The following is a 72,089-nucleotide window of genomic DNA, read 5'->3' on the forward strand; positions in this document are numbered from 1 at the left end:
AATCTTATCTGTGAATACAACTCTGCTGAATCCTTTGTGTGCTCCTGGCAAATCACTGAACCTGGGGGTGTTCTTGGAGAGCCCTGATACATTGCCATACTTCAACCAAATATCACAGAAAAAGCAGTGGTCCTGATGGAGTGAGCAGAACTGAAGCCATGCTGGGACCTAAAACCACATGGGCTCTAGAAGATTTTAAAAGACACAGTTTTTTTTCTTAGCATGCATATCTCTGAGTTTCCTCTTCTCCTGTGGTTATTTGACATTTTGAACCTTTGCTAAGGGGCAAGATGACATTATTTACAAAGTGTAAAGTTGTTTTCCAATCAGCCTGGAGCTTCAGACTTGCAATGGAGATGCGCACTATCAAGAACATGAGAAACCAAGGAAGACATCAGTAGAGCTATGCTGATTCCACTCCTCCAGCAGGACCCTAAGGTAACACATCAAGGATAGGAACAGAAACCAGACAGAGTCTTGGTGAGACCTTGCACGTGGTTCCTTGCACAGAGCCCCCACAGCTCATGACCCCCTCCCTCCTGCTTTTCATTTCCCAAATTCCATTCCCTCAATTCCCTCTTTAAAAACCCATCAGTAAATCTGAATGTTTGAGATGGTTTTAGTCTGGCCATTCTCCTTTAGGTTTACCAGAGAGATGGTTTAGCTTAACATCTCTCCTCAGGTCACCAGTATTCCTGAATAAAAGCTGACTTCCTGTTCCACTAACATTTGACTTGCGGGTTGTTTGTTTTTGTTTGGGGCAGGCCGCTGGACTTCGGTGTAGTAACAGTCCCACTCTCTCCCCTGTCAGTGGTAGCTAAGTGGGAAGCCTAGACTTTCGCCCTTGCCAGGCTATGGGGGGCTCCAATGCCCTCATCAGGATGATGTCAGAGAAGGATGAATGGGAAGTCAGAACTTTCACCATCCAGTGGTAATGAGTCCCCCCCACACCCTCCAGTGTCAGAAGAAGTCATGTGAGGGGCAGTAATAAGGCAGCTCTCACCCTCCTAACCAAGGTGGTATCAGTGGAGGCCTAGTGGAGAGACTGAACTCTCACCCCTGTCCAACAGTCATGAAGTATCCCCCCAAACACAGGCTGTCTAAGGAGGCCCAGTGGAAACTGGACATCCACCCCCACCAGGCAGTTAGAAGGTGGCATCTCCCTTCCCCCACCAATGTTGTATCAGTGAAGGCCTGCTAAAGAAGATTTAAATAACATCCCAGAAACTCATAACATAATACCAAGAATGTTCAGCATACAATAGTAAAGTACTCATCTTACCAACCACCTGGAAAATATCAACTTGAACAAAAAAGACAATCAACTGGGCTGGCCAGTAGCCGACTTGGGAGAGTGTGATGCAGATAACACCAAGGTCAAGGGTTCAGATTCCCATGCAGGCCAGCCACCAAAACAAAGAGAAGACAATCAACAAATGCCAATATGGAGATAAGACAGATGTTGGAATTGTCAGACAAGGTTCTTAAAGCAGCCACATGGGGAAATGCTTCAGTGAGCAATTATGAACATACTTAAAACAAATTTTTAAAAAATCTCAGCAAGGAAATAGAAGACATAAAGAAAAAAACAAATGGAGATTTTAGAACTAAAAAATACAATATCCAAAATTTAAAAAAAAATCAATGGATAGAATTTTAAAAGAATTGGTGGAAGAATGGTGACAGAAGAAAGAATCAGTGAACCTGAATATAGAACAATAGAAGTTAACTAATCTGAAAAAATAGAGAAAATAGACTGAAAAATAAAAAAATGAATGGAGGTTCAGCGACCTGTAGGCTATAGCAAAATATCTAACTTTTGTGCCTTCAGAGCCCTGGAAAGAGAGGAGAAAGAGGGTAGACCTCAAACAGTATTTAAAGAAATAATGTCTGAAAATTTCCCAAATGTGGCAAAGGACATAAACCTACAGGTTAAAGAAGCTGAGTGAATTCCACACAGTATAAGCTCAAATAAATCCCCACCAAGACACGCTATAGTCAAACTTCCAAAAACTTAAGACAAAAGAAGTCTTGAAAGCAGCAAAAGAGAGACAATAGCTTATGAATGGGGGAAAAGCAATTTAAATGACAATGAATTTCTCATCTAAAACCATGGGGGCATGAAAGGAGTAGCATCTTTTTCAAGTGCCAAAAAAAAAAGAACTGTGAGCCTAGAATTCTATATCCAGTGAAAATATCCTTCAGCAATAAAGGGGAAATCAAGATATTCTCAAACGAAGAAAGACTAAGAACTTTTGTTGTTAGAAGCAAACATTATTACATTGTTTGATGTAGTTCTCAATGCACATAGAGGAAATATTTAAGATAATTATACTATAAACTAGGGAGAGTAAAAGGACTTAAATGGAGGTACGGTTTTCACACTTCATTGTACTTGAACTAGTACAATGTCATCACCAATAGACTGATAAGTTATGTATATATAATGTAATGCCTAAAACAACCACTGTAATAATTTATGTAAAGAAATACACTAAAAAAATTTATACAAAGAGATACCCTCAAAAACACTACAGACAAATTAAAATGGAATTCTAAAATAACATTGCAAGTAACCAACAGAAAGACAGGAAAAAGAATATAGGACAACCAAAAACAGAAAGAATAAACAGAAAACAAAAGACATAGTGACAAAGTTAATCCTTAAGATATCAACAATTAAATCACGAACAAATGATCTACTTTCTTTCTCCCTTTCTTTTTTCTTTTTTTTTTTTTTGGTGGATGGCCCATACAGGGATCAAACTCTGGACCTTGGTGTTATCAGCACCATTCTCTAACCAACTGAACTAACTGTCCAGACCCCTACTTTATTTCTAAAAGCTGAAAACTGGAAACAACCAAAATGCCCAATAGATGAATGGTTAGACAAATTATGGTAAATCCATGCCAGGGAATCCTACTCAGCCACAAAAGTAACTACTGATACACATAATAGCTTGAATGGATCTCAAGGGTCTTATTCCGAGTTAAAAGGCCAGTCTCCGAAGGCTGATACTGTATGATTCCATTTCTACAACATTCTGGAAATGACAAAATTATAGAGGTGGAAAACAGGTTGATGGCCAGGGATTAGGAATGATGGGAGGAATGTGGGTGGATGCTGATTGTAGTGGGGGTCACGTGAATCTACACATGATAAAATGACAAAGAACCATATGCATACACATTGTACCAATGTCAATTTCCTGGTTTTGATTTTGTACTATGGTATATAAGATGTAATCACTGGAAAAAACTAGGTAAAGGATACACATGACTTCTCTTTTTGCAATCTCCTGTGAATCTAGAATTTTTTTAAAAAAATGTTTTAAAAAATCACACATAAATCAAATATACATGTATAAGAGTGTATATACTTGTGTGTGTATATATATATACACACACATACATATGAAGTATAGAAAAGATTTGCAAGGATAGGCACTAAAAGTTAACAGTGGTAAGAATATACATATGCTATTTGAATATTAAAAAGAATGCTTTTAAAAATTTCTTATATAAAAAAGTAAATGTAAAAATCTTTGTGAAAAATCCAGATAATATGGAAAAATATAAACAAGATGAAAATCAGCTCTTCTATGATGCCTCAAAGAGAATTTCATTCATTCATTTCTTTAACAAATATTTACAATTGACCCTTGAACAAGGGGGGTGAGGGACGGTGACACCCCCCACCCTTGCATTCCAAAATCCACATATAACTTTCCCCTGGGTATCGGCCATGATGACTACTGTATTAGTCTGTTTCTGTTGCTTATAACAAAATACTTGGAACTGGGTAATTTATAAAGAAAAAATTTATTGCTTACAGTTTCTGAGGCTGGGAAGTCCCAAGTCCAAGGAACACATCTGGTGGTGGTGACAGTGACCTAGGGGTCTCACATTGCAAGATGGAACAGCAGAGAGAGCAGAAAGAGAGAAAGACAGATTCTTCCCTTCTTTTAAAGTCCTCAGAACCGTGCCTCTGACCACCATTTTTAATACATTCACTATGCATGGTCCTATAATCCAAATACCTCTTCAACGCTCCATCTTTCAATTACCATAATAGGATTCCCCACCCTCCTAACGGTCACAATGGGAGCTAAGTTTCTAATACATAAAACTTGGGGAACACAATTCAAGCTTCAATGAGTTTTCAGGGGACATGACTCAATCCACTACAACTACTAATAGCCTACTAAAAGCCTACTGTTAGATAGCTATTTAACTGTTTGGTGAATCATGCACTCATGACACACCTAACCAAAAATTTTCCAATATATTTATTGAAAAAAATTCACATGTAAGTGGACCTTCACAGTTCAAACCCGTGTTGTTCGAGGGTTTGCTGTACTGAGTACATCCTACGGTGCTATGTCAACATTTGACATTTCAGAACTTACTGTACATCGAGTCATACATAAATTGTAATTATTTATTGATATGTATTGTTACATGCGTATGTATTATTACACAACATGCTTTTATTACTTAACGTTCGTTATTTATTCATTCAGGATATATTTATTGAGTACCTACTTTAGCCAACATCATGCAGGTTCTGAGAATATAACGGTGAATAAATCAGACATGGTCTCTTTCCTTACGAAACCTACTTATAGTGGAAAAGACTATTACTAGACAAATAATATCTCCAAGAAATACACGAGTTTGTGTTGTTTAGACAACTGTAAACAGTGTTTTGAAATATCCATCTGTGAAAGAAAAGGGTGGCTGCTAGGATGCAAGGTACCATGCCATGATTATTATCGATGGGAATAAGCCAGTACGAAGAAGTTAAAAACTCAAGGGCAAGTGAAGGAGATACTTGATTTACAGAAAGCGTCCTGCGAAGGAAGAAGCCAGTGCACAAGCATAAGGCTTGGCTTCAGGTATAAGCAAAGGGCCTCAATTGAAACTGAAGCAAAAGTGAGGATGAGTAGATATAGCTTAATTTGTAGATTTAGAGGTTTGAACAATGACTTGCCAAAATACAGGACAATGTCATCTGCCACAAGTATGTAAATTGGAAGGTCTGCAATTTGAAGAGAGGGGTGATTTTAAGAAGTCATTTTGGGAAAGCATGCTGAATAGAGAAGGTTGGTAACTTGCCGGACTTAGAGCCTGTGGGGCAGATTCTAACCATTATTAGCTCCCTAATTGCAGGCAAGGAAAAGGCAAAGGAATAGGTATTTGAAGAGAAAAACAAAGTGCTACAGTGAACGAAATAAAAAAAAAAAAAAAAAGGATTGTCTTCCAGATTTCTTCCCACTTGGAGGAGAGGGAGAGCTTCATGAGGAAAGCACATCTAAGCTGGGCAAGACAAAGCAGTTGCTAGACGAAGAAGATAGCCTGAGAGAAAAGGAAATAAACAGGTCTGGGGGAGACGGAGATAAAAGCAGGGTAGTGGTAGATGTCTGGCCCAGATGCAGGAATGCCCTTGCGTCTTCCAAACCAAACTCGGTCATAGTGCTATCAGCAGTTTATCATCTGATTTCGTGAAATTGGTTCTATATATTTTTTAAAGTCTTAAATCTGACACTCTGTCTACAGAGGAATTCCCAAGCATCTTTAGCTGCTGTTGAGACGCATAAGTGAAGGACAAGTGTATTGTCCTCCACGCTTTAGAAGAGAAGCTCCAGGACGCAACAGGAGGCAGAAGTTTAATTTTTCTCTTCTTGTTGGAAGTTCTGAGTTGCTATGAGTCCTTTGTATTCATTCCTAGTTACCCAGAGTCCGGTTCCTTTATTCAAATGAAACCTTTCAATCTATCCAAGCACTTTTTTTTTTTTTTGGCGACTGGCCACAAAGAGGAGGAAGCCAGCGCAGCGGCCCCCAACCGGTTGTGACTTCAGCGAAAACAATACAAGAGACGTCACACTGCCGAAGCACCCACGCCGCTCAGAGCCCACCAGCGGGCGCATGCGCAGAAAAGGCGAGGGCCGGCCGCCCCCAGGGACCGTGAACAACTGCACAGCAATTACAGTCTCGGACAGTCCTGCCTTCCTTGTCGCCCTGTGGAGATCCCTGGCACAGGCTATCTAGGATTAGCACCCGAAGAGAAACATAGGAACCTGCCATTCCGTTCTCAGCACGTTTCCGTTTCAAACCACCCACTTCCGGTTCACTGGCCGGTTCCGGTCCCGCCCCCCACTTCCGCTTGCCTTCGGGTGTGCTGAGGTAGATTTCTGCGTCTGCTGCCGCTCTTTCCGCCGCGCTCCAGGTGAGGGGACGCGAGGCACCCTGGCGAGCTGCCGGTGGAGACGCCGTTGGGGCTGGGGGGTTGCGGCGCTGCTGCCCGCGCGGCGTGGCCTGCACTGTGGCTGGAGGGAGCCGCGTCTGTGCTAGTCCGATGCCCAGGCCCCTGGCCCCGGCCCGCTTGTCGCGGGGGCCGCCGCCCTCCCATCGGGCCTTCTTGCCTGTTTCGAGGGCCGCACGCGCCCCCGTGGGTTTTGCGCTCCCAAACTATATTTCTCCCTCTTTTCGGGCGTGTCCATCTCTCCGCTCACCTTTCTTGTTGAAGACATCCCAGGCCCTCTTGGGTTCTGGAACGTCTAACCTGCCTTATGTCATCTTATACCAACCAGTCACTTCGCACAGCTGTCACCTCTGTACCACCTCGCAGTTGCTGCTGATGTGCTGTCCTGGCCAGGAGTCGACAGTATTTCAGAGTTACCTTTTGCTATACTTGTTGAAAAGTTAACTCCTCTCCCCTTTCCCAACGTGTTACTTTTGCTGCTCTACTTTCAAACTTCCACCTTTGCCAACTTTTAGTTGTGTGGTCTTGGGCAAGTTGTTTAACTTCTTTTTCAGGTTTCTAGTCTGTATAGTGAGGGCAGTAGTTGTTCTGGACTATGAAGATTAAATAAGATAATTCAGTTAAATTGTTTAGCTTTGTTATTATTCTATCTCCACAACCATTTGTGTAGCTCTTTACAGTTTACAAAGTGCTGTCACAGATGTTATACCTTAACACTATTCCTGACCAGTAAATATTAATAGAAGACTGAGGTTGAGAAGACTTAGGTTGTGGTTGAGAAGACTGAGGCCCAGAGATAGGAACTGAGGAATTGACTAGAGAATGTCAACACAGTATGTTAGGCAGAAGAACTCCAACCTAAATACCTTTTCTTGACTCTACGTTTAACGAAAAGGTATGCCCTTTGCTTGCTTGTCTGGATTTGATTGTCATCCCCCCCATCATTTTTCATTTTATAAATATGATGGGGTCTGAAGTGATACAAAATATTAGAATTGTGCGACAAAAGAGGTTAAATATGAAAATATAAAATAGCTCACATATTTATATCGTCCTGCTCAATTGGTATGAATGATCTCAGTAGTGATGAAGTGAGGTTCAGTAACTTTTTAAAACAGTGTAAAGATTTAATGCATTTAAAATTTTTTACGGTATTTTGTTATGCTTGGTCTTTTACAGGATTTGCCAAGTTAGAATTACCACTTGTGGCATAGGTGCTTCAAAACGTTTGTATGCTGCTTTTATTAAGCACATAGAATCCATGTCACCTGGCACATTTCTTTTTTTAAGGCTGGGAACATTGAAGAGCCTAGAGTAGTAGCTTTTAAATTTTAGCATGCACCAGAGGTGGGAAGATGGGGCTTGTTAAAACACAAATTGCTAGGTCCCTTCTCTCCACCCCGATGACATTTCTAACAAGTTACCAAGTAAGGTCAATGCTGCTGGTAGGTCCAGGGACCGCACTTTGTGAACCAGTGGTCTAGAGGGGACATGACTTATCCAGGGTTACCTGGAACTCAGGTAATCTCACTCAACTCCCTGCTCTGTCCATTGTTACATATATTGTATTAGCTCTGGTTGCATTCCTTACTCTTGTAAGTAATCATTTTTATTCTCACCTCTTAAGAGAAAAATAATGTTTAAACCATATTCCAGTTTGACTCAAAAGGTCCGTTTGGCTTTTTATTGAAGATCATAACATTTGTTAGAGCAAGTTCTGTATAAAATGGAATACGTTGACCTAAATTAACATACTTGCTTTAAATTTTCAGTTGAACAGGTCAGAAACATAACAGAGTAAATATAAATACGAAGTCTTTCATATTTACATGAGTATATACGAATATGAATTTATGGTGCCCTCTTCTAATAGGCAAGTTTGTAAAAGACTCTTTGTTTCCAAATTATTTTTGCATATTGCAATTTAAAATTTGCCTTTCCTTTTGCAGTTGGTGTTGTTAGATGATGAGTGCAGTCAAATGTTTCATTGAATAAGTGAAAGTATTTAGAAATACCAATACCTCGAGATGAGAAAATCCAGTTCTCTGACCTGTGGGGGAAATGAGTTTATGAAAAGTAGGAAGCTTAATGGGGGAAGAGACCTATATTTGACTGTCAGTGGTAGTAGCAACTGCTGTATAATCTTTGTGTACTTAGATCTGCACCTGTGGATTTTATGGATTTTATATTTCCTGTTTTTTGATGGACTTAACTCCTGTAGGCCCAATTTGAGAGAGACAGTTGTGATGTAGGGGAAGAAACATGAGCTTTAGTCAGAAGACCTGTTCTGTTACCAGCTATGTGCTTATGAGCAGATTACATAGCCTCTCAGAACTCCTGTTTCCTTAATTGTAAAGATGGAAGACTTATCAAACAACCTTGTTAAATGAGATTGTATGTATAAAACCTGTTCAGTTAGTAAAATATGAAATAACTAATGGCTGTTTACTATTTAGCACAGTGTCTGGAACATAATAAGCTTTCAGTTAAAAATTATTTAACCAATACTTAATTTATATAGCGTTTACTGTGTGACATAAATGTTAACTAATTTAATCCTCATAAGAATCCTAAGTAGGTAGTATTCCCTATTTTACAGATGAGGAAACCTAGGTATTAAAAGTCAAGTCACTTCTGAAAGTCAAGAAGCTTATAAGTAGGAGAGCTTACATCTGAACCCAGGTATTCTGGCTCTAGAGTATATGCTCCTTTTTGTTTTCTTTTTGGTGGCTGGCATGTAAGGGGATTATTAATCCTTGACCTTGGTGTTATGAGTACCATGTAGAGTTTGTGCTCTTAATGACTATACCACACTACCTCTTAAATGTGAAATGAATGTGAATGGTCTGTCATAGAGGAACTTGCTTGTACCATAAACCTGACAAAATAGAGTGGGAGGGATAGGTAGTTCATTGCACCTTTCCAGCTGAACAACAGGGAGAATATGATAGAGTATTAGGAAGTAGTGGGGGAATTTTAACTTTGAGTCCTGCTAACTTTTGGTGTTCTGGTAGCGCTTCTGCAAGGAAAAAAATCCTGTTTCTCTATCATCAGATTATAAGATAGGACTCAAACTGCACATGCTTATAAAACTTAAAGTTACAAGTTTGGCCTCAATATATTTATTTTAACTTGTTCATCTGTATGTGCCTTCCTTTCTAGGTAATTTTTTCTGAAGGAAAGCTGCCTCCTCATATGTTTCAAGAATGGCTCTCCCTATCATCGTAAAGTGGGGAGGACAAGAGTATTCAGTGACCACACTTTCTGAAGATGATACTGTGCTAGATCTCAAACAGTTTCTCAAGACCCTTACAGGAGTACTGCCAGAACGCCAAAAGTTACTTGGACTCAAAGTTAAAGGTAATTCTCTTGTCACTTCAAACTTTTTGCATTAATATTTATGAATTTTTATGTATTCTGTTATCTGTTTTCTTTGTCTTTCCCTTTGAAGATTTCTTTGATAGGGATATTCCTAAAAATGTTTTATTGGTAAAAGTAAGAATATTAAACGTTACTTGAAGATACCACCAGTGTTAAGATTCCTTTTGATTCCTCTGGCAGTTGGTGTTTGCTTTTTAAATCTTTGGCACAGAAGTCCCAGGTAAAAACTGTTATTTATTTTCTGACAACTGACAGCATTTTTATTACAGCTTGGACCTTGTACACTCTTCAAACTATCTTTTCTCTTTCAAAAGTAAAGATAAGATTTAAAAATTATAGGCAGTGTTGATATCTAGTTTAAAGGGGATTTTTATGTTTGTATTTGTCATATCATTGAAGGGTGAATTTTGTGTAACAGTAAATTTACAGTTTTATTGTAGACACTTAATTTCCAAGGCTTCCTGGAAAACAGTTGTCTTCATCTTGAACAACAAAATAAAACAGTTTATCTTGTTTAGTTAGTTGACTAAAGATGGAATAAGATGGAATTGGGGAGAAAAACCTTGTATTAGTTCTTAGTGTCTTAGATATGACTAGTTCAGCAGTAACAATAATTTATTAATGTAAGGGGGAAAAAAAACAAAAAAGTCAAAAACTGTTGTGGTCTCTGTACCAAACCTTTTAATGTTAGGGTTTTGTATAATGGAATAGTGAAACCAGCACCTGAACTTTAGTGAGAAAACAGTCATTTGCTTGTATTGTAGGCAAACCTGCAGAAAATGATGTTAAGCTTGGAGCTCTCAAACTGAAACCAAATACTAAAATCATGATGATGGGAACTCGTGAGGAGAGCTTGGTAAATGTTTACTTTTGTTACCATTTGTCTCTTTGAAGATATTATGATTTATACTACACTGTTGTATTATAGTTTAATTGTGGTAAAGTTGTCAGTCTAGCAGTCAATAAAAGTAAAAGCTGCACAGTGAACGTGGTATTAATATCAACAAAAAATAAATACTGGGGAACTTTTTAGTATATAGTTAGCTGTAAGTATAGAAGTAGCCCAACTGGTCAAATTTAATATGGTAAATGTGCCCCAGGGACGTATATAACAAATTATCAATTGTGAAAATTTTTCCACATTGTGTGCTTGAAAGATTAAACTCAACTTGTGCCTCTCATTTGATTTTTATGCTGTGCATGTATTTGTTACGTTAAAGATCATATGGTGAAACAAAACTTTTTTCCGTCTTAATAGGAAGATGTCTTAGGTCCACCACCTGACAATGATGATGTTGTCAACGACTTTGATATTGAAGATGAAGTAGTTGAAGTAGAGAATAGGTAAGTGCTTTTCATTTTAGAAGAAATTGATTGTAATGTGAGAAAAAGTAAATGTTTCATCTGATTTTACTTTTTCCATTAGGGAAGAAAACCTACTGAAAATTTCTCGCAGAGTAAAAGAGTACAAAGTGGAAATTTTGAATCCTCCCAGGGAAGGGAAAAAGCTTTTGGTACTAGATGTTGATTACACATTGTTTGGTAAGTCAGTTAATAATGCTCTTCATCTTCTGTCACCTACAACAAGTTTTTCTTTTGTTTGGTTTTTTTTCCCAGCAACTCAGGATTCACATGAAATATTTGAAAGCTTTATCATTCCAAAAGTAAATCATTCATTGTAGAAAATACAGATAAACAAAAAAAGTTATCTGTAATTCTAAGACCCAAAGAAAACCACTCAGTATTTTGGAGTGTATATTCTAGAGTGTGTTTATATATAGTTCCTTTTTTTCTTTTACTTAATGATAGATTGAACATCTTCTCAGTCATTAAGTATTATTTGTTGTGAATTAAATACATATACGGGGGTACTTCAAAAAGTTTATGGAAAGATTCGTGTTATCTTTTAATTCTATTTTTCCATGAACTTTTTGAAGTACTCTCATATATATTTTTGGCCACACAGTATTCTAGTTTGTGGACATATCATAATTTAATTGTTTCCCTATTAATTAACATTAGAATTTTTATGAGGAATATTTTTAAAATCATTTTTGATTATATTTTATCCCTGGTTTTCTGTTTAATTATTATTATTTTTTACTGTAACATAGTTGATTGTACTTATCTATGAGGTACAGAGTTTAATTAATATCATTACCTCTGTGCAGTAGGTTTTCTGTTTAATTACATTCAGATTCTTGAATTTAAAATTTCTCATCTCAAGAAAGAAAGGTGTTCATCCTCTAATATTGGCAAGAAATAATTAACCCCATATATTAGAATTTATTTATCTCTAATTCTAAACTTTAAATATGTATCGTAAGTTAATGTACTCTTTTTTTAAATTATGGAGTTAATTGTGTCTGTCATTTTCATGAGATGTGATTGTATCTGCAAGGTGGATGATTAAATGTAAGTATAGGTAGACCTAGTTTGTTTTTCAGTATCATAAAATAAGATCTAAACTTTAGAGTCTAGATGAGAAAAAAATTTGTAATTTACTGTATGAGCCTGAATTCTCAGTATTGCTCTTAGCACATTGAGCAAAGTTGATTGATTAAAGTTGGATTTCAGTGATATTAAATTGAGTGCTTTGAAAGGTATCTTTTTGTCAGCTGATGTAATTCAGTCTGAAGCAGTTTGCAAGTGAATGTTTGTATTACATTTCATAGTAGTTTCATTGATATTAGGTACTTGTTCATGATAATAAACTAATAATTATCTATGATCGATTTTCTTTTAGACCATAGGTCTTGTGCAGAGACTGGAGTAGAATTAATGCGGCCATATCTTCATGAATTCCTGACATCTGCATATGAGGATTATGACATTGTTATTTGGTGTAAGCTACATTTTTTGTTTAGATTTCCATGGAAGTAAGGTTGTTCTGTACATTATTCTGCTCTATAAAACATGACTTAAAATGACCTGTGTTTAAATGTTAAACAGTTTTCATTTTTTTAGCAAATTTCTAAAATGAGCATGTTTGACTTTCTGGCATCACAGTGTAAACTTATATATTCATTTGCCAAATACCACTGAGATAGTTAAGTATAGGACAAGAGTAGATTATGGTGTTAGCCTAAAAATGGCCTTATTTTTCCAGTTGCCGCACCTTGATTAGAAATTTTTCCTTCTGATCTTTTCTGTGTAATCCTTAAATGCTTCAGGATATTGTTGCTTTCTCCTTTCTTTCTTACTCCAGTTTCAAACTTGGAGAAAGATATGTTTAAAAAAAATCAGTGATGTAGTTCTCCAGAAATAAAGGAAGGCAATATGAATTACTTAAGAAAAAATTAATATATGGACTAAAGCAGTGTTACTCAAATTATGGCTATCCATCATTCCAAGAACGTACAGTTCTGTGTGATAATGAGTTTGCTGCAGAAAGTAAATCTACTGTATTACTAAGCTCATTATTTAGTTCAGTTGGCAATTTTTTTTTTTTTTGTAGCAAGGCTTTCTCAAAAAATGAAGCAATGCTTCGCTTCAAATCCTATCTCCCACAAACATTTAAAATTGCTTCTTGGCAATTTCATAAGCAGAGAAGAGTTATCCTGATTGTGAATTAAGTAAAATCCCATGAATTAAAGATGCTATGTTTAATTGTACTGTCTTTGATGAGAAACTACATAGTTGTTGCAGTATGTAAATTTCCTTTGTACATTTTTTTTATAATCAGAATTTTCATTGTTCAATAATAAGTTCATAGATGTTAAGATGAAAAACATAGTTAAAATATGATAATTTTCACATATAATAATAATAATAGGGGGAAGAGATCTTCCTCATAAACAAGTTTTTGTTCAGCAATTCTAAATCTGAGATGACTTTTGTTTTCCTCCTTCTGGTTGGCTGGCTGGTATAGGGATCCAAACCCTTGAGCATGGTGTTTTCAATACTGCACTCTAACCAACTGAGCTAACCGGCCAGCCTACTTAAGATGACATTTGAGAGAAAGGTTTATCCTCTAAATGTTATTAAACGAGACTTAGAAATTTAGAGAACTTTTTACAATCATATATTTAAGTTATTTTTGTGAATTATATATCATGGTAGTACATTGAAAAGTGCACTTCAGTTGGGAGCTAAATAGACTAGGGTTTTAATTCTGGCTCTGTCCTTAATATATGATACTTGACAGGTCACTTAATTTTTCTGAGCCTTAGTTTTTTTACCTGAGAAGTGAAGATAACTAAACCTATATTACTGGTTAGTTGTAAGAATAGAAATATTAGTATATCAACTAGTACCATGTCTGACCTATAATAACTATTTAATAATTAGAAACTATTTTTATTTTTATTAGTTGTGAGTCTTTTTGTTTTTCATCTGAGAATTATAGGCACAAAAGAGGTACTGAATTAAAAATCATTTTTCCCTAGTTTATGACTGTTTTTATCACAGATACAACAGTCTCTAAAATTTTAGTTCAACTGACCAGTTTTGCGTTTAAGGTTATTGTTTTGCTTTTCATGTGTGTGTGCTAAAGATTTTTATTTTGGGAACTCAGGTGCCTTTTTTGCTTTTAAAAAATACACACAAACACCAAGGTCAAGAGTTAGGATCCCTATACTGGCCAGCTGCCAAAAAATAAAATAAAATAAAAATACATACATATACTTTACATAATTAAATTGCTTTTTCTCTTTTTAAGCATGTTACTTGGTTACACATACCTATAGAGTTTAGTCCAGTAACTTAGGAGTAGGAGAACACATAGAAGTGAGGATTGAATTTTAGTATCAGTGATCCCAAAACTGGTTGTCTGACAGTGAGCAGATACATAACATAGGTACACTTTATGAATTTGTCTCAGATTCCTTATTATAAGCTACTAGATTCAGTGAGCATTACGTTTGCTGAGCCTGACAAAATGCAAATTTTCATTGGCTTTAGCAAGTCTTCAACGTAAACTTTTGACACATAGCATTAATATGCTTATATTGACATGCTATATATATATACCCGTGCATTGCCTGGAAGTAGGAACATGGAAGAAAGTTGAGATCTAGGCACCCTGAATTTAAGTTTGGAATTGATAGAGTAGTGGTAGGGCTGTTTTTAAAAGGAGTTTGGGTTTTGATTTATAAATTTGCTAGGTTCAAAGTACTTTCGAGCATTGCTTACCTGTGTCTCATAGATAATAGTTGTTTAGATTTTATTCTAGGGCTGGCCGGTTAGCTCAGTTGGTTAGAGTGCAGCCTTCTAACACCTCGGTCAAGAGTTCGGTTCCCCATGCTGGCCAGCCAGCTGCCCAAAAAATAAATAAATAAATAATAATAATAATAAATTTGATTGTGTTTTGAAGACACACCAAAATAAGTTTATTTATATAAATATTTAAAAGAAAATTACAATAAATGTGCTAGGGACTATTATTTGTGATGCTTAGAAAACTTATTTATACAGAAGAAAGATATTTTTAAATGAAATTCAAACTTTTCATATATATTGTGTTATCATTCCTCATGTTTTAGCTGCAACAAATATGAAGTGGATTGAAGCTAAAATGAAAGTAAGTGTTAGAAAACAATTCATTGAAAATTTTTTTGATACTGCATTTGTCTTGTTAAAAGTTCTGGAACTGAATTAATTTCATTCTTATTGGAGGGCATTTAATAGATAGATAGATGCCTGTATCAGGAGTAGAGGTATCTTTACAGTCTGTTTAATGGGTATTGTGCTGAGTGCTAAAGTCTTTTTTTCAAGAAAAAGTACAGCTAAGTTCCTACCCCCTTTTTCTCCCTCTTTTTACAATAATACTTTTTCTTTCTTTCTTTTGCTCTGGTGTATAATACTTAAATAGATCCTGCTCTTCTAAAATGATGAATAGGAAGTAATCTGCTTCTAGTTTATTTTCCTTGGATTACCATTTATTGATTTAGCTAAATGAGACTAAGGTACTTGGTAGTTGTTTAGCAAGATGTGGCAGCCAGTGGGGTAAAGTTAGCATTATGGGAAATTGCAGCTGGAATATTCAGAAAGCCGGGAATTTTCCACATTATTATATTTTAACCTCATGATTATTTGTGTTTGTAGGAACTGGGAGTGAGCACAAATGCAAATTATAAGATTACCTTCATGTTGGACAGTGCTGCAATGATAACAGTGCATACTCCAAGGAGAGGATTAATAGATGTAAGAAGTCATTTTACTAATATTTAAAGTTGTGTTTATTTTCTACTATACTTTTTGTATTTATACTGATGAAATAAATTAAAGGAGTTTAGAAATTCTTCTGAGTGGATAGCAAAGCAGCAGTTGAGTTTTGACACAGAAAAATGTGTTTAAGGTTAAAAGATTTAAATTTTAGTGATAAAATTAAGGATCTCAAAGCAGGAATGTCAAGAAAGAAACTTGCGATGATGGATAATATACTCTGATGATGATAGCACAGTGTTGCTGGATAGAGTAGGTGAGACAAATACTGAATATCATCAAGGAAGATACTAGGAACAAACCAAAATATTCTCACCCTGCCCTATATGAAACTGGTAATAAAAACAGATGCATCATGATGCATGTAGTTTGGGGTGATGTATGTGTGGTCCTTGAAAATAGCAATAAAAACCATCAGAGAAAAGGGTTGGTCTAAAAATAGAGTTCTTCACTTTGTTTACTTATCAAATAACTACTCATGTTATTGAGTATGTACTATCTGCAAGGCCCTGTGATAGTGGGAATAAAGAAATGAATGAGACATGGTCCATGCCTTTTGAAAGCACACAAACTAATAGGAATTGGGGAGAATTTAGGATACTAGGAAAACTTAGGAGAGACATTATTAAAATAATCAGAATTATAAATAGAATGGTTTAAGTGCATGGGAACTTGCTCAATAAAGGAAATACTGTATACATCAGAGGGAAAATATAATTTATTACCTTCTAAAGTAAAATAATACATTTCCAAAACCTAAACTTTATAAAGAAGTTTGGGAAATGTTAAACATAACAGTGTTTATAATAGTGAAAAATTAAAGGAATAAAAGTAATCCTCAGTATCGAGCATTAAGGAATTGGCCATGTAAACTGTTGTTATCTACAGTAATAGGATGCAGCTAGTTATTTGGTATAGTAGAATATTTAATGATTTAAAAATTTTCATGACACATTAAAGTAAAAGTATTTTAGAGAGCAGTAATGTATTTTAGAGAGCAGTGTTTTCAAGCCATAGAAAATAGTTCATAACCTTTGTTTGGTTTAGGATTACCCTTAGCTTAACAAACATTTGTGAATTCCCTGAGGCTGCTGCTATTTATACAAAAGGCTGAAGGTAAATACATCAGAATATCTAGTTGTTATCCTTGGTACTGACTGGATTACAGATGATTTAAATTTTTCCTTTTCTGTATTTTCAGATTTTTCTGTGGTCAGCAATATTACTTTTCTAACTGAAAACAAAGTAGTCCATGTTTTGGGGAACAAATGGCACTTGACCTAATTACCGAATGATAGCACTTTTTAAGAGGATTTCCAACTCTGGGTGTCATAAAGACTGACTTCTTTTGTCACATTTCTTGAGGCTTTTGTTAGTAAAACAAACCCCAAGAATCTGGCTTACTATGTCAATTCTTTTATATATATATATATATATATATATATGTCTTCGAGTATTTAGGGGTTTTATTTCAGTAGTAAACAAATAGTGAAAAAAACATCAGGCAAATAAAATTGTAGTAAAATTAACATATTTCAGTAACATTCTTTGCAGTAGATAGGATACTAGGAAGGAAAAAGCTTTCTTCATATTAAATTAAGTTATAGAAGGAGAAAAATAATATTTTAATCACTTTTGTCATGATTTATTACCATTTAATCTCATAATTATTATTACCATATAATCTCATATTACCATAAAAATCTCGTATTACCATAAATGAGATTCCTGCCTTCAACAAAAAGTAATTTTCTTCTAAAAATTAACTTATTTAAGAACTTTCTGAATGTGTCATACATTCATATGATTCAAAAATAAAGTTGAAGTACTTAATGAAAAGTCTTCCTTGTACCTGGGCTCTCCAGCCACTCATTCTACCTATAGGCAGTCACTATTATTTCTTGTGTGGTCTTATAGAGACTTACTGCAAATTGAAGCCTCAGATTAAGAATTCAGAAATAAGAGCAAGAATTTACAAATTATGATGCTTTTGAAGTTAAGCACTCAAATAACTGAGAAATTATGCACCCATAAAATATTTAAATTATCAACTAAAAGAGCCAGGTACATTTTCCCTCACTAAGGTGTTCTAGTTTTGGAAACAGAGCCCATGTAACTCCCAAGCTCTGAGAGGGCATGCATTAGTCCAGGACATCATGTGACTGCTTAACAGACATCTGAACAGTTACTTTAGATCCTTTTAAAATTAAATCACCACCTTTTTTGACCCCAAAAACTTTGAAAATTATGGGAAGTCTTATAATGGGTTTAATTCAGTTAGACATAAACAGATCTTTTAAAAGTTTGAACATTGTGGGATATATCATGGTTTCAAGTGTGTTGGACTTATGATTGGCGCACACAGCCAGACTTCACTGTCTTATAGGGGAAAGGAATACTCTTGGCATTGTCCTGTAGGGTATTTTGCAGCATGTCTGATTTTAAGAAAGGATGAATTATTGATAAACTTTGAGTTAATTCTAAACTTTTATTCTAAGGTAAAGCCTCTTGGTGTTATATGGGGAAAGTTTTCAGAGTTTTACAGCAAAAAAAACACCATTATGTTTGATGACATAGGAAGAAATTTTCTAATGAACCCACAGAATGGATTAAAGGTAAGACACAATTTTACGTGCTGTATGCTCATGTAATCTGGACTATGTGGTACAGCTTTAAGCACTGTTGAATTTCATAAATTTTTGGAAGTACTGAATTCTTATGGTCACAGGTAAGAAAAGTTCAAGTATTTAGAAAAATTCATATAAAATTGAACATTCTGTCTTCTGCATTGGTAGCTCTTTAGATAGCCAACTCATCCAAGTGTTGTCTGTTTAATTAGTTCTGTGGGAACAACATGGGCTTACTGACATTGACATCAAAAGTTAAATTGTCAGGCGTTTTATTAGGTATACAAATCTTGGAATTTCTGATGTTCTGGTTAGCTGGAGAGCTGGCAGTAAGGGTACTTTTTTTCCCCTCTCCTTTTTGAGCTGAAACTAAAGAGATTTTTGAAAATTCGTACAGGGCAAGTGCAGATCTTAGAATTTTAAAATGCCTGAGATAGAAGGATCCACAGTCATCTTGTCTATCTTCTTAACTTTAGAAACAACCTAAGGATGAGAAAGTTTATGACTTGCCCAAGATCATATACAAGGCTACTTCAGAAAGTTTGTGAAGAAACAGAATTAAAAGATAATACAAATGAAAAATGAACTTTTTGGAGACTCTCTTGTATATAACTGGTTAATGACAGAATTTGGGTTAGAATCTAATTGACTTAGATCCTAGGTCAGTGATGATCTTAGCATGCAGTTGCATACAATCTTGTGTAGATGTGATAGTGAAATTTAATCCTGGAAGCAGAATAAAATTGGTAAGAGAGAAATTTGAAACTTAAAAATTTCTGGCACCCATGGTTGCTTATATGTTGGCACAATATGAAGGTGGAAAAGATTGCTCTCTATTATGGTACTAATGCAAATGTAGTTTCCATTTGAAGTGGAAATCCTGACACTAAGATAATTTTATTCTCAGTCCTGGACTTTCTGCCAGCTGGATTCTTGGTAGTTTTAAAAGACAAGAGAGAAAAACCTAAAGTACATTTTTGAAGCATTCCTTGTACACTGTTGATATGGCCTTTACTGTACAATAAAGATAGTTTTAGGGACAGAATGCTAATCTAGGTAGTGAATTGCCACAAATATAAAAGCTGTTGACTTGGGAGAAAAGTGGTATGTTACCCTTAAAATGCTTTCTGTTTGAGGGTTTGGGAGAAGTGCTTTTCCTGTATGTAGTTCATAAAGTTTAAGGTACAAAATATATTTCTGAATCTTGAGAAGAGATTTGATTGATGTAAACCCAATTTTCTATGAAACTAATGGGTATTACGTGTCCTTGTAAGGAAGTGAGGTCATAATGTTCAAGGAATGATTTTTGAGGAAACCTTTAGCTTTTTAAAAAACTCAATCATTAGTTTCATGTGTGTTTAGAAGAAACCTTAATTTCCCAACCAGCATTTGTGCCCTGCTCATGTCTTGATAGAGAGAGAAATGCTATTATTAATTTTTAGTTCTTCATATTACTTTACAGCAGAGTTTTTAAAAAACTGGGGGTACTCAGTAGACTCAATAAAGGAATTCCTAAAAGTACGTATGTCCCCACCCCAAAAATTCTAATTCAGGAAGTATTTTAAATCATTCCAAGGTCATTTAAAGGTGATCTCTTGTATGTCTCCATTTGAAAATCTCTTTTAAGATGATTATTAATGATCTGTTCACATTGGCTTAGAAGCACTTCTGAAATTGAGAAATCTTCTTAAATACTGTGTTTTGTTATCACAGCTTCATAATGCACTTGGTAAAAATCTCAAAAAAGATTTCATGCAGATCTTAAAAATAAGATTGCTCATTTTAAAAATAGTTAACTTCTAATAACATAAGCTTCCAGTCTTTTTTTTTTTTTTTTTTTCTTTTTAAATACACACCTCAGACAAAGTGTGAGCTGGCCCCAAGAAGTGAGTAACAGCCAAGTTTGCCAGTCTTAAGGTTTGAAATATATGGAAGGCATTGTGAATATCAATATAGTATTAAACTAAAAGCATATGAATGTTGGTCATGCATAAAATAAAGGAGCTGATGTTGTGAAAATTTCATTTTCATTGTCTATACAAAGAAACAGATATGAGAGAATTCAGCTAATCCAGACAATCTTAAGTTTCTAAAAATGTTTTCTTTGATATAAGAAAATGAGCTAGTGCTCACATATGTTGCTTGCCCTGCTAGTGAGCACTTAAATCAATTTTGAAAAATGGTACCGTGAACAATTAATTATACTGGAACAAATGAAGTCAATTAGGTGAATATTATATTTTTTGCCCTTAATTAGTTTATTTTAACTTTAAGAACCAGAATCATTGGAATATTTTAGTTTCGTTGTTTAATAGTGCTTAAGACCAAATACTTTTGGAGAATAAAAACAACTTAGTAGGACCTTGGATTGAAAATCTTATTTGTCAACCACTCATCGTGTACTTTCTTTTTCAGTTCTAAATCTCTTCCTGCTGTTTAAGCTGGAATCGCTTTGGTACATTGTATATTAATAGTTTAAAAGTTAACATGTTACCTTTAAAATCTCTAGGACTTGAATGAAGAAATACTTTAAAACATTACCATTTTGCCCAGTATTATGCAGAAATTTATTTTACTACATAATCATATCATGCCTCTGTTTACTGCCAGCCCCAGGGCTTAAGCAAGACCCTGTAGAGCATCTTCTTGATCCCCCACATTCACTACTGCTGCTGTGAAACATCACTGCTCGCACTACCTGTCTGGAAGTGGGATCTCCTGCAAGTGCTGGCTTCTGAGCAGACTCACTCTGGTAGCTCTTATTGGTACCCTTAAAGCAACATGGGAGCCCAGCTAACAGTTTTGGATGTCTCTGGCACCAAGTTGTTCTGATGAGAGTAGAACATCTGGGAAGATTTTCTTCTCTCCATTTGAGGCTGGTGGTGTGTTTTTCCAATGACAGAAGAAAAACACAGTTGGTCCTTTGTTTTCTTAGGTTCAGCATCCGTGGATTTAACCAACTATGGATCGAAAATATTCAAAGATAAAAACAATAAAAATAACGATACAACAATAAAAAAAATTACAAATAAGAAATACAGTGTAATAATTATTTACCTACCATTTACATTGTAGTAGGTATTATAAGTAATCTGGAGATGACTTAAAGAATATGGGAGGATATGAGTAGCTTATTTGCAAATACTATACCACTTTATGCAAGGGACTTGAGCATCTGTGAATTTTGGTATCTGGGGGGGTGGGGGCTCCTGGAACCAATCCCCCATGGATACTGAGGGATAATTATATATAAAAAAATATATTTAAAGTCTTCTGTACTCTTTATAGATACGGTAGCGGACTTCTTTTGGCTCATTGCTCTTGTTTCTCAGTGAGTGACAATGATTAAGTATCATCCATTTTTCATTGTTACTCTGTAAAATTAATAACTAATGGCCAACTTAAATTTTCTCCAAATCCAAATAAGGGTATATTAATATGTTGCTAAGTATGATTTATTCAGTCCTTACACATGTGCTTTAGGAGTATGTGTGATTATTTTTTTAAAAAAAAGACTTCGTGACAGAAAAATTGGAATATAAACTGAACTACATAGAATTGTATAATCAGCCCCCAGGTATGTATCATTCAGTTCACACAACTTATTAATTCATGGATGATTATGTTCTATACCCTACCTACTTCCCCCTTTTTGATATTTTGAAGCAAATCCAAGACATATCATTTTATCTAAAAGTAATTTAAAAATTTTGAAAGGCTATCTTGAATTATATAAAACTATTTGAGCTGATGTCTTTTAAAAAAAAAAAGCAAAACACTTTTGGAGCTATAACATAAAGAAAAATGCATAACATTTATAGTTTAACAAATTGCTGTAAAGTTAACTCATGTAACTACCACCCCAATCAAGATATAATATTCTTTGCTAATTGCAATCCCCCCTCACTGTCTACTATTTTGACTTTTGTAGTTTGAAGTGATGCTTTTTAAATGAATGCTTTTCATCATAAAATATATCAACCTTAAAAATTTGGAAAATATGACTTTATGGGAAACTCTTAATTAAAAAATGATTTTTACAGGGACTTTAATGATAAAGAAAACTGCTTATGATAAAAAGTGGGAGAGAACAGGTTATATAAATGTATAGCAATGTCTCAGCTCTATAAAAATTTCATAGAAAAATATGGAAATGAAAATTATTAGCGTTAAAATTTATCTCACTCCCCTGTTAGATCCAGCTTGTGAATTCACTTTTTGTGAGTGAAATAAAGTGAATGAAATTAATTAGTAAGAAGGAAATACAATGATAGGAGGAGGAAAAGTCTAAGTAGTTTTGCAGAGTGGAGTAGCCACGTAGGGGTTCAAGTGCTGAAAGAAAGCTGGTGATTTGCCAGGCTAAAACTGAAAAGATAATGTTAGGTAAAACAGGAAGAGCTTTTAATTTGTATTGTAAACATTTTACATGACTTTCTATTTGTTAAACTTAGCACAGTATAAAAGTAATTTTTAGTATTGATGTCCTTGGAGATATTTTAGCCTCATTAACTCTAATTCAAATGATGGAATAGTGTAGATTTGTGTTAATTTTTCTTATTTGTGAAGTATTGAGTAATATTTTTTTCCTCATAGATAAGGCCTTTTATGAAAGCACATCTAAACCGGGATAAAGACAAAGAACTTTTAAAATTAACTCAGTACCTCAAGGAAATAGCAAAATTAGATGACTTTTTGGATCTAAATCACAAATATTGGGAAAGGTAAGTGCTAATTGCTATTCATTTCCTCTTTACAGCAATGAATAAAAAATTTTTCTGGTGACCCCAGTATATACATGACTTTTAAATTTTATTTAAAATGGGTGAATTCTAAAAATATTTTCTAGTGTAGTGACCTATTCCTTGAAGGTATTTTTCCCTTTTGTTTTAACCTGCAACTTGTTCGTAAGCCCACAACTTATAAGCTCTTTAATACTTCTAGTAGAGAGGACTTGAGAGACTGGTACATGTTCATGATGCTACCTGTAAATTATTTTGTGACATTAGGTAGGCCACTCCTTTATGAATCACATGGTAATGTAATCCCTATTCTCATACTGTATGTAAAATAATGTCAGGGTAAAATAAAATACATTTAAAAATTCTCCTAAATAGTGTTGAAAATTAACAAGTAACTTCTGTGCATAGCAGAAATATTAGAAAACTTTATTCCACTGAAAAAACAGTCATGATTTTCCTTACCAAGATAACCACTGTTACCATCTTGGTATATAGTCTTCCAGTCTTTTTTCTAAGCACAGATGTATGTACAAATCTTGGTATAGATTGCATATAAACATGAAGATTCTGAGGCAGGGAAAAACCTCTAGAGATGTGAAAGGGATTACTCTTTATTACAAGTGATTGATTTGGAATTTGATCTTTAAAGATATGATTATAGTACTACAGCACCAAAAGAAACCATTTGCATAATAACAACACTTTGGCTTCTCAAATTCCACTTTTGGCTTTCCAGATCACTTTGACACATAGCTTCTTATTAGAGTCTCATAATCCTATTAGGATAAACCAGACATTATTATCTCCATTTTCAAATTGCAGATGATGTAATGGAGTCATGGAGATAACAAATGCATAGTTCAATGACACAAAGCGAGCAAGTTCCACCATAACAACTTGTCCAAGTTTCCTGATTTTAAGAAATCTTTCTCTCCCCCCACACCACAAATTACAGTAGTTTGTAAATGTGAGAAACAGAGATGTAAAAATTTTAATTTAGTGGTAGATTTCTATTATATAATATGAAGAAAAATTGGTTTGCTTAGTAAATTAACAATTTTGCATGTTTTACACTCTTGATCAGAGTCCTTTAGGATCTTTGGCCCACTATCTTTTTTTTTCAGTAGGAGAGAGAGCTTTTTGTTGATAACAGTTTGCATACTGAAGAAATGCAGCCTCTAGAGGAAACTGAAAGTACATTTCCTGGCCCACTGTCTTTATGCAAGAAAAATAAGATCTGTAAATGGAATTTGAGTTATATTTAGAAATTACACTAGTTAATATACTGACTTTCACATTTGGAAGTAAGGCAGTGTGCAGAGATAAGTTAATGATTGTGAACTCTGGAGCTTTGTTTTGAATCCGGGCTCTGCCACTTCCTAGCTGTATTAATGTGGCAAAATTGCTTAACCTCTTTGTGCCTGTAAAATAGGGATAATTTCTAATAGAAACTCTCAGGGAGCTGTTGTAAGGACTAAATGAATTAATATGTGTATGTAGAACAGTGCTTGGCACATCAACAATCAACAGATACTAGCAATTATTAACAATACTTATCTTGAAAAGTTTTCTCGTTAAAATAAACTCCTTTGGGAGGAGAGTTAGATAATTTTTATGAATTTAGCATGATACAACTTTGACATCTTTATTTCTTGCAGGTATCTTTCAAAGAAGCAAGGACAGTAGTTACAGGTTATACTGGCAGTTATTGGAGATACTTGAGATCCATGAACTTCGTGCTTTTATGCTAGAAATTGTTATTATAGTGCTGGACACTGAAGCAAATACCAGACTGCTTACACTTGGTCTTCCAGTTTTTTGTAAATTTAATTTTATATTTTTTGAAGATTATAGCAATATGCTAAAAAAATTCTTTTTTCCCCTATATGAATATACTGTTACTCTTGAAAAATATTTTCTCCAGCATTGATTACTAAGTTTTCTTTCCACAAAAAAAAAAGTGGAGAAAAATGTATACTCAACAGTGTCATTTTGTGATTTTGAAGACAAGATGTCTTGTGTTTTTGTCTCATTATGTTACGTCTGACTAAATCTAAGACCAAACCTGTCTTGAAACTAGTGCTTTTCCCTTTAAAACCAAAAAAAAAAAAAAAACCTCAACCAAAAAACAAGTTTTTGAATAAAGAACCTAGTTTGTTATGCTTAAAATTACCAAGAATTTTTTTATTCCTTTGTCATAGATATAATTTTTCTTCTGTACTTCACTATTTACGTCTCTAAATTCTGAGCTGTCTCAGTTTGGTCTAGATGTGTGTCAGTGTTCTTTAAGTAAAACTGGAAAATGTCAGTTGTGATATAGCTATGTCCTAGTATGAGAAATAGAAAACATAAAACTGAAGAATAAAACTAAGTAACAAGAGTGTGTCTCTTTGGTGGCTAAGAAGCACTTCTGCCTAAAACCATTGTCATAAAAGCAGTTAAGGCAATAAATTTTAAAATGGGACATATCACTGATTCAACCCTAAAAAGCATGAACAAAAAGTTTTTGTTCTCTTCTGACTATATCTTGTCTAAGTGCTTAACACTGTGTTTCAGTGAAATTATCTAGCCATAAGATTAAAAAAATATATTATTTGCAATGCTTACGCCTGCAGATATGTAATGTGACCACTGTTTTGTGTTGACAGTATTGCTTTATACAGTTCTTGTATATGAAAGGAATCGATCCTTTTAGATAAACATGGTGTATATTGTTCTTATGGGACTATTTCAGTGTTGTAAATAATAAATATCTTTTCTTAAAACATTGGTTATCTGATCTGTATTACCCCAAATATTTTGTCTCTTTGTTGAATCATAAAATGAACATTATGTTTAGGCAAGGACCTCTTGAAAAAAATTAAATGTGTGTGGTAGTAAAGGTGTGCATATCACTATGTATGCATCCAGAATTGGCTTTAGCAGCAAAATTTTTTTTTCATTAAACAATTGATTATACATATTTTGGGGGTACAGGGTTGACTATCCATACCTGTGTATTGATCAAATCAATATGTATGATGATCAAATCAGTAATTAGCATATTAGTATATTCATCATTACAAAACGTAATCATTCTTAGTGTCTGTTAACCAATTTCTCACTGGCCCCTTTCTGCCTCCCCCTTTCCTACCTCTAGTAATCACAGTTCTGTTCTCTCCTGAAAGTTCAGTGTATTATTGTTTTCTTTCTTCCTTTCTTTTATTTTAGCTCCCACTTATGAATGAGGACGTGTAGTATTTCTCTTCCTGTCTGTCTCATTTCACTTAACATAATTTTCTCCAACCTCATCCATTTAGCAGCTAATTCGATATGTTAAATTACTTAATTCTGTAAGCACCATGTTTTCAGAAATATATACTATTTTCTTTATGACAGGTTATTATAAAAGATATGGTGCAGAAGAGTTTGAGAACTTTTAGGTATTTAAAATGATTCAATTAAAATGTGTTTCTTAATTATGAGGCTAAATTTAAGTAAGGATAGAATCAAATTTTTTAGAGTATTCATTTCATTGGTATATTTTCCCACCATAAAAGTTTATTATTTCAAAGTAGGTGTGGAAAGAAAACTGAAAACTTTAAGCAATTAACCTAGGTAAAGAAAGTGCAGACATTTTCAAAATCAGTATAAGCTATTAAAATATAAACATCAACAAGGCCCAGGAAGCAAAGTAGGATTTTTATGAAACATTTTCTGCCATTAGGTGGTGCCCAAACCAAAGTTTAATAGCTAGTATGCTTAATTAAGTTACTCTGGGAGAACATTGTCATTATTGGCTTTTTGAGATCACATGTGCTATGTGTGATTAATACCTTTGTAGAGTATGGGAGTTTTAGTTTGTCTTCCCCATCTCATGGTTTATTGGACAAATCCGCCTGTACATATCTATGTATGTGGCACAACTGAGCCAGTGGATGGCTTAATTCAGATGTATATTCTGGTGAAGCAGCAAGTTATTTTTATCAGACATACGTTCCAAATTTTATGACAATTAGTATCTCTAATGTATATTTAGCCAGTACTAAACATTATTAAATCTTTGACTCAGAGGGCAGTTTGAGATCTAGTAGCCCCTCAGGCCCTTGCTATGAAAATCAGCTATTGGACTAATAATACCTATAGCAGCTAGTCTAGTTTAAAAGGCAAAGAATAAACAGGTTATTAGTAAGCAGCTGAAACATGTTCTTCATTCGTGGGAAATAAAATAGTTGTCGTTTGGGGTAGGGAAAGGATCTGTGCACAGATAGGAACTGGGAAAGAAGGATATGCACAAAAAAGGGGGGGGACAATTCAAATTACTTAGGTTATTGTCTTTTAGATGACAGCTGCTAAGAATTGTAATAAAACCTGAATAGCGAATAAACCTGGTGAGTTTTTTTCATCCCAAGTAATCAACAGAACTCTCTCAATGGACAAATTGTTAGTTTCCACTGAAGTATTTTGCATCAAAACTCATTAATCTATTTGCTGGAACAGCAGCCCAAGGGATATCACTAAAAATTTAATGCTTGGATGATTATGTGAAGATCTAGTTTTTGGAATTGCTTTGGGGAGGCTTTGTGGGTCTTAGTGGGAGTTACGAGTCTTTAATTCATTTATTTTATTTTTAATTGGCAAATAATTATATATATTTGTGGAGTACCATGGTGTTTTGATAGATGAATCCATTGTGGAATGATCAAATCAGGCTAATTAGCATATCCATACCTCAAATATTTATCATTTCTTTGTGTTGAGAACATTTAAAATCCTCTTATCGTTTTGAAATTTATATTATTCCTATTGTCAACATTCTGTACAATAGATCACCAGAATTTATGCCTCCTATTCAACTGAAACTTTGTTTCCTTTGATCAGTATCTCCCCTTTCCCCATCCACCTCTCCCACCCCCCACTAGCTTCTTGCAACCATTTTACTCTCCAATTCTGTTGAGTTCAACTTTTTTAGATTCCATATATGAGTGAGATCATGCAGTACTTGTCTGTCTCTGCCAGGTTTATTTCACTTAGCATAATGTCCTCTAGTTTCACCTATGTTGTTGCGAATAAGAGAATTTCCTGGGTTTTTATTTTTTTCCCCCAGGCTGAATAATATTCCATTGTGTATATATACCACATTATTTGGTTATTTCCATATCTTGGCTATTGTGAATAACGCTGTAATGAATATAGGAGTGCAGACATCTCTGGAGTTCTGAGTATTTACATCTTAAAGAGAAATCTTTTGTGATTTTTTTTCATAGATTTATCAAAGATTTCCGAGAAATTAGTGCATTGTAAGAACTGGAACAAATGTGTATCAGGTATCTTGTGGGACTAGAAGAGGGGGTCAATTGTCTAGTAATGTCGATGGGGTTCCATGTAGAAAGTAAAATCGTGAAAATATTCCACATTAATAATTTTTTTTAACTCTTTGAAAGAAAAAGCACTTCTTAAATGCCAGTGTAAAGATATTCCCTGATATAAACTGCTGCTTATTAAAATATTAATTTGCTTCTAAAAAGCTTTAAAAGTTGAATTTAAGGCTTTGGACCATTTATAAGCAGTAGAAACACAAACCTTCAAAATACATTAAAAAAAGAAGATTGCTAGTCATTAGTGATGTTTCCCCTAAGTCAATATGGCTACAATGAATGCAGGTTAACTTGTGTGTGTATAATGTCATACTAAAGACCCAACTGTTGACTTTTCAGGAATACATAGGTTATTAAGATGAGGTGAACAATTTTTAACTGAACACAAGTACCTCTCACTCCTTTTCCTTGTCCTCAATTCCCTGGAACACGTTTGATAGCTTGCTGTCACTTCTTGTTTTTTTTTTTTTAATTTTATTTTGTCGATATACATTGTAGCTGATTATTGCTCCCCATCACCAAAACCTCCCTCCCTTCTCCCTCCCCCCTCCCCCCCAACAATGTCCTTTCTGTTTGCTTGTTGTATCAACTTCAAATAATTGTGGTTGTTATATCTTCTTCCCCCCCCCCCCCGGTTTGTGTGTGTGTGTGTGTGTATGTGTGTGTGTGAATTTATATATTAATTTTTAGCTCCCTCCAATAAGTGAGAACATGTGGTATTTCTCTTTCTGTGCCTGACTTGTTTCACTTAATATAATTCTCTCAAGGTCCATCCATGTTGTTGCAAATGGCAGTATTTCATTCGTTTTTATAGCTGAGTAGTATTCCATTGTGTAGATGTACCACATTTTCCGTATCCACTCATCTGATGATGGGCATTTGGGCTGGTTCCAACTCTTGGCTATTGTAAAGAGTGCTGCGATGAACATTGGGGAACAGGTATACCTTCGACTTGATGATTTCCATTCCTCTGGGTAGATTCCCAACAGTGGGATGGCTGGGTCGTATGGTAGATCTATTTGCAATTGTTTAAGGAATCTCCATACCATTTTCCATAGAGGCTGCACCATTTTGCAGTCCCACCAACAATGTATGAGAGTTCCTTTTTCTCCGCAGCCTCGCCAGCATTTATCGTTCATAGTCTTTTGGATTTTAGCCATCCTAACTGGGGTTAGATGGTATCTCAATGTGGTTTTGATTTGCATTTCCCGGATGCTGAGTGATGTTGAGCATTTTTTCATATGTCTGTTGGCCATTTGGATATCTTCCTTAGAGAAATGCCTACTTAGCTCTTTTGCCCATTTTTTTAAAAAGCTGTCACTTCTTGTTATGTAGTCTGAATGGAGAAGTGCCATGGTTTCTCAAGTAAGGTTTTGGGAAAAAAGGGCAAGTGATTTTTCAGAAAAACATTTGACTAGAATTCCTCTTTATTAGTGATAGGACCTCAGGCAAGTCACTTCAACTCTGAACTTTTGCCTCTCCTCTTTTAAAAAGTACTGATAAAAAAACCTCCTCCGCCTTTCCCATAAGCTGTCGTGAAGGTCAAATGAGACAATTCGTGTGGAAGTACTTTGAAGCAGCAAAGCAGTGTATGAATATCAGTTGTTAAAAGTAGTTCAGAGCATGTGGTTATCATTGAGCTGTATTGTTCCTGAAATTATAATTACCAGGAGTGTAGTCTTAATAGGAAAACTTTTCTTGATTATATATTTTACAAATATTGTCTTGCTTTTCTAAGAGTTCTAAATAACCAAGGAAAGTAGAATGAAGAAACACCTCTATGACCAAGACCTTTTTCTAAGTATCCAGATGCTTTTAAGTTTACGAATGCCTTTTAGTAAAGGTCTGGACTGGAAGACCACCTGTCCACCTCCATCCACCCCTACTCTCCAAGTGGGTATAATTAAAACTTTAACAACATTATAATACATCTTGAACAGTGGAATATTAACGTTATTTTATTTTTTACTTTTGGTGGCTGGCTGGTACGGGGAACTGAACCCATGATCTTGGGGTTATAAGGCTGTGCTCTAACCAACTGAGCTAACCAGCAGCCCTTAGCATTATTTTAATCTTCTAACTTCTGGAAACCATTTCCCAGATAGAAGCTTGCTAATTTTGCCATGCCATGTAAAAATGAAAAATCATTCAAAAATGAGTTTTTTAAGACTTTTTTTTCTTGTAAAGATATGCTAAGGTGTTTGTTTTTTTCCTTAACAAGTTGGCAGAATAAACCATGCAGGAACCAGGCAGTGAACATTTAACATGTACTTGTTGGTAACTGCTGAGTCTGAAACACTATTCTTCAGGGGTAAACACAAGATTCTTTGCTCTCACAGAGCTTATATTTGAGTGAGGGAAACGATAAAGAAACAAAGTAATTTCAAATGGTGAGAAGTGCCATAAAAATATCTGATAAAAAGTGATTGTGGTGATGGAGTTGTAGAATGGTGATTCACCATATGAGCTAAAGTGGGAAGATGACATTTGAGCTGAGACCTGAATGATAAGAGTCATCATTCAGAATATTATGGAGAAGAGTATTGTGGGCAGAGCCAAGAGCAAGTGGGACACCTTTAAGGCACGATCAAGCTAGGCAAATCCAGGAAATAGTGCGAGGTATGTGGTGATCTATTGAGAGATGAAGTTGAAGAGGTAGGCAGAGCCCATGGGAAAGGGAGGGTTTTGCAGATCACAAATAGTAGTCTGGTGAATTTTAAGTGAAATGTGAGGAACCAGTGGAGAGTTTTAAGTATAGGATAACAATCTAATATTTTTAAACAAAAATAGTGAGATAGAATTTGCACACCACAGGATTCATCCATTGGAAGTGTACAATTCAATGGTTTTTAATATATTTACAGAGTTATGCAATCATCAGCATGATCTAATTTTAGAACTTGATTTCTTTTTTAAAAGATCATTCTGGTTCTTGTGTGGAGAATAATTATAAAGGGGCAAAAGTAGAAAGGATAAGACTAGGTTACTATTGATATTATCCATATGAAAGGTTTTTTGTTTTTTGTTTTTTAAAGATGACCGGTAAGGGGATCTTAACCCTTGACTTGGTGGTGTCAGCACCATGCTCTCCCAAGTGAGCTAACCGGCCATCCCTATATAGGGATCTGAACCCATGGCCTTGGTGTTATCAGCAACACACTCTCCCAAGTGAGCCATGGGCCAGCCCTTGAAAGGTTTTCCAAGTGACCAGAGGAAAGCATGCATTCCTTCACTCCTTCATTGCAACATTTCCCAACTATCTATTGAGCCCCTGTGGTGTACCAGTCTCCCTGCAAAGTGCCAGGTCTTAAGTGGTGAATCAGATACACGATCCCTGCCCTATAGGAGCTTGCAGCTGTGAAGACTGTGCCTGGCAAATGGTCCCCCCAGTTTCACCACTCGGTGAGAGATTCATTTTGAAAGATGTAGAACTTAATGTATCAAAGGCAACATAAAAAGAGCCCTTCTTGCCTACCTATGCCCATGTCAAAGTCAAATAAAAATATAGAGATGAATCTCTAAATGAAACGTTTTATTTGGGAAAACAAAATTGCATTTGGAGCATACACACAGACTGGGTTGTTCTTCAGTATGTCCAATGAACAAAGAGAAGGTTGGGGATTTTATTAGAAAGAGAAATGTTATGCAAGGGTTTGGATCCCCATACCGGCCAGCTGCTAAAAAAGAAAGAAAGAAAGAAAGAAATGTTATATGTATTGTTTTGAAAGAAAACTCATTGGTATTAGCAAAGGTTTTGGGAGTTGGCAAGCTCTGATTGGTGAGTGATGGTGATAGGTAAAACTAGTCTTAGCATCATGGTAGTTTGTTTCAGCAGCCACTAGGTAAAATTGGTCTGTATTAGTTCATTTTGTGTTGCTATAACAGAAATACCTGAGACTGGATAATGTACGAGAACAGAGGTTTATTTGGCTTATGATTCTGGGGCAGCTGCATTTGGCCTGGGCCTCAGGCTGCTTCTACTCATGGCAGAAAGTGGCAGGCAGCCGGAGGGTACAAGCAGATCACATGGCGAGAGGAAGCAAGATTGAGAGGTGGTGCCAGGGTCCTATAAACAACTAGCTCTCGCAGGAACTAATAGAGCGAGAACTCACTCATTAATCCCCCCACCTAGGGACAGCATTAATCCATTCATGAGGGACCTGCCCCCATGACTCAAACAGCTTCCAGCACTGCCATGTTGGAAATCAAATTTCCTCATGAGTTTTGGAGGAGACAACACATCCAAACTCCATCATGGTCTTAACGTTTTATCAGGTCATTTTGGCAGCTGTCTTGTGATATGATCCCTGTGCAGGCATGCTGTGCCCCAACTATGATTTTTTCCCCTTCATGTCTCAACTCTAATTTCATTGGGTATGACAAGATAATTCCATTTCTGGTATAATCAATTTTCACACCATCAATGAAAAAGCCCTCTGTGATTCCAGCCAACCCTCCTGCGCAGAGGCTGGCCCCAGGGTGGGGCTGCATGGGCGTGCATGGCCTGTGAAAGCCATGGGGCAAAGCAGACATCTGCACACTCAGGGAGACAAAATCAGAGCCCCCTTCCCTTCCATTTCTCCTTTCCAAAGTGTTGCAGCAAGAACATCCCCTTCCAGCTACTTCATAAATGCACAGCCAAGAAAGAAAGTTATTTACAGATCATTTTGCATTTGTGCTCTATCACTCATACTACCACTTCTTCCCCAGTATCTAATGGGAGCTACAATGTGTGCCCTATATCAGTGGCCGAAATCTGCTGCCAGAGGTTTTCTCCAACTTGCAATCCCCTGGACCCCTCACTCCAGCATTCCTGGGGCTCATCTCATGCAAACTGATTCAAAGGTGCTACATTATAATCAGATCTTTCAGGACATTCACTGTTACAAGGTTTTTGAAATTTTAGTCAAAGCAAAAACAAAAACAAAAAATAAGCCTAAACTTCCACTGAAGAGAAAATAATGAAGGAGCACTTAAGTACTATTGAACATATTGCTCAGTTTTAAGAAAACTTTTTTTAAAAAATGTAGACTGTAAATGTTCTTTGTTTTCCCTTAATTGGTCCTTTGCTCAAAGAAAAATGTGCATCACTGCTTTGGTGGATCTGTTGGAACTGTTTGGTTAATGTTAGACGTAATGGTTTAAAAGATCTTGAAGGGGCAAAATGTTGTAGTACCTTTTCCTCACCCATTTCAAGGTCCACAGTCAATACTTCTATAATAACAGTCAATACTTCTATAACAAAAGACAGATTTGTGAGAGAAAAGCATAGCAAATTTATTTAACAAAGTTTTATGTGACATGAAAGCTGTCAGAAATGAAGAGCCAAAGACCCTGGTAAAACTGTACTGTTATGCTTAGGTTTGGTGAAACATGGACAGGTGTATAGAAATGTGACTGGACAGAAGAGTTATGATCTAATGACAATAAACTCGGGGGAACTTGACTGTCACTTTTCACTGTGTGACAGAGATGCAAAAGATTACTCAGAGCCCAAATATTAAGAGCAATGAGAAGCCCCAAGGGACTGCACCAAAAAAACTCCTTCAAAAAAGGAGAGACCAGGTACAGTTCCATGTCGGTTTATGCTTCAGCTTTTATTATAAGGACAAGGAAGTTACAGAAGAAAAACAGCTGGTTAATCAATCAAAGTAAGAATGTAAAGAAACTGGCTATGTGACCATTTTTCACCCATGGCCTAAAATAGTATAAAGAATGCTTCAAAAGGAATAATAAAACTAAATTACATAGGTACATGGGAAAAGAATACAATAATCATCAAAGTACATAACATCTTGGGAAACTTAAGGAAGTAGCTTAAGGAACAATGTGGAACGACCCCAGTGTCATAACTAATGTAGCAGAACATCCTTTAAGATCTAAACTTACGTACTTTCTCACATGTAGGCTTAACTGCACTAAGGGCTTTTGCCCTTTGAACAATTCCCTGTTCTGCTTCAATTCTCTTATCTGCACTAAGGGCTTTTGCCCTTTGCAACATCCCTGTTCTTTCTCTAATTTCACAGGCCTCCCCATTTGGCAAGGCTTGTTTGTCGAGATTCTTCATGGCTTCTTAATGAAGCATTCAATCCCCCATGTATATTGGGCAGGACCCTTCTGGAACGAGGGTCTTATGGCCTGATTTCAGGGAAGGTAGGTCAGAGAGTAACCTCTCTAGGTTTATGGCTTCCTTTGGGGAAGAGAAATCCTTGTCTTTTGACCTGCTTCAGGGAGAATTGGGGAAAGGAAGGCAGGAGAGGGTCAGGGGGAACTTCTTGTCTCTGAGGCCCTTCTAATCTCTTTCCATTTAGAGTACTCAGCATGCCAAAGTGCCATACTTTGGGTTTCTATGTTCTGAGCCCCAACAGTTTTTAATAGCTTTACATGATTATTTTTATTTTTAAGGGCTATTTTTATTTAAGAAATACAAATAATTTTTTAAAATTACATATCTCTCAACCCAGAGGTAACCATGGTTAACATTGTGATGTATGTCCTGGCAGACTTTTTTATGTGCCCATGTGAACTGATAAAATATATGTGCAAGAATGGATAGATATGTCTCAGTGGCTCTCTGCTTGAATTAGCCCACTTCGTTATTTTTAGATCTATATAGTTGAAAGCCTCTGGAAGCAAAGACCATATTTCTGTTTCTTCTATATTTCTCCCAGTACATAGTAAGCTTTTGAACTTGGTAGTTATATGCTGAAGTGAGCTGAATTAATAAATGAATGTGTAAATAAGCCATAAAATAAGTATTTATTTAATGTCATTATTTTAAACATTTGTTTCTTTTTTTTGTAACATTTGTTTTTTTAAATGCTTCCAACTGTGATGAGACTAATGACAAAACATAACGTTCATATTTACCTTTTCTTTTTGCATCCCTGCTTATTGATTTTTCAATCCACTTTCTAGGAGGATATATTGAAGTAACAAAAATATTTTAAGGACAGCTTATTGTAAAAGAAGAAATTTGTAAATTCTGGTTACTGATGTGAGGTTGGATGGTGAACTACTATAGTTTTATGTCTTCGTGATTTATGAGAGATATTTTCATCCATCTTTTAAATGTGTTCTATCTATAGTGTAATAGTAAATTAATCATGTAGTTTAAAAATGTCTTCATAAGACAATACTAGAAGTGCACAGCACCATATCTAAAGGCCATAATTATTTCTCGGAAAATTCTCAGAAATTATATTCTCAGAGAATTCTGGGAGCTCAAGACTAGATGATTATTCATCCTGATTAATAGGACACTGGTAGGTGTTACACTGATGCCACCGAGCAACAAATTATCTAAAGCAAAGTGCTATAATTGCCTGCTGCCATCCAGTTCACTGAGTAAATAACTAAGCATCCACACATCCAGTCCTGCTGTGTGGTGCAGTGAGTGTATGTGGGAGCCACACATCTTTAAGGAGGTCCTTCTAGGGCCAAAACCTCTCAAGTAGGGCCCAAGATGAACCCATATTATTATTGCTCTATCAGGCAGTTCAGTAAACATGAAAAGATAGTGGGATCTGCTATTAGATCAGTGAAGATCTTTTGGTTTGAGTGATTACGGGAATTCAGCTGAGTCGTGTGTTAGGGTGCAGGCTTGGGCCTAAAACAACCTTGGAAGCACCATCTGGGAACAGGAGGGCAGAGCATGGCCCCAATGAACATGGGCTTAGGGGTTAACAGACATGGGTTGGATATCCAGTCCCACAAGTTCTGTGGGATCTGGGTTAGAAACTTAACCTCTCTGTATTAGTTTTCTATTGCTGCATAACAAATTACAACACACTTAGTGGCTTAAAAAACACACACTTATTACCTCACAGTTTCTATGGTCAGGAATCTGAGCATAGCTTAGTTGGATCCTCTGTTCAGGGTCTCACAGGGCTACAATCAAGATGTCAGCCTGGGTGGTTTTCATCTGGAAGCTTGACTAGGGGAGAATCTGCTTCCAAACTCATTTGTTGTTAGACTTTATTTCCTTGAGATTATGTGACTGAATTGTGTCTGAAGTCACCCACTTTTTGTTGGCTGTCAGCTGCCCTCAGATTCTAGAGACTTCCCCAATTCCCTGCCACACAAGCTTCTTCAATATGGCTGCTCACCTCATCAATCCCTCAAGGAGAGTCTCTGACTCCACTCTACTAAGATGGAGTTGTCTTATATGAGGTGAAGTAGTCATGGGGGTGACATCTCATCACATTTTCCATATTCTGTTAGAGGCAAGTGACAGGTCCCACCCACACTCAGGGGAGGGGAAACACAAAGATGTGAATGTAACCGAGCCAAAGAGATCTAGCTGAGTTGGGTTGCTTGTCATGCCGAGAGTCAATTAGAGAGACAAAAATAGTGCCAGGAAGAAGGATTTTATTTACAGCCAGAAGAACAGGTGAGCAGAGTAGCTATGCCAGCCGCTGCCCCGACTGACTAAAGTTTAGGGTTTTTAAAGAAAAAAAAAGAAATGCAGGTATGTGTAGGCAGGTAGTGAAGGGGGGATCACAGGGTTTGCAGGCAGCTTGTGTCAGAGGTTAGGATTCTGTGATGAACAAGGTTCCCTGATGTCACGGAGTCTGTGGTCAGTGGTCTGGTGAGCCTCAAGTCACTGATGTTACTTCGAAGCTGGAAAACTCAAAGACAATGACCTCAGCCAAGCATCACTGGAACTTTAAAGTACCTGACACAGACTCTTGACTAAGTGCATTTCTAATACAATGTTTTCCAAGCAAGAGCATAGGTTAATAATCAGCTTGGCCTTTCTTTGGAGTGCCTTTGTTCAAAAAGGTTGATTAGGAAAGCGGGAGAACAGGAGGCAGACAGCTCTGGTTCACAACCTCAAGCATACAGAAGCTATGTAAACGGGCACAGGAAATCCCTGCGGGTGCTCAGTTTCATGAACACTGGGAGGTAGAGTCACTGAGGGTTATCTTACAGTCTTTCTGTCACAATCCCTAAACCAGTTCTGTAAAGTGGGAATAAAAATATCTACTTCGCAGGATGGTTAGGTGAATTCAAAATGAGGAAACATATATCAAGTGTTTGCATGGTGATGGCACATAATAATCATTCAATAAATTTCATTGATGATGATGATGATGATGATGATGATGATGATAATCACCAATGGATATCCTGGTAAATGCCTGCAATCTTCTTATGTCATGGGTGCCCGTATAAGAATATGGAGAATTTTGAGTTTTCAACTTGAGTCTCTCAAAGGATAGTGGTCAACTCAGTCATCTATGTGACATGAAGAGGAGGGCAATGAAACTGATTGCATAAGGCAGGACATAATTCAGGAAAATATCTACTTGGCTTTGAAGTAAATTGTAAGATTTTTTTCTTTCCCTAATTGTTTTGCTCAAGCATATTATTCCATATTGTAGAGGTACTCCACTCAACTCTAATTTACATGACTCTTACCACATTGATGGACATTAATACCATTCAAGTTTTTATTATTACCAACAATGTTGCAATGGACATCCTTCTACATATATTCTCAAGCACTTGTATGTTTCTGTAGGAAAGGGTTTTACAACCATGTACCGAGAGCTTATTACATATCAGGCACTGTGTTAAGTGCCAGGTGAATAAAACATATACGATTCCCTCCCTCATGAAGCTTACAGTCCATTAAAGATTACAGGCATTAAACAAATATCCAAATATGATATGTGTATTATAGGAGGATCTGACATAGTCGAGAGGAGGATGAAGTAGGTTATACCCAAGAACAGGAAGGTGAGCAAAGTTTTGGGGGTCAAATGAGAAGTTAGTTCATCTCTAGACAAGGGATAAAATCTTACGACTTGGAGAATCAGTACTTTGACAACATTCGAGCCAAATTCCTGAGTTCATGGAAATACTCTTAAAAAGCCTACATATATGAATCTCAGACCACTAACTTAGAAATATGCTTTTATTTTCTATCAGAAAATTTCTTTTATGAGCTCCTATTCTTTTGAGGAGCAGAAATTAGTCTTGGTCTATTTGGAGTTCCCTGCCCTTTCCCTAGTGTTGGGTGTAAGTGCTGGTGTCTCATGTTAAGACATCGGAGACGTGGGATTGAGATGAAGAGGTGTTTGGTCTTCGGTTGCCACCTAGTCATGCTGGTATCTGCTGAGATCTCCAAAATCTGCTCTGGACCTTGGTTACTGACCTACATAGGTCACTGCTACATCATCCTTTGTTCCAAGTCAGGTCTGTGAATGTTCCTTGTTACATGTGTACTTCTGCTAAATGCACAGAATTCCTGTGCTTCCTTCAGCCCTGGGACACTCAGTGGAGGTAAAACCCTGTGCCACTTCAGAGCCACTCTCAGCAGCATAAAGTAACCTTTCTGTCTTTATTCCATGCTGAGCCACAGAGAGACTGGGAGTATGTGTCCCTCTGCCTATGCACACCCTGCAGCCATTCCTTCTCTGAGTTCTTGGGCACCACCTGGGACATGAGGCACACACCTTGCTCTCTGATCCCACAGACATCCATGGGGCTCTCTTATGTTTCCCTCCTGGGCTCACTTTTCCTCATGCTCTCTCTTCCCCAGTTCTGGAAAAACTTAATTTAGTTGGTGGGGGAGGGACAGGAAGCTTTGATCTAATCACCACTCATGCTTTCAAATCTGAAGCTTGGCCTTTGAGGTTCAAAAGCCAAAAGCCAATTATCTGTTTTCTGCTTTTCTCTAAGTCATCCATTACTTGAGAAAATAAATGACCGAGTGGGGGTGGGGTGTGGAGGAGGACCAAGAGGTACAAAAAAATACAGGGAAAAACTGTTTAATATTTTGAAACTATTTACTCAACACAAACAGCACTTTGCATTTATTGGCAATGGAGTTTAGGACATACCACCCCAAACTATGACTGTAAGAAACCAGAATATGTTAACCCAATATATGCCTCTTTGGCATAAGGATTATTTTGAGCTGATTATTTTAAGAAACAGCAGACACAGAAGAAGCCCTTAAACAGCAGTAGAACTTAACCTTTTGTAAGGGAAAATCATCTACAGGAAATCTCCATTGTTAGGGTGTCTCTCTCTTTGCACCAGGAAGAGAAAGATGACTCTAAACTAGTAACAACTCTTACCAGCAGAGAAGGCATTGACTTAAGTCTGCATAATAAACCTGACTCTTGTTTAAGGTGCTTTTTCTTGTAATCTTGTCAAAATCAGACCTTCCCCACACCTTTCTTTCTTTGTTTCAGCAGACATGGTATTTAAACCACCTCTTAGAGATTTGTGCTTGAAAATCATTTACTTTTCCTGGGCATCTCCTATATATACATGAAGTATACATGTTAATAAACTTCTGTTTATTTTTCTCTTGTTAATCTGTCTTTTGTTATAGTGGTTTGTATCAACTAAAAATTCATGAAGGGTACAGGAAAAATTATTTTCCTCCCCTACAGTAGACATGCAGTAAATAGGAGTGTGTCTAAATATGTTAAAAGATAAAATAATTTTAGATGGGGGTCTCTTGCTAAATCAGGCTGTTAGAAAATGTTTTCTACTGGAAAATGTGATTTGAGTGGCAATCACTGGTAAAGCAAAATTTACTCTGCAGTAGTTTGCTTTGTACTCACTTTCCTTGGGTGTGTCCAAGCCCTAAGGCAAAACTTAAGCTTAAAATTAAACTCAGGTACATGAATATTTATAGCAGCATTATTCATACTAGCCAAAAAGTGGAAACAACCCAAATGTCTATCAACTGATAAATGGATAAATAAAGTGTGGCGTATCAGTGCAATCAAACACTGCACAGCAATGAAAGGAATGAAGCACTGATACATGCCACAGCTCATAAGAACCTTGAAAACATCATGCATGTTAAGTGAAAGAAGAAAGTCACAAAGGCCACATATTTTATCATTCTATTTATTTAAAAAGTTCTGGGGCTGGCCCGTTAGGTCAGTTGGTTAGTACGTGGTGTTATAACACCAAGGTCAAGGGTTCAGATCCCCACACTGGCTAGCTGCCAAAAGATAGGGGCTTGGGGCTTCTGGAGGGTGTTGGGGCAAGTTACGGGAGGGTGAGGGGATGAAATGTATGATGAATAAAGGTTGTCTTGTCATGCACATAAAAATTTCCCAGGTAACAAAGTTGGAGCAACCCTCTTCCTGACACACTTTTACTAATGTAGATTTCCTTTATAGATGCAAATTTCTTTTACAAAAAGGGCAGCTTTTCAGAGCTACTTGGTGTCTGAAGTTTCTCAAAATAACCAGCTTGAAATATAACAAAGAAAGGTGTGTCCTCAACACAGTATCGAAAATAATCTAAAATTGAAGCAGTGACAAATGCATAACTCTGCGAAGACACTAAAAGCCGATGAACTGTGCACTTTAAGAGTCAATTGTAAAGTATGTGAATTATATGTTATTACAGCTGTTTAAAAAAATTACACATGTTGTCCAAATTGTGGTAGTTAATGATGGCTTCACTTTGTAGAGTTGGAAGGGTAAAGTCAAATATGAGCCTTTGTATATTTTGGTAACTTTCATTATTTAAAAGTGAAACTTTTTTTCTTTTTTTGTGGATTTTGGGCCAAATGTAAATGTGTAAATTTGCTTATTTGTATTTGCTTGCCTTTCTAGGGTCATTAGTCAGTATTATTCTTACCTAGTAAAGTTTCAAAATTTATAGAGTTGAAATTAGACTTAAATTTTAAAATTCCTTTGTGTAAAGAAAAAATATATAGGAAAGTCATTTGAAAGCAGATGGTAAATTTTTCTGAAAAGTAACAGGACACTGCAGTATCTATAGAAAATGTTAAATCCATTTGATTTTTTCCCTGTGCTCCACCTTCTGTTACTGTACATTTCTCTGATCGAAAGAGCTGGCTGGGTTGTTTTCTGCTCATCAGAGTCAATAGTAATAAAACTCAGTTGCTCGATCAGCTAGGCATGTTCTGAATTCTGACCTCTTCAATACAATAACATTTTTGCATAACTGAGTCTGCACAATTTGTTCTAAAACATTACCCTGCAAAGCAGGCTGATCCCTGCCTGGACAACCATCCTGGTTTGTGAACAAGGATTGGAAGGCTGATATCTTGTGTAGACTAGACCATGGATTGGATCAAGCACAAATGGCTACCCCACAGATGCACTCAGGAAAGTGGGGGTCAGCCACGCCTTGGGTTTCCTATGACAGCAGCACATCAGATCTAAAGAGCCAGAGCTCTTAGGCCGAGGCACATCAACACATTTTCAAGCTCTACAGTCACCATTAGAAAGTCATTTCCTTCACAGCTTACATGGAGGCTGCCTATCCCTCACAATGCATGTGCAGTGTTAAAAGAAGTAGTTTTAGACAAATTAAAGAGTTTAACTGTGCAAACAGCAATTCCCCAGTCAGGCAGCCCCTCAGAGCCAGCAGAGGTTTGGAGAACTCCGCTCCACACGTGGGCAGGCACCCCTGATGGTCAGAAAATGGAGTGAGGTATGGAGACAGGTTGATGGGTTACAGCTCAGTGTTTGCTTTCTTTGGGCATGGTCTGGTCAGTTGGCAGCCTGTGACTGAGACTCAGCTATTTTGTTACAAAAGTATATTCCTAGTTAGACATTCAGTTAGTTTACATACTAAGTCAGGTCGCGATCTGTTACATAGGGGCTCGAGGTATAGAGGCAGCCTCAGGTCAAATTTAGTTTAATTTGACACTGGGCGGGGGGCCGACATCAGTTTTAGAATCATGGCTGCTTAGGAAATGTTCTCATTTTCTGAACATTTTGAGCAGGATGAACTCTCCTCCTCTAAGCCCCAAACAGTTCTCCTATTCCCACCAAAAACTCCAAGAAGTGACTTTTCATTTATTTTTTTTTTTAAAGATGACCGGTGTTGTCAGCACCAAGCTCTCCCAAGTCAGCTAACCGGCCATCCCTATATAGGGATCCGAACCCGTGGCCTTGGTGTTATCGGCACCACACTCTCCCAAGTGAGCCAGGGCTGGCCCCGTGACTTTTCATTTTTAAACACATGCTTGAAAAAATACAGAGCAGCCAAAAAAAGGATTCTAAAAAAGAAAAAACACTAAGATACAACAATTGTTAATACTTTGGAGTGTGAGAAATGCCCTCATCTGTCCAATGCCAAAGGATGGTCACAGAGACATGAGGTATAGCAAAGTGAGACATTTATTATGGCCTTTTAAGTTTCGGGTATCTGAAGGGCAGGCATATGGAAAAGGGCTGTAGCAAGCAATTTATTCCCTAGTGCACAAGTCCCTCCCCCCACTTCCTCACTGGCTGAGTACTGTGGGGTGCACAATCTTCCCCGATGATGGCTAAAATATATTGCCCCCTTGCAAGGAATTCCTTTTTCTGGGGGCTCAGAACAAGACCGTGAAAAAGGCCCGCTTAAGCCCTGTGAAGGGAGAAACACCAGGGAATGAAGAAAACAAAAGGGGCTAGTAACTAATTACAATCTCAAGGAGAGCTCTGTCCAGAGACCCTCCAGGAATGGGCTGGAGCAGTCAGACAACTTTTGGGCTGAGCCTGAATCAGTTAAAACACCCTCAGATAAGTCATTTCTGAAAATGAATCACTTAGATTATTTTCTTACAGGTATGCTGCCCAACAGAAGGAGAAGGGGAGTGACAGGATTCAGATATGTAATTTAAAAATTTCTTGTACCCATACTAAAAAAGGTTAAAAGAAAGAGATGAAATTTATTTTAACAATACTTCAATATATACAAAATATCACTTCAACATATAATCAACTTAAAAATTGTTAATGGGATATTTTACATTCTTTCATACTATCTTTGAAACCCAGAATGTGTTTTATGTGTACAGCACACTCGCCACATTTCAAGTGCTCCATATCCTCATGTGCCTTTTGCACTGGACAGCACTGTGTTGTGAACCTTTACCTGAAATTTCATCTGGATATTACACCAAAGGAGGGTGGACCCAAGCTCATTTACACATTTAGCAGCTTATCCAGATGTGGGTGTGGGGCAGAAAGGTAAGAGGGTGGGGTGAAACTTAAAAGCTGTCAGCAGTCATGCGTCAAAAGAGTAGTCAGACTGTTTATATATACATAATAATTATCTTATTATTTATATCTATTTATCAATCATCTATCTATCTATCTCTATCCTTCCAGACGAGGAAATACATTCAAAACTACATATTAAAAAAACTAAGTGGGAGGACAGGTAGATTGGAAGGCACTAAAAGTTTAAGACTTGTCAAAAGAAGGCTGTGTACATACAGCAAAAGTGGGCCAGTTTGGGGACACACAACAGCCCTCCCATTAGCAAATGCAGCCCGGTCCTTGTTCCTAGAACAGAACCTTCCTTCCACTTGCTCATTCTTTTCCTGGAATGTTGCCCCCACCCCCTCGCCAGCCCCTCCTCCAATGAGAGAGCTTCTCCCTCACTTCTTTCAGCTCCCTGTGCAAACTGTACCCCATCTACCTCATCAGAAGAGTCTTCCTTGCTCACACTACCTAAATTAGAGGTTCCCCTGTCCCTGTGATTCTCTACCCCTTTTGCAGCTTAATGTTTCTGCAAAGCAGCTGCGGTGAGCAGGATTTGTTACTTTGTTTGTAGTCTGTCTCCCTGATGAAACTGGAAGCTGGACAGGGTAGAGGTTTGGGTCTGTTTTGTTCACTGCTTTGGCCCCAGCATTTAGAGAAGATGCTGGCACACAGTAGGTTCCCAGTAAATGGTCGTTGAAAGAATAGCTGATTGATTAGGAGAAGGAACTGAGGAGGAGAGCTGGAAAAGAGGAGCAAGAAGGTCCCACCATTAGTGAGAATATGTGCTTTTCTAAAACACAATTCATGATTTTTCACTTTTAAGAAAAGTGGTTATGTTTTCAAGTGCCTAGAATAACACCAGGCTAACTAAGGATTTCTGAAAAGCTTTGGGATTTGTTTTAATGAATAGATGGAAATTGAATCTAATTAGCATTAATTTTTATGTGTAAATGAGTACATCCAGATTGTATAAACGCAGCTCTCCTGAATAATTTAAACATCCTCTTCATCCAGCAAAGTATTTTGCACATTCGTCCCCCAAAGATTCTATCAATGAGAACTAAAATCATGAGGTTTAAATGCAAAATAAAAAAAAGGCTTTTTTCTTTATGCAGGCACATAAGTGATACCTTAGAATTGGGCAGACTGAAGAATTGGATACTAGGATCCTGGAAAGTCAACAAGATGGTCTCAAAAGTTAGGAAGGTTTTATTAAAAAGAATATAGGAAAAATAATGAGTTCTTTACAATAGAATTCAAATTCACAGATGTAGAAAGAATGATGGAAATAGAAAACCACCGTTAAGCAAAACTAATGTTGCAAGTAGGTATCACCCATGTAAACTAAAATTAGCGGATAAAAAAATGATGAGAAAGAGACTATTAACATAATCTCAAAGTATCTTTGCAGAAGATATGTTAATTCCAAAGGAAAACATAGTATTGCTGTGGAAACACTGGTGGACCCCACCTGAACTACGTGATCAAAGTTAGTATCAGCAGCACTGAGACACATGACTTCGTGCCCTGCTCGAGAAGGGCACAGTATTACTGGTGTGTGATACGTGACAAAAAAAATAGAACCTGAATTTAATCATGAGGAAACATCAGATAAACCCAAATTGAGGGACACTTTAGAAAATAGCTGATCACTGCTCTTCAAAATTGGCAAGGGAATGAATGATTAAGGAAGACCAAGAAACTGTCGTAGATCTGAGGTGATTATAGGCACACGAAATTAAATGCAGTGTTGGATCCTGAATGGGGTCCTGGACCAGGAAATGGGCATTGTGGGGACAATTGGCAAAATCTGAATAAGGTCTATGGATTGGGTAATTGTATTCATGTTAATTTCCTGGTTTAGATAACTATATTATGGTTATGTTAAATCAGAGAAAGCTGGGTGATGGTAGTATGGGGCCTCTGTGAAGTATTTTTGCAATATTTTTCTAAGTCTGTGTGAAAGCTGGTTATGCAGATTGGGTCATTCTTGGCGTACACAAACGAAATCAGAGTCAAGGGGCCGGGGGAAAAAGCACTCAGGGCACATAGCACTTGCTCCAAGAAGAATTTTCCACAAGCCCAGCTGCCGAAACAGCCTGCTGTAACCCTAAGGCTAGTTTTTACCTAGTAGCTGCTGAAAAGACCTGCCATGACTCTAAGACATTTTATCTACCACCATCACTCACCAGTCAAAGCCTGCCAACTCCCCAAAACTTCACTAGTGCCAGGGAGCTGTTTTTCACGTATCATTTCTCTCTCTAATAAAACTCCCTGCCCTTTCTTTGTTCTTCGGACATACTAGAGACTGCCCTGGTCTGTGCGTATGCCCCTGATTGCAATCCTGTTTTTACCAAATAATACATTTTCTTAGAGATTCATCTCTATAGTTTTATTTGACTTTGACTTCTGAAATGAATCCAGAATGAAAAGTTGAAAATAAAAATATTTACTTGGTAATCTGACATGAGCATAATAATAATGTTAAAAGTAATATTAGCTAGTGGCCAGCTGCCAAAAAAAGGTAATATTATTTAATTGTTATGGGTTGGATTGTGTCCCTCTGAAACTCATATGTTGGATGTTCTAACACCCAGTACTTTAAAACGGTGTTGGAAATAGGGCTGTCGCAGATGTAATTAGCTGGATTAAAATGAAGTCATACTGGAGTAGGGTGGGCCCTTAGATTAATATTACTGGTGTCCTCACTAGAAGAGGAAATTTGGACACAGACAGGCACACAGGGAGAACGCCATGTGACGATGGAGGCAGAGATCAGAGTGACGCAGCAGAAGCCTAGTAACCGAAGATTGCCAGCAAATCCCCAGGGCCTCGGAGACAGGCCGGCAACAGGTAGGTTCTCAGAGCCCGCAGAAGGAGCCAACCCTGCAATACCTTGATCTCAGGCTCCCGGCCTCCTGAAGTGTGAGGGAATACATTTCTGTTGCTTAAGCCACCCAGTCCGTGGTACTTTGTTACGGCAGCCCCAGGAAACGACTACGCTAGTTAAAGTATATGGGGAATTTACCAGATGTGGGGCCCTGTGTTGAGCTCTTCATGTGCATCATCTCATTTCATTGTTCACGCCAACCCTTTGTGGTAGGTGCCATTATACCTCCCAATTTATAGCTGAGGGAATCAGCACATAGAGAGGGTGAAGTAACTTGCCCCGAGTCACACAGCCAGTGAAGGGCAGAGTGGGTTAAAACCTCTGCACTCTGACACCAGCAAATACCTAAGCACTGCGTGTCGGCTGACTTCCTCTGGTGTCCAGTCCCAAAGATTTCTTACGGTATGTGAGACGGTATGTTGCCTTGGGCTAATTTCTCTACCTCATAGAGCAATCTCAGGGAGCGAAAACAGTCAATTGCATACATGGACACCTATTCTGTTTCTTACTTCCTCCATAACCACCCCTGCCTGGTGAAATCAAGTATCTGCATATCTGGAAACACTGAACGTCAGACCTAGTCCTCCCATGAAAGTGCCTTAGTCATCCAGGGGAGGATCCACTCTGAAAACGAGCAACCAATTTAAGTGAAAACTTGGGCTTAAACTCAGGCATCCAAATCATGAGGGACTGCATTCAGGGGCAGTGGAATGACTTAAGAAAAGCAGAGAGCAAACTTTCCCTCTATTTTATAGCAATATTCTGAGAAAGAATTGCCCAGCGGGTTTCACTGGTTTGCCCTAACCTTTATTGAGCACTTTGTCGGGGGGCGGGGGGGGGATTGGAGCACACCAGGCTCAGCCACCATGACCAAAGAAGACAGTCCCAATTTTCAATTAGTCTCTGATTCAGGATTGGTCCTGAGGCAAAAAGGCAGAGGTGAGAGCTCTGAAGGCAAATCCCCACATCCCAGTTCTTAACTCCTCTCCCCCTAGGCATCATCTTCTGAGTGACTGAAGGTCATTTTCTTGCATATGCTGGTGATCCCCAGCTTCCTATCCCCAGCCCAAATCTCTCTCATGGACTCTGGACCCATATATCCAAGTCTTACTGGACACCCCATTGGTTGTCCCATGTGTATGTCCACAGACATAAAGCGGAGTTCACCATATTCATTCCTTCATCTTTATTCCTTCCTCAACTCAAGCCTGCTCCTCCTGTCGCAGCGAACGGTAGCACCAGTGGCCAAGGTGATCACGTCAGAAGTCTCTGAGTTCTTTCTAAGCAGGGGCTATGTCTGTTTCTGCTGAGGCAATATCTTATGTCTAGCTCAGTCCTTGGAGTATGTCCTACGGTATCTTGTTTTAGTTTTGTTTTGGCGGCTGGCCACTACGGGATCTGAACACTTGACCTTGGTGTTATCAGCACCGCGCTCCAACCAACCGAGCTAACCGGCCAGCCCGGGAGCATGTCCTAAGGAAAGTGGTAATAACCATGTGCTGAATGAACAAGTACATGGGCTTCTGCCTCTGTCTTTCTCTCCCGTCACTCACATCCAGTCAATAAACCCTGTCAGCTCTCTCCTTGACGTCCTTCAAAGTGGTCCTCTTGTCTTCATCCCCTTCATCTCCATTACCAGTCCGAACCGTCATTATTTCTCCCATGGATCACTGCTGTGCCTTTACCTGGTCATCTCCCTTTCTCTTTTGCCATCTCCCAATCTGCTCTTTATGTGGCAACTATAGTGATCAGGTAAAAACAGAAATCTGATCCCTTCCCTTCTCTGCTTAAAACCCTTCAGTGGGTTCTATTGCCATCACCACGAAGCCCAAGCTCGGCATTTGAGGACCCACCTGATTTCGTTCTTACTTCTCTCCCCATTCTTATTTTTCCTCCCTCGCCTTTTTCTTTCCTTCTCCCACACTGTGCTTCAACTGAAGGGATTTTCTGCTGGTCTCCAAACATAACACATCTTTCTCTCTTCCAGACTTGTGCTCATGTTCTTTCTACCTGGTAATTCCTGTTAATTCTTCAAGACCCAGCATGAATACATTGTCATTTGAGATCCTGTTTTAGTTTCTATCGCTGCTGCAATAAATTGCCACATATTTAGCTGCTGACGACAAGGCACATGTGAGATATTTCTCACAGTTCTGAAGGCTGGAGGTCCCAGTGGGCTTGGCAGGTTCTCTGCTTAGGGTCTCACTAGGCAGGACTGCATTCCTTTCTGGAGGCTCTGGGGAAAAATCTGCTTCCCACCTCACTCAGGTTGTTGGGAGAGTTTAGTTCCTTGTGGTTGTAGGGCTGGGGTCCCTGTTTCCTTGATACCACATGGCCCCCCATATTTGAGCCAGCAACGGCATGCCAAGCACTTCTCACGTTTCAGACATCTCTGACACCCCCTCTGCTGCATCTCTTTGCCTTTTAAGGGCTCATGTGATTTCACTGGCTCCACTTAAGTAATCCAGGATAATCTCATATTCACAGGCTCTGGGGATTCGGGCATGGACATCAGAGCAGGCCATTATTTTGTCTACTAAGATACCCACCTTCAAACGTGGGTTCCGTGTCCTTCCTCTGTGCTCCTATAGCAGGCACTGCTGGATGTCTAACCTATAGCTGTTTCCCGGTCTCAGCTCCTTTCCTGCTGTCAGAGCCTGCCTCCCACTCTAGAGAGCGAAAATGCCAGATTCTCACTTTCCCTGCCTCCCTTGTAGTTAGGATGTGGGCATGTCTGCCAGCAGACTCTGGAAAATATCATTTTCCCTGATCCAAAAACAATTTTAGAGGAGAACCACCTTTCTAATTTTCATGCACGATGATATGAAGACATGATGTTCAGAGGTGTAGCAGTCACCTTGAGGGGTACATATGAGGACAAAAGCCAGCACACGGAGGCTGGGAGAGAAGAACGTTGAAACAAATCTGGGTTCATGATGACATCACTGAGTTGCTGAGTTAACCTGTCCTGCCATGTCTTACCTCCATACTTCTCGCTATCTGTTCCTCATTGTTCCTTATTCCTCTGGCCACTTTTAGCAGGGTTTCTCTTCCTAACAGCCCAAAGTACCCCGATTGATAACTCCATAAAAAGCTCTTTTCCTCACCTGTGCTAACACTTACTACACCATCATATTATGAGGCTACTTCAAAAAGTTTATGGAAACATAGAGTTAAAAGATAATATGAATCTTTCCATGAACTTTTGAAGCACGCTTGTACTGTCTGCAGCCTTGTCTCCTGCCCTCTCTAGGCTGTAAGATGGCGGAGGGCAGTCGACCAGCCCACCTTGTTCACACATCCTCTCCTGCACCTAGCATAGTGCTTGGCACAGTAAACACTTAGTAATTGTTTGGTAAATGAATGAATGAGTGAACAAATGAACAAACGTCCTTCTTTTTCCAGTTCCCGTACTCCAAGAGCCTACTTCTCTCACCATGATCAGGGCTGCCATGTACGGTTGGGCAGGTTGTGACCTGCACAAGGGTATCTGGCTGAGGGGGCAAGTGGAGGATGAAACCTAGCCTGCTTTCATCATGCCATGCACCCTGGCAAGGCCGTGTCTGCCTGGAGGAAAGGCAACTTCACTCTATTTTTTAAAAAAATTATTGAAACATAGTTGATTGTACGTACCTGTGGGGTACAGAGTTGAATATCAATACTTGTGTGCAGTTTGTGATGCCCAAATCAGAATCATTAGTATATTGGACATTATACAATGTCATCGTTTCTCATGGCCCTTTACCAATTCCTCCCTTTGCTGTAATTAGCACAAAGTTGCCTTAGAATTTGTCGTGGCATAGTGACAGCTCACATTCTGAGTTTTCTTATCTGATAGGGTACATGCCCTTGCTGGATCTTTTCCACCCTCCCATGGAGTAGAGCAGAGAATCCTTTTCAGGTTCCAGACATCATGTTCCAAGGAGATGCGCAACTATTTTGAGAAGCTAATTAGTATTAAAATGCTTGTGGGAGCTTTTAAGTTTAATGTGCCGTCCCTCTCTGGTGATCCACTGGTCATTTAGTGGCAATCTTCTAGGAATTATTAATACAATAGGAATGGCCAAAATGGGAGTGGGGAGGTCCAGGTTCAAGGTTAAAGGTTCTGAATGTTTGGGCAAGTGAACTCTGGCCTTCAGTTTCCTCATCTCCGACAGTTAGAGGTTCTCAGACTGTGCTCTGCAGGATTTATGGGTGTTGCAGAGGAGCCTCAGGACTCTCAGTGTAACGGGGAGGGGGAACTGAGTGGTTGGGAGGCTTCAGCCTGAGCAGCTTTGTTTTACATGTAGGGCTTTATAAAAAATTAATTTTTAATTATTCAAGAAACATACATTCTCCTTGTAAGGAATTAAAACATTGTAGATACAACTAAAACCTCCTTGACCATCATTTTCCCCAATCCCTGTGTATATTGGGGTTTCATTGAAGATTTCCATTTGAACACAGAGACCCTGGCTCAAACAAGTTGGGGGACCATGGGTCTGGTTAGCCCCTATGCACCCCAAATGTGCAAAAAAGAGAGATCACAGAGGAATGGGCAAGCCGCAGCTGAAGAATGTTCTACAAGGTCAAGCAGAACCCCATCCAATGGTTTGCTGAAACAGAACACTGTGACTTGGGAGAGATGTCACTGCTGTGTGCTGGCAGTGTGCCCAGGAGAGGGCTGGTGGATGGGAGGACATAGCTTTCTGAGTTTGGACTTGAAGGCTTGTGCACATGTCTGAAACCAGCCTTATCTCCATGGGGAGGGAAGAAAAGGTAGGATTTAGGATCGCCTCTCTTTTTTGGCTTGACTTTAGAAAAACAGTAACCATAACTGACACTTGCTGTGCACCTGCTAGGTGCTGGGTGCTGTGAGCCTTGTCGTCTTGTGCACCCCTTGGAGGTGCTGGCACTATTAGCATATTTGTTTTAGAGGTGAGGAAACTGGGGCACAAAGAGCCTAGGAATTGTTTAAGAGCACACAGCTGGTAGGTGGGGAGAGGGGATTTGAGCCCAGGCCTCCTGGCTTCAGAATGAGGTGTACAATCCTGTGCTCTGGACTCCTTCCAGGAATGGCTTGCTTGCTGTCATTTTAGTTTTATTACCCCTGTATATGTGTTGGGGGTGGGAAGGAGGAAGCTTACTGAACATTGTGGTTTGCCCAAGATTCGTCCCCCTGACCTTCCCCTTTTTCCAAACCCCAGGGCCACTGGCAGAATATCTAGTTCCCTGGAATCCCCCATGCTCAGGTTAGCTCCTTTTGCGAGCAGCCAGGGAAATCGCCTGGTGGGCTGGGGCGAAAGGCAGGGGACAGATGGTTTGTGCTCCTTATGAAAGGAGGCAGGGGAGCTGAGCGAGCAGCTGCGGAGCCCTGCAGCCGGATGGGGAGCCTACGCACGACGGCGGCGGCGGGCGGACTGCCAGCGCGCCCCGAGAGGACTCGGGAACCCAGACCTGCGTGAAGGTAAATGCAAATCAGCCGCTCCGAGCGCGCTTCCTGCGGAGGGAGGGTTCTCAGTATGCGCGCCTGGTCTCCTCCGCCCGAATGCTGATTTTATTTTTGCGTTTTATGAGGTTGAGAGAGAATTCATTTCCTTGGTATAATATGACCCTCTGGAGAAAGTCTTGTCCATATACATTTTGCTCACACATGCTGTCCTGGAGGAAGGGCTGTACTGGAATGGAATAGAGATGATTAAAGTCTGATTTACAGGAAGGGTGAATTGGTGGGTTTAGGACAAATTATTACATCCAGGGAAGGTGAAAGGGAATGAAGCAGCTCCTCCCAGGAGCTGGAAACCTTTGTGAAAAGAAATATTTATGGTGCACATAGCTTTATCCCAGCCAGGCTATATTTTAATATATTCATCACATTTTCTTCTTTCTTTCTCTCACCAGATCATGCAGTCCCTGAGGTCAGGGATTCGATTCATTGCATCTGATATCCCCTTCATGGGGATGTTTTTGCAATTTTATTTATAAGAAAGGGATTCTACACTGAAGAGGCTTTTAAATCTCAGCTCACTGAGCCCCCTCTTTTTTCCTTATTAACTAATTAATGATCCCTCCATCCCAATCCAGTTCTCAGAGACACGAAGGCCTGGTAACAACCATCCCTCCATCTCCCAACCCCAGCAAAAAGCACCAGGTCCAGAATGATTCTTCTTTAAGGTGGTAAGTAATATAATACGACCAGTAACTATAAGCTTTTATTGAGTACTTACTATGAATCCGAACTTTTCTAAGCACTTTCTGAGCATTATATCATTTAATCCTCACAACCACCCCCTGAGGTTGATACTATTATTATCCCGTTTTAAGGATGAGAAAAGTGAGGCTTGAAGTGGTTAAGTAACTTGATCCGGATCACAGAGGATCACAGAGCTGGTCAGTGGGATAGCTACTATTTCCCGAGTGTTTACTGTGAGGCCAGGCACTGCGCCAATCACATTAAACTCATCTCATTTAATGGTGCCCTTAACCCTTAAGAAGCAGCCTCCAGTGTTTAGAATTTCAAGCATTTGGTCCTCTGGAGACAAGAATCCATGTGAGGGCAGGGTCTTGTTCACCCCTATATCCAGAAAATTGAGGGTGATGACAGGGACAGAGCATCAACTCCAGAAATGTTGAATGAAGGAACAGTAGAGGTGCCTTTCTCTGGGATCCCTGCCCCTGCTCTTTAGGTAAGTCCTGAGTCCTGCTGAGGTTCAGGCTGCCCTTGGAAGAGGGATCCTGACCACAGTTTCCTTATATGTAATAACAGGGGTGAGAATTCCTCCTTCACAGGGTGTGGGAGCCTAAGGAGACAGCTCTATGACTGTATTTGGCCCTTAGTTTCCTCCCTTTCTTCTCAAATGTGGGAGGTGCAGAACAGACCCCTCAATGGTACAACTCCTTCAGATTTCAGAGGGGGGCCTACAAATTGATGTTCTCACTTTGTGCATAGCACAGAGGTCAGGACCCCCACCAACAACGGCATCGTTGAAGATTGAGGGTTCCCTGTCTTCCCCAAGCTCATGAGGGACAGAACCAGGTTTGCTGATGCCAAACCCCAGGCTCCTTCCTGGGCTGGCCTGGGTCTTTTTTCGGACTTGGCCAGCAGCCTCTCATAGATGGGGGTCTGGATATTTAGAAGGATGTCTTCATTTAATTTTTGGTTCAATCATTTTTTATTTTAAAAACAAATATGGGGGGAATTAGTGTTTAATGGGTACAGAGTTTCAGTTTGAGAAGATGAAACAGTTCTGGAGATGGACGGTAGTGATGGTTGTGCACACTGTGAATGCACTTCATGCCACTGAACTGTACATCTAAAAATGGTTAAAATGGTACATTTTATGTCATGTGTATTGCACCAAAATAAAGAGGAAAGGAATATGGGTCTTTCTCACATAACAAGAAATTCACAGTAAATAGTTATAGGGGTTGGCTCAGCTGCCTGACGATGACACTGGCTTGACAACACTGGGGTCCTGGGTCATTCAGCTTTACTGTTTTTTGCATGATACCTGGGTGCAAGGTATCCTCTGAAACATCTCAAATTATATCTACTCAGGAGAGGAAGAAGGAGGGAAAGGGTGATGTTAGCTATGGCTCTGTCTTTTATCAGGAAAGCCAAAACTTCTTGGCAATCCCCCAGTAGAATTTTCTTACATCTCATTGGCATAACTGGGTCTCTTGGCTTTGCTGGACAACAGGGGTGGCTGAAAAAGTGATTGCTTAGCTTCCCAACCTTTAGAGCTGAAGAAGAGCATTAGGGGAGAGGGAAGTCGGGAGGGAGCATGGTCCGGACAACCAGTGCCGGCTCAAGGTCTTGTGGTCACATAATAGGTCTGGTTAGGCGTGGGGCCTGGTCTTCTGATTCCCAGCCTGGAGATCTTTTGCTTGGATGTTTGATACATTTTGTAGTGGCTAGATTTACAATAAAAGGACTATCTTGGAAAATAGCTATGAAAGAGAAAAACTCTCCTTTGAATGCACTGAAATTAATCAAATGCTAAGAGGTCATGTCAGAAAAGCACTGAGAAGGGTGGGGGCCAAAACATCTGGGCTCTGCCCCTGGCTGGCTGGAAGTTTTGGGAAAGGCTTATGAAATGTGTGATTCTTTTTCCTGGTTAGTGTTTTTCATTACATGCCATTAAGTGCTTTGGTATCTCTAGATGAAAGACCCTGTAAAGAAGACAAGCAGTTGTTATTAACCAACCATGTGCTGTCACGTGTAGGCTTATACCACAAGATGTTTTTCAAGGTGGGAGTAGGATGACAGAAACTTCTTACCATTCCTCCAGGCCAGGAGCAGAGTGAACTAAGGGCTCCAAAGGACACTTAAAATCAGGAATGTAAACACATACCCTATTATAATTACCCTGCTATTACAAGGAAGCCCAGATGTGGCACACATGGATTTTCAAGAAAGCAGGGAATTGGAATCCACTCTCTTGGATCCTGCTACTTGCTTTTTCCATGGGAGGCACCAAATGGGAATCAGCAGGTCCTGCCTCTTTTATCGGCCCAAAGTCAGTACCTGCTCTTTTCTATTGAGTCTTCTTGGATGACTCCAGGTTACACAGATGCTTCTCTTTCATTCTCACCTCATGGCACTATATGTACTGAACATTTCCACATTTAATGGTATTGAACTTAGCTTTCCATCCTTGTCTTCTAAGCAGTGCCGGGAGTGGGTACTGCTTTGGGGAGGCAACATGAGGTTTTTTTTTTTTTTTTTTTTTTTAACTGGTAAGGGTATCATAACCCTTGGCTTGGCATTGTCCGCACCACGCTCAGCCAGTGACCGCATGGGCCATCCCTATACAGGATTCAAACCCACAGCCTCGGCGCTACCAGTGCCGCACCCTCCTGAGTGAGCCATGGGGCCGTTCCCGACATGAGGTTTATTGGACCTTCTCAACCTCAAGGGCTAGCCCATGTCCACACACGTAGCAAACCCTCAGTAAATACCACAGCTGGACCTAGGAGATGGGATGCCCATGGCTCTACCAGGTTAGAGTTTTATTTCATGATGCTGGGGAAACCAGTAGAGTTGATTCCAGGAGAGAAGGTGGAAGAAGCAAGAGCATCCAACTCCTAAAGAGGACACCATGCAGTTCAGTGCCCTTGTAAAGAATCCCCCCTAGTCCCATTGCAGGGATGTTCACTGAGCTCAGCAGGACACTGACTTTGGAAGTACTCTAAAGGGAAAGAGCAACTCTGCAAAACTGGAAATGAAATCACTTCAAGAAGGGGCAATTTTTCAATGACAGGAGAAAAAAAATGCACCCCTGGTAGACTTGGAAACAGAAAACCCGAGTCAGCTGAGAAAGCCCCAAAATATGATTGCAAAGAAGAATTTTTACTAGTTTGGTCTCAGAATGCAAAAACAAATAAATAAATAAATAACCAGAAAACAAATGTAATCACTTTACAGAAAGCACATTCATTATTACTTAAAAGTAGCACCTTCGTCGAGTGATACTATCCAGTCATATCCACGTGGCTGATTCACTCGTGCTGATGAAGAAGTGATTCTAGATCGTTTTCTTCGCATCTGTCTGCTTCATCGTGTGGTTAAGAAGCCACCCGCAATTCTGACAACTTTATGTCCTTAGCCATAACTTGACTTGTCCTCCTTCTTGAATCCTAAGATCTTTTGATCTTCCAGACACTTAATGATGTCTCTGTGCCACCCTGTTGCGTCCTTTAAAAAAGTGGGAGTGACGACTGCCAGGGAGGCTGATGCTGAATTTCAGTGTCAATAATTTTTTTAGCCCTTTTAAAATTCAGAAATCCAAAGACTAAACTTGCTTAGAAGTGCAAGTGGCTCTGAACTGCTTTATCAGCACCACTTCAAGGAAGTCTTCATGGGTATGGGAACTAGCATCTCTTTCTCCAGGACTTCCTCAAACTGGTTTGTGTCTTCATGTCTCTATTTAAATATCTCTTATGTTCCCATCCATCATAAATATATGATGGTGCTAGCATCAGAACACTGTCTTCTCACTGGCTGTCATAAAACCGATGTACTTGCAGCCTGGCTGGAAAAGTCGTCAGTACAAATAACACTTAAATTCACATTTTTCATAATAGGACCCCATCCTTATGGATTGGGCCATCAGAATAGAAAACATTCAGTACATCCTGGCACACAATTGTTAAATAACAGCAATAAATTAATAAATACATAAATTATTTAAATATTTAAATAGCATTAAGATCAGTGGCAACTTGAAAGCTGGAAAATCTATAAATAAATTAGCTGATTGTTTCAGTGGACATTTAGCTTCTAAATACAAAAATACAGTAAAGACATCATTATTATCTTAAACAAATTTTAAAAAGCAACTCAGGTAAAAATTATTTTGGGTCTATTCCATCATGTCTTTAAAAATTTTTGCCTAATATCTTCCGCTTTTTCTCCAAGGTTTCATCCTGGGATTGGTCCCTGAAAAAGAATGCCAAAAGTCTATATGGATTAGAAATGCAGTGGTCAAGCCTTCCTATTTCTCACAACACATATCTCAAGCAATCGGGTTTTGAGGATTCCATGTCAGAAGGTCCAGCCCTTCCTTATGTGGCCTGGAATTTGACTGGCACCATGCCTGCCAGAGGCTCTCTTGAGAGTTTTCTTAAAATGATATCTGATTGTGTTACTTCTTGTTTAAAACCCTTCAGTGGCTCCCCAGGGCCCCCAGTACAAGGTTTTAACTCCTGGAAGCTTGCAGGCTCCATGTTCTGACTCCTGGCTGTTTCTCTCCCTCTTCTTTGCCTTTCTTTCTAGGAGGGCAGGACCCGTGCCTGTTTTCTTTACTGTAGCATGCCTGTGCCTAGCACAGTGCCCACATAACATAGACATCAAATAAATATCTGTCAATGAACAAATGTATGTTTCTTACTCTGGCAACAAAGTGCTGGGCACCCCTTCCCCTCTTTCTTCCCTCACGCACCTATCCACTCCCCCATTGCCCTGCACCGGGATACACTGAGTGTACAGATCTGGGCTGGGCTTCACGGGCCTGCTCACCTAACTGCAGGACACAGATGCCCATTCGCTCCAAGATGAGCTATAGTAGCGGTCCCGGGCTTGCACCCTGATCTGGGCATCCTTGTGGCAGATGACTGTGGCTGAGGTCTTGTCCACGAAAACTTTCTGCAAAGGAAACGGAACTCTGTGAAGGCCCATTGGCAACACAGTCACAAGGCAGGATGAGCATATTTCTGCAAAGCATGACCCCCCCTAAACAAGCCTTAGTGTCTTAAGTGTCTTAGGGCACTAGGCTTGCAATTCACAGGGGAGTGAATAGAACTTGCACCACCTACTGGCAGAAGCTTTAAACACAGATGTGGCTTTTCTACTTTGTAAGCCCCCAAGGGAGAAATCCTTTGCTCCAGCTTTTATCCTTCTAACACAGCTGTCTTGCCTGAAGTCCCCGTGGGCAGGCACCGCAGTACTAGGCCGATTACAGGACTGAGACAGATTATCCTCTGGATATACAGAAATACCATATCCTGATCCTTTTTCAGACAAACTTGCTTTCAAATCCTGGCACCGCTACTTAACAGGTGGAAAATGTCTTAGACTCTCTGTCTGTTTCCTCATTTATAAATAGAGACAACAATAATCCTTACTTCATAGAATTGTAAAAGTTAAAGGTAATAATCATGTAAAACTCTTAGCAAGTCTTTAGCACATAAAAATCACTCAATATTACCTATAAATTATATATATATCTCAAATAGGAAAGGAATCTACCAAGATTTTGAATAATATTTAGATAAAATCTATTCCAGAATAGCCCCACCCCTACCCCCAAATTCTTTTTTTTCGGGGAGTGACCGAATCACTGAGTTTCTACCACATGCTAAATGCTATGCTGAATATAGCCCTTTTCCAGTGATTTTAAAAGTGGGGTCCAAGGAAGTGAGGGCTCTGTAAAAGTGCCTCTGGAAACTTTCAGGGGGCAAAGGGATTCTGATGCTAAGGCAAGGGAGGTGGAGAGCCATCATCTTAGCCTATGTAAGTGCAGACATGCTGTTTAGTAAAATATTTTCACAACATCTGGAAGTTACCCATTTTGGGTGAGATATAGCATGAATGTTCTATCATTCATATATTCGTTCAGTTGAAACAACAATTTTAGGCTCCTGGAGCCCTGGTCTCCTATTTGAGGACCAATTCTGAGTGCAAGGATTAATGATCAACCATCCTGGGGGTAGTGGGGAGGCTGGTGCATGGCCTTTGTGGCCGGCAGACTGAGTTTGTGTTCTGGTTCTGTCACTTCCTAGCTGGGTGAGCTTGGGCAAGTCACTTAACCTCTCTGAGCTTCAATGTCTTCACTTGTGAAATGGTGATAATAATACCAGCTGCCTTTGTAGGGTTAATTGTGTGGATTAAGTGAGATTATACATAGAAAACCTTCTGCACGGTTCCGGGCACACAGAAAGTGCTAAGAAAGGCAGCTATTATTATCGCTCATCTTCTCCCTGCTGTGGGCCTACATAAACCTGACCTCAGAATATACTGCGCCAGAATCACATCTTACCTTTTCTCTCTTGTTCTTGCCCTGGACCTGGACACAGAATGTCAGGGAGAAGTAGGAATGTGGGGTGCTCCAGGTGTCGGGGTACTCCCAGCTGACCTCCACATGCCGAGCATTCTCTAATGGCTTCAGCTGCAGGTTCTTGGGCGGGTCGGGTTTGACTGGAAAAGGATAAACACCCTTTGTTTTCCTCGTGGGGCTTTGGAGTTAGGTGGTTTCGGCTTCTGATCCCACTTGCACCTTCAACCAGCAGTGAGTCCCCTGCATGGTCACTTAGCTTCTCTGAGCACCTGGCTGGCAAAAGTGAGGCACCTTTGCTGCTGGTGATCATGCTGGTGCCCGTGGAAGGCAGTTATCATCAGGGGCCACATTCTTTACTGCAAAACCTGAGAGAAGCTCAGAATCCTTCTCATCACTGCATAGTCAGATGGGCCCTGGTGGTGGGACTACCTCTGCTTAGTACTCAGAAGAAAGTTCTTAGCAACATCAAGACTCTCACATCTGGGCTAGGCAGTGAAGGACCACCCTCCCTGTGCTCTGTCCCCCACTTTGCTCCAAATGCAGAACTGAGCTGAACCTCTCACTGGGGAGGAGAGGAGACATCTTCCACTTACTGCCCTTTCTTTTGTCTTTTCATAGCTTCTGGCATTGACTTGTAGCAGTTATAGTCAATTGTCTCTATGCTCTTTCATTCATTTGTTCAGTAAATAATTTCTGCGCACCCATTAAGCCCCAGCCCCTCACTACGCATAGAGGACATAGCAGCAAGTATCCCAAAGACCCCATCCTCAAGCAAAGAATCTTCTTCTAGATAAGGGGAAGGGGAGACATTCTATGGAATGTGCTTGGGCTCTGTGGGCCCAGCAATGTCCCGTGCAAAGACCATGACTCTTAGTAGGTGCTTTGCAAATATTCTTCCTTCTGTTCTTAATACAACTGACAGCTTTCCTTTAGGTCTCAGCTAAATGTCACCTCCTCAGGGAGGACTTCGCTGGCTACCCTATGTGAATTAGACCCCACCCTCCCCTACCCACCAAGTACAAACACTGCACAAATTCTAGACTAAGTTCTGTGGTTCTATCACACTTGACTGTGATGGCTGTTTAATGAGTAAATGGTAAAGGAAATGATAAATGATGAAATCTCTCTCTGCCAATTTAAAAAATGCATGTCCATCTTGGAGGGGTTTATATAAATACTTGTATACCCCTCCATATATACATGGGTATTTCAAAAAGTTTGTGGAAAAGTGAAATTAAATGATTATACAGGGCTGGCTGGTCAGCTCAGTTGGTTAGAGTACTGCCTTGTAACCCCATGGTCAAGGGTCCATATCCCTGTACTGGCCAGCCACCAAAAAAAAAAAAAAAAAAAAAAGATAATATGTATCTTCCCATGAACTTTTGAAGATTTGTCTTATAAAGAAATCTCTTTTGAAATGCTGGAGAAAGATTGGTTGGGAATAATTGCAACTAGTAGGGGAGCCCTTGTTCTGAATACAAACATTACACCCAAGGGGCTCTTGGATTCATCCTGGAGCTGCCTGGGCAGCAGAATGGAAGTGTAGCAATGAGCCTGCTTTTTCTAGTGGGGCAGATCCGGGTCTGCATGGCCACCTGTGAGGTCTGAGATCTGGGACATTTTGCTTAACCCTTCTAAGACTCAATTTCCTCCTCTTTAAAATGCTGATAATTGTATCTACGTCAAACTTTTTGGGGGTGCAGAATAAAAGAGATAATACATGTAAACCCCTTACCCTGGTTCATGGGGCATTGTGAACATGTGACAAATGGCATCTTTTCTTATGAAGCACATATAGTCATCCAAAAACTCACTGATGTCCCTGATGAAGAAGCTGCTGGTGTAGTTTTCATACTTGAACTTGTGAACGGCATCTACCACGACCTCGATGGGCAGGCTCTCCTCAGCAGTTGGGCAGGCACTGTGCTCCTGACACTCCACCGAGTACTTCTTATACTCCCTGTGGTCCACTCTAACCCTCTCTGCAGAGAGTGTCGTTGCTCCACACGTCACCCCTCGGGGGTCAGAGGAGCTAAAGTCAAAGACAGGAGTTATCTTGTGTTACACAAGTGAGTGGGTTTCTAGTGATTACAGCCAGTGAGGCAGGTAAGGCCCCAACGGTCTGTTGAAGGACACAGTTTCTCCAACTGGTGGATGGCTCCCCAGGGGGTAAGAAACTGCCCTCCTCAGGAGACGGACGAGGTTAACTTTGACAGTACAAATGTTTAGAAATCTGCACTTAACATGCCTCCTGGCCTAAGTGAATCTGGAAATTTTTTAGAACCAGAGTCCCTGATTAAATTCCCTTATTCACATTTTAAACTCACTTTTCCTATTTTAATTACAAAATCAGTACATATAATTATAAAAATTAAAATGATTAAGATGTGTATAAAGGACATATATATATGCTCCTTTATTCCCCTTTTAACCTTAAACCCACCCCTAGATATAAATACTTTTCATAGCTTGTTGTATTCTTCTAGACCTTTTTCAATGACTATTTAAGATAATTATATATCCACATATATATATGCTTATATATCTTTTATCTATATATACACACAGATTTTATTTTTTACGCAATAAGATCAAATTACATATGTATGCTTTTGTAACCATGGTTTTCCCCTCTGAACGTATTATGGGGAGCTTTCCCTGATGGGGAAACTGAGATTAACAGATGGGGAAACTTTAATGACTGCACATTAAGCCAGAGTATAATGTACTATGCTTTATTGAACCATTCCTCTGCTAATTACCAAAAATGTCACAATGAACACATGCCCCTATGTCCTTGTATGCTTGTATAGCATTTCTTTAGCAAGCATTTTCATTTTCAAGATGGGAAAGTAAGACTCCAATGCTTAATTTACTCAATTAAATAGTGGCTAAGTCAGGATGACCACCCAGGGTCTGCTCCATTATCCTGCACTGCTCAGGAATTTGGCTGATGGTTAAAGGCAGTCTCACAGAGGGCTAACACATGAGTTCTGTATCCATGGAAATGGGTTTCTTAGGGAAAGTCCAAGTGTGTTGGACAAACAGTGAACTTCAGATTAGAGTTGTCACCAGAAGAAAAACGAGTTGAGGTGGCCCTGGGAAAATTTCGGGAGACCTCATAGAGTTTTGGAGTCTGCCTGAGGGCTTCCAAGTTCTATGCCCTAGAGATCTCATTTCTATTTTTGACTCAAGGTGCAATTCTCGCAAGTCATTTGTAGCTTTGATTTCTCCTTTTATCTCTCCCCATGGTATGAGCCCTAATGAAGCAGTGCCAGGCAATTTGGATGAGTGGGTTCAAACACATCAGGGACTATTCTCAGGTCCTGACAGTATCCTCTCCTAGCATGTACACTTGTTCTGGCAATTGGCTTAAATATCCATGTTCTTTCTCCAACTTAGGCAAGAGAGTGGGGTTGAAAAACATGAGCTCGATTTTGTTTTTCCCTCTTCATTAACTGGTAGGTTGCCCTTTTTTTCTTAATGAACTAGTTCTGACAAAATGCTGAGAAACCAGAGTGGTTTCACTCACCCTCTGCTGCTTTTGACGACGAATTTCAGATCAGTACTAATTGCCGTCTGCCACCAGCAGGTGAAATGTCCAGAATAATTCTTCGCTTCGCATTTTAGAAAGGTCTTATTTTTGGGTTCTGGATTTGAAAAGAACAGAAATTCACTATTTAGCAGTTTTCTTTCAGAAAGGTTTTGGTTGTGATTAATCACAGGCTACCAAATGTTACAAGAGTGACATTCCTCCATTTATTTCCTCGGAAAATGATGCTGCTTTCCTGGCAGGTAGTTCAGCAAGGATTGGGAGTGTTGCATGAGGATGCTGATTCTGCAGAGTATATTACATACCTAACATACAGACAGAGGTTGTATGTTACATACCTAACATATCAGCCAGAGGGTTTTCCCCCGCAAAGTTATCACCCCAGTGCTGAATTATGCACTATACACATTGATTAATTTCCATTAGCCATTCAATAATGCCACCATTACTTAAAGAGAACCTCAGGACAAGCATTCAGACTGACCATGAACCTCTCTCAGTATGAGATTTTGATGGCTGATAACCCCAAGAGTCCATGAAAGCAAAGGAAAATGGAGGTTCTGGGTGGTTTCAGTAAGGGACTTAATGTTAATTCATTAACTACACTAATCATGTCTAGCCTTTTCAACTTTTTATTTTTGTATCTCTTATGGAGCAAAATAGAAAATGACACCATCCAAAGGAATGGAGTTACCTTTCTGGTCCTTTAAAATATCAGTGGACCAAATTCCATCTTCCTTTTTGTGAAGCAGCAGGAGTGACTGGCTCAGAACCTCGCCTCCTTTGTGACAGGTGTATTGGCCAGCATCTCCAAACTCTTTGACTTGGATGGTCAGGTTTTTGCCAGAACCTAAGACTTCACTGCTGTGGTCTGAGGTCCAGGTGATGCCGTCTTCTTCAGGGTTGTCACAGGTGAGGACCACCATTTCTCCGGGGGCATCAGGGTACCAATCCAGCTCTACAACATAAACTGGAGAGCACAGGGAGTTGAGAACCAGACTGTAAGTGCCATGAGCTCTGGGACTGTGTTTTATTTCCCATCTGGGCAAGCCCCACTGCCTAAGCACAACCTTGCTTATAACAAGTGTTTGGCAAATGTTCACTGAGATGATCTCAGGGCCTTGGGCCCCAACTGGGCTCAAGGTCATAGAACAGAGAAGCAAAGAGTTCTATAGCTGCCATCGACTCATCAATTGGCAGCTTGTCTTTAATAATTAACGTCTGATTAGCTGTTAGATGGGGAAGAACGTGATGCATCAAAAATGCAAACAGCACAGGACTCTTTGCCAAAGGTCTGGTGGAGATAAACTTCCAGCACAACTTCAGTTTCACAGAGAATAAGGTAGGGTGCGGTATTTAACAGAATATATAATGGTTGAAAGGAGAGGATGTCGAAAAAGACCGACCAGGACTGAAATCCTGTCCCTACTAACTGGCTGGGGGATTTGGAGTAAAATACTTAATCACCATGAATCTCAGTTTCCCCATCTGTTAAATAATAATAATAGTATCTATGTCATGGGTTTGGCTGTGAGGATTAAATAAAAAAAGCATGTAATGCACTTAGTTCAGTGTCTGCCACATGGGAAACTCTGTGTTAGTTATTATTGCTATTCACAGACCAAAGAGTAAGCCAATTGCACCGAGAAACTCTCAAAATTTTCCACGGGGATTTAAAGATTTAGTTTCTTCTGCATGAAACTCTCTAAAGGAAATTTGTATTCGCTCTGTATTTGTAAGCTATCTTACACTCTTATGAGGCAGTACAGTAGATCTTAGTCTTCCCATTTTATAGAGGAGGGTACTGAGGCCAAGGGGTTAAGCAAGACCACATCAAGTTAGAAGTAGAACAAGAGCTATAGCTCTGACCTTCTGTCTCCTAGGCTTTGCAATGGATACCTAATGCCAGTATCTAACCTGTCACTTGAGGAATGGTTTAGAATAGTATTTCAAAGAGTGTGTCACATCAAAGCTTTATTCATTTATCCATGCCTCAATTCATAATTGAATAGAATAGTTTTTTTTTTTTTTTTCTTTTTTTGGCGACTGGCTGGTACAGGAATCCAAACCCGTGACCCTGATGTTACAACGCTGCACTGTAACCAATGGAGCCAACTGGTCAGACCCTGAACAGAATAGTTTAATGCAGTGGTTCTTAAGGCATGAACACTGAACCACCATCGGTACAATCACCTGGGAATCTGTTAGGAATGCAAATTCTCACTTGCTGAATCAAAGTCTTTGAGATGGACCCAGTGATCTGGTTTTTAAGCTCTCCAGATATTCTGATGCCTGCTTAATTAAGTTTGAGAGCCACAGTGATTACAAGCCTGGATTATGGAGTGACGTGAGTCTGGACTTAAACTCAGCTTTAGTCCTTACACTAGCCTCTGTGGCCTTCGGAAGGACATTCAACTACTCTAAGCTTTGGTGTCATCATCTTTAAAATGAGAAAAATATTAGTACTAGGATTAGAAAGTTGGTATGTGAATTAAATAAGCTAATGCATATAAGAGCTTAACACAGTGTCCATAAATGCCCTATGAATGGTGGTTCATACCTTGTTATTGGCATCCCAGTGCAAAACATTTTTGAATATAAAGGTTTCATTTTAATATCAATGGGGTTTATAACTACTGAATGGGTAACAAAGAAAAGAGGTAAAAAGTGCTCGGGGCCCCACTCTTTGGAAATGATTAGCTGTTATAACATAAAACCACGTGGCACCTTTGGCTGTCTCTATTTTTTCTCTGTCCCCCAGGTAACTGAACAGCTTGGTTATTCTCCTGCCACAACTGAGACTCGGAAGCCCTGGAAGACCTTTGCCCAGGGGCAGGGAAAATGACCACAAGAGGAAAGCTGATGAGGAACATCTAGAACCTAGGACGGCTTCATTTTGTTTTCTTGTCTCCCAAGTCACAAGCCCTCCCAGTGTTTCTCACATTGACTTTCTAGAATTTCTATGGTTTACCAAATCAGAAGGAACTAAGGGGTTAAATATGCAAGGGCCAAGGTTCCTGAGCTCACTCAAAACCCCAGGGTTGGGAAGGATCTGGCATAATCATCCGGTTCAGGCCTTTGCCTTTACTTAAGGGAGGACCTAAAACTCAAACCCTCCTGGTTGTAGGGGCCAGAGAGCGGGCTGGCTGGGTTGTTGTGTTCCAGAAATTCTTAAGAATGGAGGAGTGGTCCCAAATTTCTTTAAGGTACCCATTTCAGTGTTGTACTCTCCTATCAAAAGATTATTTCTGATCATCAGCTGAAATCTTTTCATGTTTAATTTATGCCTGCTTCCTCTTGCTCAGCTCTCCAAGAACCAGAAAACAATTGCTTCATGTCCTTCTTGTAAACCCTTCTTCAAATACCTAAGTGTACAGGCTTTAAGTGTGACAGAATTGAGATCAAGTCCCTGTTCTATCCTGACCAGGTATGTGACATCGAGCAAGTTACTTAATCTCTTTAGCCTCAATTTTCAACATCTGTAAAATGGGTACAGAGAGTCCCTACTTCATAAGGTTGTGTGAGTATTAAAACATATACTGTGCTCAATAAATATTAACTATTATTATCACATGCCTAAAGACAGTAATTACCAGCATTATTATGTTGGTTTCAATGAGAAATATCTGAGGGTTGTTCAGGTACAACCAATAATCAGTTAATACAGATTGAGTGTGTGCTACTAGAAGGATAGAGGGAACTTCTTATTCTATTAATAACTACTCTATTAGTTTACTAATAATTTTTAGTGATCATTAGGACAATAAACAGTTTCTCTTGAATCATCAAAGACATTATTTTAAACAACCAAAACATTAATACCAGCTAACATTCGCTTTCCCTTTACCACCTAACTTGTGTTCTGTATTCACGAACACATTTAATAACCCATGTGGAAGGTGTCACTTTGTAATAATACCCAGTTTACAGTTGAGGAAACTCAGGCTCAGAGGTGACCCAGCTCAAGGTCACATAACCAATAAGCAGAACTAGGACTTGAACTCGAGTCCATGTTAAGTCTAAATACGCTTTCTCCAAAGAGCTTGGTCAGAGGTAGGTTGTCACAGTGCCAACTGAGAGGGCAATATTCTGTGATGAAGTGGAGATGACAGAGCATAGATTTTTACTTTTCAAATCCTCCACTCTGGAATTTTAATCTTATGAAGGAGCTGGTTTTTAGTATTACTGGCAAAGGCCATGTTTCTTTTTCCACCACTGTCCATAGAAAGCTCCTTCTGGAATCCGACGTGAAAACCAAACAATATAGGCACTCTCAAAGTGAAGACGGAAATGTGGCCCTGCATGTTCCTGGAGTGCTGGCTCTCACTGGGAGAGACCCGTGCGTGGCTGCCCATCTCAGTCTGATTTCCCAACAGTGGCTGCCCGAAGAGAAGGAAGCCAGGGCCTCCGTAGAGAATAAAGAGAGGCTGGTTACCGCCTTTTTCCAGTTCCCATATTGCCACGAGGGGAGATGCCAGCAAAACCAGGGAAAACCAGGAGATGACCAACTGCTGATGACACATCTGTAAGGAGGGGAGAAACAGGCGGAAGAGAAGGGGAAAAGAGGAGAGAGGATGTCAATAATTATTCAGATACCTTTGGGAACCACACACACATTCTATCCACATTGTTTTAAATTGTGATTTTCCCCTTTCCTCTCCAGAAGAAAGGCTAATACTAAGTGAATCACAGGAGCTCTATGCCAGTCTCTGGGTAAGAACATCTACAAATAGAGGACCATAGGCTACTTGGAACTGAAAGAGACTGAAGGGCAGCCGTCTGATACAATCCTCTTGTATTTAAGATGAGAAGCCTGAAGCTTAGAGAAGGCGTGGACTTGTCCAGATCAATATTCAGCACTTGTTTATTTAGTGCTGAGCTGGGAGCAGTTGGGAGTATAAAAATGTTTTAACTGAATCCTGCTTTCTAAGAGCAAATACTTTCTCTCAACAAGTATTTGCTAGTCAGTGTGTTAAATTGCCTCCCCTCCAGTTGGGGAGATAAAGCACACACCTGTATCACTGCAACACAAGGCAGTCTGTGCTGGGACATCCAGGGCTAAAGGACTTAGGTTAGGGATAGGAAATAATACAGAGGTGAACTTTCAAGTTTGTCAACAACCTGGTCCCCAGCCCTTGTAGAGGCTGAGTTTCTCTTGTTTATGCAGCAATTGCTCTAAATTCAAAGATTACTCCCTCCGACATAATGCAACCCAGTGGTACTCAAACTTGAGCATAGAACAGAATAACCTGGAAGGCTTGCTGAAACAGACTGCTGCGCCCCACCCCCAGAGTGTCTGATTCAGCACGTCTAGGGGTGAGGCCTGAGCATGTGCATTTCTAAAAAGTTTCCAGGTGAAGCTGATGCTGTTGGTTTGAAGACTGCACTTTGAGAACCCCTGGTTTAAACCATGTTCAGGGTCCAGGGTCAGGCTCCTTTTTTGGAAGACCATAAAATATTGATATATCCACCATGAAATAATGCATAATTTTGTGCAAAATCAGCCACCATTTTACATTGAAACCCAGTCTAAATTAGTATCCAGGGTTTATGAAAAATCTTCAGACTGCAAAAATTATACCCCACTTATGAATTACATAGAGATGATTGCTGTTTAATTTCATTTTGAAATACCTCCACCCATCTTGGAGAGCACTAAAGTTCTGCAGGAACATGGTTTCAGCAACTACTAGTCTAAATATCAGAAGAACAAGGCTCAAACGTTTCAGTCAAATACATTAAAAATGGGCATCCCTTGGTTGCTGGGACTGAGTATTGACAAATGATGGCTTTGTAAGAACAGCTGCTAACCCTAGGGGGACCTTGCTATGTACTTTATTCTATTCTAAAGCTTGTGAGTAGCAGAGACAGGACCAGAAGTCAGGCCTTCTTGTTCACTTCTCAGTGCCCATGTCACCGCAGCATGGAGTTTTAGGGACATGGTTGTCAATTCAGCCCAAGTTACGACTATAGTAAAGTACTAGTAGGCACAAAGCATTGATTAGTACAGGCTTGGAGTCAAGCAGACAGGCTTGAATTCTGGTCACACCCCTCACTAGCTGTAGGACATTGGCCAAGTTACTCTCTGAGCCTCAGTCTCCTCATCTATAAAGTGGACATAAGACTCATCTCAAAGGGTTGCTGGGAGTGGCAATGAGATGACATATTATAGAAGGCAACCAATAACATGTGAACTTGTACCTAGAGGAAGACATAAAGGAAAAATCTGATACCTCTCTGTCATATACAATGGAGATCCAAAAATGTTGTGCCAGGCTGCAGGGAAGTGCTCATAGAGGTACCGCAATTACACGGGCCTGTAAAACCCAGATGTCGGCACTCTGGGAACGGAAACATCAGGGATTCCTGGCATCTTCTGATGATTCCTTTGTACTCTCTTAACATGGGATTTTCCCTTTGGCTATGCGCCCAGCACTGCCTCTTTGGGCCTCACGTGCCTTTGAGAATTTCAGGTGAACTGAACTTCAGGGTCAAGGGAGCCCTGGCAATGGTTCTAAGCATCAACTCCCATTTTAGTATCACCTACATTTTAAACCCCAGAACAGTGGCAAGGGGTGGAAATAGTGGTGGGGCACCTCTTCATCAGACTTGGAAAAACAAAGAAAGGGGGCAATCTGGGGTCACCCTTTGGCCCTCTGGCAGATCAGCTGATACTGGGGAACTGTATCTCTGAGCCCACATTTCCTCAGAATGGTAAGTTTGAGACTCTTGAGGATTAAAATTTTTGAAATGCAAGTCCATAGGTTTTCTAAATTCTTAAAACCCTTACATGATGGAAGAAAGTACCCCAGGTTAGGCACTTCTTCTGCCTGGGGTATGCTAAAGCTCCCTAACACTGGTGCCAACATGAGCATATCAATTACACTTGGGCATTTATTTTTCAAGTTTTGTTTGTTACTTTTTAATTAGAAAAGAGAATTATTATTTAAAAATCAAAAGACATAGTCACAGAGTGTATGAGTGGAACATGTGAAGGGCTCCAGTTCTAGAGCCAGGTGGACCTCTAGAATTGGCATCCAAGCTCTGGCACCATTTTAATGAGAATCCAGTATAGAGGAATTCCATGAATTATTGGTAGAACAAATGAATGAACAGTAATCATAAAATTTCAGATCCCAGTAAAATGAAGTCTAAGAGATTACTAAAATTCTGTGTATAACTTGAAATTCCTTGTTTGAAAAAAGTGGGCCAACAGCTAGGGTTTAGTGATCTTTGTTAAAGTATTTTAACCTGATCACGTTGTTGCACACAATTTTACCCGGGCAAGTATGAGACATCAGTTCAGTAAAGATTACCTTTTCCCCCCCTTCTCACAGATTTTAAAACTCTTAGGAAAGTAGTTTTAAGCATTATAATTGCTTTTCATTTTTTGAGCGGGGCCAAAGTTGTTCAATCCAAAAGAACTAGAGAACCCAGCTATTAATTTGGTTGTTATCACAACTGACTATTGCAAATATGGGAGCAAGTATGATTTGTAACATTCAGTTATGAGGCATAATTACGAATTCAAATACTTTAAGGAGTACATAAAATGCTTTTTTAAAGTTTTCAGTACTAAGGTGAGCACCACTGACTTTAACTCTATCCAAGTATAATCTTTTAACTGATGGCCATTAATATGTAAGAAACACACTTTCATATACATACCACTTCAAAATAAAACAAAACAAACTTTCTATAAAATATGCATTCATTTACAGACCTTGGTATACAATTATTATTAGTTGACCCTTTAAACTGACATTTTAACATCAGTCCCCAAAGTACCAAGTTTTCACTTGAAAAGTCATGAAAGTCGATGAGTCACCACGGATGCTTCCAGGAACCCACCATCCACGCTGCCAGGTGCAGGGGTAGCACAGTCATGGCCTCTATCCCTGGACACCTGCAGACCCTTGGGAAGGGGTGGCAGGGGCTGGGAAAGTGCTTACCTTGTCTGGACAGGCTGCAGAGTCCGATGGGCCTGAAACACTTGTTTCTTCTGCTGCTGTTGCTGCTGCTGAAGCTTATATACTCTACTCCTACTAAGCTTTCTGATGGAAATTCAAGCTAGAAACTGACTCTTCCAAATTGCAACACTGAAAACAACTCTCAAAACCTTCTGGGGGAATTTCAAGAAGTTCCTTTTTTCCTCTCACTCTCTGTGAGTATCAATACCACTGAGGGAACGTGGACACCAAAATCCCAGGTAATGAACTAAGAGGAAATGACTTTTGGGTGGGGAAAAAGGAAGGAGATGGAGATGCTGATTTCTTTGGGTTTACATCATGGCCAGGTGCCTAGAGACAGCACTAGGCAGCCTCCCTGGCTTCCACAGACTGGGGAGGAAGGAAGGCCAAAGGGAGGTCATGCGGGAGGCTTAGTTCATGTCAGGATGGAGTAACTCTGAGCTAGAGGGCCCCAAAGCAAAGCCCATGGTTCTCCCGAAACCAAGAGGGGATGAGATTGAGGGCAAATCCATGGTTCTCCCGAAACCAGAGGGGATGAGATTGAGGGCAAAGGGTTTAGTACATCAGGAGCACCTTCTCCACAGTATTCCTGTAACATCTGGATTTCAGAAACATACTATTACCACCCTCTGTGTCTCCATGCACCACACACACACACACACACACACACACACACACACACACACACACACACACACACACACACACACACACACACACACACACACACACACACACACACACACCCTTGCACATTCATACAGACGCAACCCTGGGGAGGTGGTAAAAATGTGTGTACCACTAGTAAGACTCAAATATGTGCAGGGACACACCTTGTGCTCATAGGTACTCGGTCATAAGACGCATGGAAGCAGAAAGCGAAATATCCACAGGTAGGCATACAGACAACCACACTCAAGGCACACCTCCTTGGGCCCTCAGATTATATCCTCATTTCATTTGCACATAAAGCTATGGCCCCAAGAGCTCTGAGCAGATGCACAGAACGAGTAGAGTGAAGATATCTCTCCTAGCGGGATTTGAAGTCGCTAAGAGGCGTGCAAAGGTGTACACCGGTGCTCGACCCCGCTCTCAGGTCCGCACACGAACAGGAACACGTACAGACACGCGCACCGAGTGCACGCGGGCCGTCCCCGGCGCCGCCGACAGAGGGCGCTGCGGGAGGCTGTCCCCGCGCGCCGGGGAGCCCAGCGCCGCCGGCCGACTTCTCCATGCCGGCCCTTGGCTCCCGGACCCCGTGCGGGGGAAGTTTCTGGGACGGGGGCTGGGCCCGGGCGGGTTTCAGGCGGGCGCAGGTTTCCTCGCAGTCTCAGCTGGGGAAAACGGGAAACTCGGGCGAGAGCGGCGGAGCTTCCCAGCCGCACGCTTCCTCTCTCCCGCCGGCCGGGAGGGCGGGGGCCGCGAGGCTGGCAGTCCCACTGGTTATCCGACCTTGCGCCCCGGCTGGGGGCGGAGACGCTGCCTCCTGCTCAGACGCCTTCTCCCGTCTCCTGACCTCTGGGCCTCCCAAAACTTGGCCTCCTAGGCTTCCAGTTGAAACTGAACTTTTGTATCCGAGATCTACTGCTAAGTGAACAAAGGTCGCATTATATGTTGGT

At 39.4% G+C, this 72,089-nt stretch overlaps 2 protein-coding genes across 3 annotated transcripts; one reads left to right on the forward strand and one right to left on the reverse strand.

Moving 5' to 3' along the window:
- The first annotated feature begins 6,158 nt into the window (after positions 1-6,158).
- On the forward strand, positions 6,159-25,942 carry UBLCP1 (ubiquitin like domain containing CTD phosphatase 1). Of its 2 annotated transcripts, XM_063086873.1 has the most exons (11): positions 6,159-6,229; positions 9,428-9,625; positions 10,411-10,502; positions 10,905-10,990; positions 11,073-11,188; positions 12,393-12,491; positions 15,130-15,167; positions 15,692-15,790; positions 18,310-18,426; positions 23,032-23,159; positions 24,836-25,942. In XM_063086873.1, the coding sequence occupies exons 2-11, from the start codon at positions 9,472-9,474 to the stop codon at positions 24,861-24,863; spliced, it is 957 nt and encodes a 318-aa protein (XP_062942943.1). In that variant the 5' UTR covers positions 6,159-6,229; positions 9,428-9,471; the 3' UTR covers positions 24,864-25,942. The 2 variants fall into 2 exon arrangements, with proteins under 2 accessions (XP_062942943.1, XP_062942944.1); XM_063086874.1 differs by lacking the exons at positions 23,032-23,159; positions 24,836-25,942 and adding an exon at positions 21,049-21,108.
- A 31,468-nt stretch (positions 25,943-57,410) lies between these two features.
- IL12B (interleukin 12B) lies at positions 57,411-67,023 on the reverse strand. The gene is made up of 6 exons (XM_063087423.1): positions 66,936-67,023; positions 63,195-63,470; positions 62,480-62,597; positions 60,762-60,979; positions 58,930-59,087; positions 57,411-57,536 (listed from the first exon to the last, which is right to left on the reverse strand). The coding sequence occupies exons 1-6, from the start codon at positions 67,021-67,023 to the stop codon at positions 57,411-57,413; spliced, it is 984 nt and encodes a 327-aa protein (XP_062943493.1).
- Between the last annotated feature and the right edge of the window lie 5,066 nt (positions 67,024-72,089).

Source organism: Cynocephalus volans, chromosome 2 (genome assembly GCF_027409185.1).
Source record: "Cynocephalus volans isolate mCynVol1 chromosome 2, mCynVol1.pri, whole genome shotgun sequence".
In the NCBI taxonomy this organism is placed as follows: domain Eukaryota; kingdom Metazoa; phylum Chordata; class Mammalia; order Dermoptera; family Cynocephalidae; genus Cynocephalus; species Cynocephalus volans.

Coding starts and splice junctions, on each gene's coding strand:
- UBLCP1 (XM_063086873.1), top strand. CDS start 9,472: ATGGCTCTCCCTATCATCGTAAAGTGGGGAGGACAAGAGTATTCAGTG. Junction 15,168..15,691: donor GGATTGAAGCTAAAATGAAA/GTAAGTGTTAGA, acceptor TTGTGTTTGTAG/GAACTGGGAGTGAGCACAAA. Junction 23,160..24,835: donor AATCACAAATATTGGGAAAG/GTAAGTGCTAAT, acceptor TATTTCTTGCAG/GTATCTTTCAAAGAAGCAAG.
- IL12B (XM_063087423.1), bottom strand. CDS start 67,023: ATGTGTCATCAGCAGTTGGTCATCTCCTGGTTTTCCCTGGTTTTGCTG. Junction 62,598..63,194: donor TATTTTAAAGGACCAGAAAG/GTAACTCCATTC, acceptor TTTCAAATCCAG/AACCCAAAAATAAGACCTTT. Junction 60,980..62,479: donor GTCGTCAAAAGCAGCAGAGG/GTGAGTGAAACC, acceptor CTTTGACTTTAG/CTCCTCTGACCCCCGAGGGG.